Source organism: Haliotis cracherodii, unplaced genomic scaffold (assembly GCF_022045235.1).
Source record: "Haliotis cracherodii isolate W230 unplaced genomic scaffold, xgHalCrac1.p SCAF_3, whole genome shotgun sequence".
Lineage (NCBI taxonomy): Eukaryota > Metazoa > Mollusca > Gastropoda > Lepetellida > Haliotidae > Haliotis > Haliotis cracherodii.
The window spans coordinates 7427500-7499588 of NW_027266286.1; the positions used below are offsets into that span (position 1 = coordinate 7427500).

General features: G+C 39.8%; 2 protein-coding genes across 2 annotated transcripts in view; one reads left to right on the plus strand and one right to left on the minus strand.

The window, feature by feature from the left end:
- Positions 1-1039, minus strand: part of LOC139474634 (uncharacterized) — an 8094-nt gene extending 7055 nt beyond the window's left edge. Inside the window, exon 1 of the mRNA XM_071257721.1 lies at positions 963-1039. Within this exon, the coding sequence (XP_071113822.1) occupies positions 963-1026 (64 nt within the window). The 5' untranslated portion in view covers positions 1027-1039. The remainder of the gene's footprint in view (positions 1-962) is intronic.
- Positions 1040-13734: 12695 nt separating this feature from the next.
- On the plus strand, positions 13735-50171 carry LOC139474570 (beta-1,4-N-acetylgalactosaminyltransferase bre-4-like). Its single transcript, XM_071257634.1, has 8 exons — positions 13735-13939; positions 26308-26731; positions 28547-28779; positions 32614-32801; positions 36563-36685; positions 41717-41812; positions 45082-45220; positions 45961-50171. Exons 2-8 carry the CDS (start codon positions 26404-26406, stop codon positions 45994-45996), a joined length of 1143 nt encoding a protein of 380 aa, XP_071113735.1. The 5' UTR covers positions 13735-13939; positions 26308-26403; the 3' UTR covers positions 45997-50171.
- Positions 50172-72089: the final 21918 nt, after the last annotated feature.

The following is a 72089-nucleotide window of genomic DNA, read 5'->3' on the forward strand; positions in this document are numbered from 1 at the left end:
AGTCCTATAACCAGCTGAAAACCCCACGTCTTGATTGTTTTAAAATCATAACCCCTGGCTAGAAGTACAAAAAATCATTTATGTTCGGAATAATTAATGAGTTAATTAGCCAACACTCTACCACTAGACCACGAGCGCAATCACATGTAATCATTCTTGTTTAACGCTTCATTAGCACCCCTTTAACGTGTATGCACAATTAATAAAACAATGAATTGTGCATGCGTGTGACGTCACGCTCCACCCTCCCATTCATTTTTTCTTGAAGCCACACCAGCCAATGTTTGTATCAACATGACGAACCAATCGAGCAACGCTATGGTGTATAACGATGTGTTTTGCATCATGTTCAACGCAATCACTCTCGTAATTACTTTAATCAGATTACCCATTAACATTAGAAAAAGTAAGAATTAATGGCTAACCCTTACCCTCAGCAAGCTAACCATAATGATCGTAAAGGGGTGTTGAATTGTAAAGGGGTGTTGAACTGTAAAGGTGTGTCAGTTTCCCTAAGACCGAAATCGGGTCTTGGACCGTAAAGGCGTATCAGTTTCCCTTAGACCGAAATCGGGTCTTGGATTGTAAAGCGAGAGCCACTGGATCGTGAGCCACGGTAACAGTATAGCGAGACTGCAGTCGCGCAATGTCACGGTATGGTAGCGGATGGTAGCGCCCGGGCTTCGCCCGATAAATTGCATTGTTGCCTCGAGACGTGGGGTTTCACCTTAACCAGTCAAACCTTAAAGGGTTTCGACGCGCAAATCTTTTCGTCAGAGTACCTGGACACTGTTTTGACACAAAACAATTTGAAATGTTGTGTATATTAGTTTTGTCAATAATCATTTTGTGTGGTAGCGGTATACGTTCGCTACACGTATGGAGTTCTTGAAACATATATATATACGACTACACTAGTAATCATAACTATCCGTATGTGTTTACATGTAACATGTAGTTACCTTGAACGACGACGAAATGACAAAACAAAACCAGGAAACAACAGAGCCTGACAGGTGCCTCCATCTTGAAAACACCTGATGACGTCACATTTACCTGAGCCCGCTACCTTTAATCACACTTTCGAATTTGCTAAAGTTCCTGTTGATATCCATGGCGCGCAGATGTACGCATAAATTTAAAACAATGTAGTTTCTACAATGACATACACAATTTCCGTCATATTAGTATAGTTTTCGATAAAATGTCACCTGTAGATTCGCTTCGATTATGTGACTTAATTTCTGTATGTATAATCCGAACATAAGGGAGACAATCCACAATTGTCTCTCCTTGGCCAGTGAAATCCTTTTCCACTAAATTTATAAGCATTTCATCAACATCTGTGCACCATAACCAGGTGATATTTTATCATGTATGGGGTAATTGCAGAAACGTTTCCAAGCTCCAATTTGATCAAAATGACGCAATATATCTATTCTACTGGTTTCAAAGCGACCAGCCATATTTTTTGTGTTAATTCTGAAACATTCCGTGTATAAAGTCGACTGTAGCAATAACTTTGATTTTTGTGACACTATCAGCAAATACGCTTATTTCTGTCCGTGGAAACAGTTTGAGTAGTTTCTGTTATAAAGCGACGGGAAGGAATCAAAACAGAGCAACCAGAACTTTCCAGTTAACGTTATTGTACCAGTTATCGCCAACGATTTAATAGCACGTTTCACGTGATCACGCGCACCGCTTCACTTATATATATTACATTTTTTTATTATCTCTGGTATCGCTCTTAATTATTTTCTTCATCGAAAATGGACATGTTTTGGGTTTTTTATCAATTTGTCGTCTGCCATCTGACGTAAACCAATATTCCCAAAGTTCGATCTACACATGCTTATTCAAAATACTATGTACTATGGATTTCGCGATATGTACAGCACGGACCTATGTAAAAGTCCGTGGTACAGGTTATGCTTTTTGGGAAAAAATACATAAATTAGGTTTGAGGACTGTAATTTTTTAAAGAAATGACTGTCAGAGGGCGAGCAATGACATAACTAAATGTGCACCATCGTGATGGAATTCTGTTAACGCGACAAGTCAGGTCACGTGACACCACCCGAATGTCATTTCTAAATTTGTATTTGAGGCTGGTGATTACATTGCGTGTGCTTTATATTTCATAACACAAGTGTCAGTTTTGTCTATCACTTTCGGAAAATTACTTCTCTCTTCTAATGAGAACGAACAAAAGAAAAAACGTGATGCGATTACGTGAGCGCGATAACGGGAGGTTGGCGATAGCTGGTCGCCAGTCAGTATGTATTTCAGATAAATCTTAACAGATTAAGTTTACAAATATGTGTAGTAAGAATTGCGTTTGAAATTAATAAGTTTCTTTACTAAAACATAGAAAAACTAAGAAAGAGCCCGAAATGATTTGTTGTGTAGGTTGCCGTCAAGGTAAGGAAAGGCTCTCAGGGAAACAAAAGGATACTGTCTCTCTGTGATGGACCTTAGGCAAATAAGAAGAACAATACGTGCATTCATAATGCATTGAGCTCCAGACATTTAGTATCTACTCAAAGAGCGACATGGCAGTATTTGCAATATATACATGTACATAGAAGAGAAATGAAAAGTGCCTTTATAACAGAAAGATCTTTAACTTGGATTGGAAGAAGGTGTTAGCAAGAGACTAATGTCAAGAGGCAAAGCGTTCCACAAAGCTGGAGCGAGGTAGTTGAAAAAAACGGCAGCCGTAGAATGTTAGGCTAGGTTTTGGTGTTACCAGATCATGATTGGAAGATCTCAATGACTTTGCAGGGTGTGCCTGGACAGTCGGGACCCGTTTCATGGAAATACTGGACGATGAAGTGTAAGAAATGTTTGCCCGATACTTGCTGGTAGACCAATGCAAGGAGCTGGTGTTATATATGTTCTCTTGCTGGTATAGATAACCAATGCAGGAATTGTGGAGCTGGTGTTATATGTTCTCTTGCTGGTATAGATAACCAATGCAGGGATTGTGTAGCTGGTGTTATATATGTTCTCTTGCTGGTATAGATAACCAATGCAAGGATTGTGGAGCTGGTGTTATATATGTTCTCTTGCTGGTATAGATAACCAATGCAAGGATTGCGGAGCTGGTGTTATATATGCTCTCTTGCTGGTATAGATAGCCAATGCAAGGATTGTGGAGCTGGTGTTATATATGCTCTCTTGCTGGTATAGATAGCCAATGCAAGGATTGTGGAGCTGGTGTTATATATGCTTTCTTGCTGGTATAGATAGCCAATGCAAGGATTGTGGAGCTGGTGTTATATGTTCTATTACTCGTATAGATAACCAATGCAAGGATTGTGGAGCTGGTGTTATATATGTTCTCTTGCTCGTATAGATAACCAATGCAGGGATTGCGGAGCTGGTGTTATATATGCTCTCTTGCTGGTATAGATAGCCAATGCAAGGATTGTGGAGCTGGTGTTATATATGTTTTATTGCTCGTATATATAACCAATGCTAGGATTGTGGAGCTGGTGTTATATGTTCTATTACTCGTATAGATAACCAATGCAGGGATTGTGGAGCTGGTGTTATATATGTTCTATTGCTCGTATAGATAACCAATGCAAGGATTGTGGAGCTGGTGTTATATATGTTCTCTTGCTGGTATAGATAACCAATGCAGGGATTGTGGAGCTGGTGTTATATATGTTCTCTTGCTGGTATAGATAACCAATGCAGGGATTGTGGAGCTGGTGTTATATATGTTCTATTCCTGGTATAGATAACCAATGCAAGGATTGTGGAGCTGGTGTTATATATGTTCTATTGGTCGTATAGATAACCAATGCAAGGATTGTGGAGCTGGTGTTATATATGTTCTCTTGCTGGTATAGATAACCAATGCATGGATTGTGTAGCTGGTGTTATATATGTTCTATTGCTCGTATAGATAACCAATGCAAGGATTGTGGAGCTGGTGTTATACATGTTCTATTGCCGGTATAGATAACCAATGCAAGGATTGTGGAGCTGGTGTTATATATGTTCTCTTGCTCGTATAGATAACCAATGCAAGGATTGTGGAGCTGGCGTTATATATGTTCTATTGCTCGTATAGATATCCAATGCAAGGATTGTGGAGCTGGTGTTATACATGTTCTATTGCTGGTATAGATAACCAATGCAAGGATTGTGGAGCTGGTGTTATATATGTTCTATTGCTCGTATAGATAACCAATGCAAGGATTGTGGAGCTGGTGTTATATATGTTCTATTGCTCGTATAGATAACCAATGCAAGGATTGTGGAGCTGGTGTTATATATGTTCTATTGCTCGTATAGATAACCAATGCAAGGATTGTGGAGCTGGTGTTATATATGTTCTATTGCTCGTATAGATAACCAATGCATGGATTGTGAAGCTGGTGTTATATATGTTCTATTCCTGGTATAGATAGCCAATGTAAGGATTGTGGAGCTGGTGTTATATATGTTCTATTGCTCGTATAGATAACCAATGCAAGGATTGTGGAGCTGGTGTTATATATGTTCGATTGCTCGTATAGATAACCAATGCATGGATTGTGGAGCTGGTGTTATATATGTTCTATTGCTCGTATAGATAACCAATGCAGGGATTGTGGAGCTGGTGTTATATATGTTCTATTGCTCGTATAGATATCCAATGCAAGGATTGTGGAGCTGGTGTTATATATGTTCTATTCCTGGTATAGATAGCCAATGCAAGGATTGTGGAGCTGGTGTTATATATGCTCTCTTGCTGGTATAGATAGCCAATGCAAGGATTGTGGAGCTGGTGTTATATATGTTCTATTGCTCGTATAGATAACCAATGCAAGGATTGTGGAGCTGGTGTTATATATGTTCTCTTGCTCGTATAGATAACCAATGCAGGGATTGCGGAGCTGGTGTTATATATGCTCTCTTGCTGGTATAGATAGCCAATGCAAGGATTGTGGAGCTGGTGTTATATATGTTTTATTGCTCGTATATATAACCAATGCTAGGATTGTGGAGCTGGTGTTATATGTTCTATTACTCGTATAGATAACCAATGCAGGGATTGTGGAGCTGGTGTTATATATGTTCTATTGCTCGTATAGATAACCAATGCAAGGATTGTGGAGCTGGTGTTATATATGTTCTCTTGCTGGTATAGATAACCAATGCAGGGATTGTGGAGCTGGTGTTATATATGTTCTCTTGCTGGTATAGATAACCAATGCAGGGATTGTGGAGCTGGTGTTATATATGTTCTATTCCTGGTATAGATAACCAATGCAAGGATTGTGGAGCTGGTGTTATATATGTTCTATTGGTCGTATAGATAACCAATGCAAGGATTGTGGAGCTGGTGTTATATATGTTCTCTTGCTGGTATAGATAACCAATGCATGGATTGTGTAGCTGGTGTTATATATGTTCTATTGCTCGTATAGATAACCAATGCAAGGATTGTGGAGCTGGTGTTATACATGTTCTATTGCCGGTATAGATAACCAATGCAAGGATTGTGGAGCTGGTGTTATATATGTTCTCTTGCTCGTATAGATAACCAATGCAAGGATTGTGGAGCTGGCGTTATATATGTTCTATTGCTCGTATAGATATCCAATGCAAGGATTGTGGAGCTGGTGTTATACATGTTCTATTGCTGGTATAGATAACCAATGCAAGGATTGTGGAGCTGGTGTTATATATGTTCTATTGCTCGTATAGATAACCAATGCAAGGATTGTGGAGCTGGTGTTATATATGTTCTCTTGCTCGTATAGATAACCAATGCAAGGATTGTGGAGCTGGTGTTATATATGTTCTATTGCTCGTATAGATAACCAATGCATGGATTGTGAAGCTGGTGTTATATATGTTCTATTCCTGGTATAGATAGCCAATGTAAGGATTGTGGAGCTGGTGTTATATATGTTCTATTGCTCGTATAGATAACCAATGCAAGGATTGTGGAGCTGGTGTTATATATGTTCTATTGCTCGTATAGATAACCAATGCATGGATTGTGGAGCTGGTGTTATATATGTTCTATTGCTCGTATAGATAACCAATGCAGGGATTGTGGAGCTGGTGTTATATATGTTCTATTGCTCGTATAGATATCCAATGCAAGGATTGTGGAGCTGGTGTTATATATGTTCTATTCCTGGTATAGATAGCCAATGTAAGGATTGCGGAGCTGGTGTTATGTATGTTCTCTTGCTCGTATAGATAGCCAATGCAAGGATTGTGGAGCTGGTGTTATATATGCTCTCTTGCTGGTATAGATAACGAATGCAAGGATGCATTTATGTTAATATTGTACCAAGTTCGTTGTAGTGTATATGTGTTATGTAAGTGCCCGTGAATCTGATTTGCACATCTAATTTCAATATATGCACATATGACTTATAGCCTGATGATATGCACTTTATTAAACATTTGTACATTCTAAATATGTGTATAGGTGTTCTGATTCTAAACATGTTTAAAGGTGTGTAAATTGGATTATGTGGATGTTATGTTAAGGTGGTGTTTAGGCTATGAGGTAATAGCTCATTTCATTTGTTTAGACCATGAACACACCAAATGTGTATACCGTTTAGGACTCAAACACATTCTTAAACATGTTTTGTGTGTGTTTACATTCAACAATATTTTAAGGTTTGGTTTGCGTAGTGAATTATACAAATTTAATAAGTGATATTTACTCATATTCAGCATCTCCGAGCAATCTACCCGGCAGGATAGTAAATACGCTGTTTACTAATCTTTTGGCCGCTCTTACTAATTATGGTAGTAGATCTTCAGAAACCATGCACTGCCGTTTAGGACTCAAACACATTCTTAAACATGTTTTGTGTGTGTTTACGTTCAACAATATTTTAAGGTTTGGTTTGCGTAGTGAATTATACAAATTTAATAAGTGATATTTACTCATATTCAGCATCTCCGAGCAATCTACCCGGCAGGATAGTAAATACGCTGTTTACTAATCTTTTGGCCGCTCTTACTAATTATGGTAGTAGATCTTCAGAAACCATGCACTGGTTATCTACAATCATTTTGAAGTATCATATTCTTATCTAACAGTAACAACCTCACTTGCGACAGGTCAGCAGGACTCAGCCGATGTCAACCTTCTTGGGAAATGTAGTTCTTTGATCAGCTTCATGCAGAATGCATTACATATATATTCCCGACCCTTGAAGATTCCGGGGTAGAATAGGTCTTCAGCAACCCATGCTTGCCGTAAAAGGCGACTATGCTTGTCGTAAAAGGCGACTTACGGGATCGGGTGGTCAGGCGCACTGACTTGGTTGATGCATGTCATCGATCCCAATTGCGTGGATTGACGCTTATGATGTCAATCACTGGATTGTCTGGTCCAGACTCGATTATTTTACAGACCGCCGTCATAAAACTGGAATATTGCTGAGTGCGGCGTTAAACAACAAACAAACAAACATATATATTCCCAATAAGTGTGGTCACGGTGTCAGCAGTAGACATTGAAGACAAATGGTCAGAGACTACAGATGGACGTCCCTTTCTACTGTTCAGCGACGGCGACGATGACAAGATCCTGGCGTTCTCCACTGCAGAACAGATACAAGCCCTCCAGGAAGCTGACACCCTTTACATGGATGGTACCTTCACAGCATGTCCAGGTTTATGGGATCAAGTATACATCATTCATGCCAGAGTTGGTCCAAACACCTTCCCTCTAGTGTTCGCCCTTTTGTCAGATCGTAAGGCAACCACCTATGGCCGGCTTTTTCGACAACTGAAGACAGAAGTTCAAGAGCGACTCAACAGACCTCTGTCACCTAGCAAGATACAGATCGACTTTGAACAAGACGTTGTCAGCGCGATCGGGACAGAGTTTCTGCAAGCAGTGATCAAGAGATGTTTTTTTTTATTTCACCCAGGTTATTTGGAGAAAGAGTCAAAATCTTGGACTTGCAGTCATGTATAAGGAGGACCCCCGTGTGACCCAGTGGATTCGACGAGCAGCTGGGCTAGCTCTGCTGCCCATTACCTTTGTTCAGGATGCGTGGGTTCAAGCTATGGAGTCGACACCAGATGGGCCTAGAGCTGTGGACTTTAACGACTACATTGTGAGAACCTGGGTGGATGATGTGGAACCATTTCGAAACTGATAGACCCAGAACCAACAACAACTTTAAGGGATTCCACAGCCGAGTGAACTACCTACTGCCACATGTTCACCCTAACATCTACAGATTCATTGAAGTCATCCAGAAAGTCGAGTTCAGTGAAAGGACTAAAGTGATGCAATTGAACTTTGGTGCGGAACCACGCTGCCGCAAGAGAATCTACAGAGAGACAGAGAACCGCCTAGTACGCCTCAAAGATCAGCTGCAGCAGGGTGACAAGTCTGCTATTGAGTATTTAGATGCTTGTATATAAAATAAATAAACTGTAAAAGTTATTAAATGTAAAGTGTACATTACCAAAAACTGTCACAAAGTGTTGTTATAAAATTGTATAAAATTTATCAAATGTAAAGTGTCATTAAATGTTAAGTATAATATTTAAGTATCTATTTAAAGCTGCTTTGCTTTGTTTGTCAGATCTTATCTGGACTATTCCATTTTAAAGTCTGAGGTAACAAGCATAAGGATTAGTGTGCACTCAACCGTTTAAAGTGTTGTTATAAGCTGTCTAACTATTGGGACGTCTAACCAATTGGAAGTCACCGCTAATCACGCCTTCGGGGTACGATGACACGTAATCAACCAAGTCTCCGAACCGACTCTTATGACAGGCCTTTATGCTGGGACCTATTTTAACCCGCAATCACCACATTTGTCTTGTTAGAACCTACATTAAACTATGGAATACAGATTGCCAGTGTATATTATATATTAGAATCATTCATTGACAATTTTCACTTGTTTTTCGCCCCTTTCTCATTTTCGATCCTTATATTTGTTTTGTTAGTCCATAGTTTTGTGTAGATTCTACTTCCAGTATGTATTATATATTAGAACCATTCATTGACAGTTTGTTATTTTTATCCCATTGGCATTTACTCAATTTCAGATCCGTGTTTTCAACTTAAACTTCTTTTAAAAACATACTTACATCGAAGTCCACTTTGTGTTGATAAAAAAATATGCTCTTACGGAGCATAATTGTAAACTATATGACATTGCTGTGCTCGTTGTGTATGAAGGGGATATATATTAAGAGCGTAACTGGAAAAATGGTTTGAGTTATCCGTTACAATGGTACATACTAAGTTTACCGAAAGCTCGAGACTCCGAGATCATTATAGTTTGCATGTTGATGTCTATAAATCCTTAATTTTAACCTGCTGGTCGAATATGGCGTCTATATAAGAGTGAGTGAGTATGGTTTTACGCCGCTTTTAGCAATATTCCAGCAATATCACGGCGGGGGACACCAGAAATGGGCTTCACACATTGTACCCATGTCGGGAATCGAACCCAGGTCTTCGGCGTGACGAGCGAACGCTTTAACCACTGGACTACCCGACCGCCCTGTCTATATAAGAGGTGTAATTATATATGATATTTTGATTCAGTATTATTGATAACAAGTGTTAAAGACTTAGCTACATCGGCCATAGCGATGATGCACGGGTAACACATGTCGACCATAAACGAGACTAAAATGATGGACACCGTTCCACACAGACGATTGTAATTATCAAACCCTACAAACGCTTAGTCTATAAAATATATAATTTTTATTTTGAAACAAATAACTTCATTTAAATAAAAAAGGGGCTCCATTGAGATGGGAGATTAGCCTGAGGAAAATCTAAACTTGATTCCTTTAGACTGAGACCATATATGGTCTTTGCTTTAGACTTTTGTATTACAGAAAGGGCTGGGCGGAAAGGGGAAATACTATGGTTCAGAGGCTGTGAAACAGACTAGTCTCACTCTTGAACATAGACTTCCGACAGTTCGCGGGGGAACAGATAATGTTTAATTGTTTATAGACCATTATATAATATGCAGACTGTGTGACACAGGGTTTCAGTCACACGTTTTCATTTATATGTGGCTGAAATATACCAGTCAGCATTCGTGCATTTCAAAAGCAATCAGCCAATATAACAAAACATGATGTGATGGTTTACTTAGATAAGCACGTACAGCGCCAGAGACTGTTCTGCAAGTTTGCCAATTCACGTAATCATACATGTGCACGTATCATGCATCACCCACGGCATGCTAGCCGTCAGACAGGCGAGCCTTTCACTGTGAATCCAAGACGTATCAAATGTCTCGCCAAGCTGGTCAAGCAGAGCGCGGAGAGGATGGTTCTCAAATGTGTTGGACAACGCCTATCGACTGGCACTTCTTTGTGGCTCCCGGCACACGGCACATAGGAGCCTTCCGACTGTGCACACTCCATGCAACACTTCACTTGTAGGGCACACCGTGAGTTTCATTGGGCAGAATTAGGAAGGATCCTGAAAGTGTCCTTCACTGGTTAATTTGCCAATCAGTTAATAGTTACGAGGTTCCCTGCTTTATATTTCTTAATGAACCAAATATATGTATTTGAACTGCCCATTTCCTGTATGCATTTGTATGCCTATTTCAACCAGTCCACCATTAATACTTTACGGGATTGTATTCAGTACGTTCTTGTGATTAAACCCGCGAAGTACTGACGAAATACTGTCACTGTATATTATTCCTTATTTTGTTAATTCCGTACCAGTGCTTCTGTTTACGGTTGTCGATTATAAACTAATAGCCGAACTATATGAAAACATAAAATATGAAATTATTGATTATTTACGGTAAATGCACAATGAGCATTTCGTAGTAGAATGAATCGTAGTAGAAGATCTGATTTCAATTAGTGTGTCCTCGTCTGTACTTCCGCACAGTCGGATCTGGGGCGTATTACCTAACATTGTACGTTAGACGACCCGGACCGACAACCCTCCCTACACCCAGAGTGTTTGTCATTAGCAGAGGTGTGATCAGTGTGTATCAATTGCATAGGGACTAAAGATGTAATTGTTGCCACGTGTAATACTAGAACTGAGACTTTGTCTTTGTCTTATTTGTTAATAGCCAGTTCAATATGTATACATAGTAACAATTAAAAACAAAACATGAGGGCTGTGATTAAAAAATGTCTTGGTTCAAGCTTGCTGATGGTTAAGGTTTTTAGGTCTACTATAGGTCGACAAGGACATCTTTCGGTCGTTCTTTCTTACTTTGACAGGGTACTTGTGCTAATTAAACTAAATAACCCCGGGTATTTACTAGTATTCGGATAGAAGAGTTTAAGTTCACTTATAACATGCCATACATTCTCTCTAAATGGACGTTTTTCTGAAAGAGATGAGTATCACCACCAACCGTCAAAGATTTATTTTCCTAATTGATCTATATACAGTGTCTGCAAAATTACAAAGAAAGACATGCTTAACGCAAGAAACTCTTCTTTTGTGTGTACGTGTGTGTGTGTGGGTGCGTGCGTGCGTGCGCGCCCGCATGTCTGTGCGTGCGTGCATGTCTGTCTGTGTGCGTGCGTGTGTTTGTATGTATGTATGTATGTATGTGCGTGCGTGCGTGCGTGCGTGCGTGCGTGCGCGCGTGAGAGTGTGTTTGTGATAAAATGCAAAATTGTCTTCTACCTTTTGATATTTCCTGCCGTCAGTGTCACCAAACGCAGAAAGGAAACCCAGGTGTCCATGTACGTATAGGGTGGGGGTGTTGGCAATATACCAATAATCTTCATTTACAAATCGCGTAGTAATGTTGCGAAACATATCGGCAAAAACGTTTCCAATTGTATGGAAGTACGAATGTTTACTTTGAATTGGGATGTAAACCACCCTCACTACCACCACCCCACCCCTGTTCCACGCTGTCACTGTTAATCCGCATGGTGCACCCAATTGTTAAAGTTACAGTTAGTGAGTTGGGTTTAACGCCGCTTTTAACTTTATTGCAGTTATATCACGGCGTGTCAGCTTAATGTGGGAGGAAAGCACGGAGTGATGAAGGTCTTAAACGTGCTGACAAACCAAGAAACATAATCGCGGCGAACCGGGATTCGAACCCACGATCATAGGTATCTGGCGTGCCCAAGGGACGCAACTCTGGCCTATTATAAGGATAGAATTGCCATACACTCATGGACTTATCATTCAGTATAGCCTTTGAGCAAGGCTAGTGCGGTGCCTCTGTCTCTCCCTCAGCAGTATGGTAGCGTTTAAAACGTATGAATCTTCACAAACCATGCACTATCCTTATCTACAATCAAACCGAAGTATCATATTCTGACCTAACAGTAACAGCCTCCTCGGACGCAGCCGATGTCAACCTTCTCCCAGGGACCGTTTTCAAATTTAGTTCTTTGATCAGCTTCATGCAGAATGCATTCCATTTATATTCCCAATAAGTGTGGGTATTGCCCGTGTAACATATACCTACATTACCACATGTCAACTCTCATCACTCGATCGACTAATCCTGAAATATCATATGAGCGATGCAACCTGATCATGTGTAAGAACATTATATAGTCTGTCATACAGACCCTGAAACAAATATATCCAATACAGCATATGCAAGGTTATAATAGTTGGCAGTTCTAGATTACTGCAGTTTCGGGAAATGAAGAGTCTATGGGCCCCTTTTTATTTATTTTATTAAAATAATTTTAACAACTGTGTTTTCTGAAAAATGACACTTTATACAACCGGATTTAAAGTACACAGAATGTAACTTCCACTTTTCATCTCAACATTTCCATCTGTGACAGATACTTCTGTATACCAGTGAAAATCCGGGGAAGAATTCAGAGCTCCAGATATTTTTTTGAGCAACTGAGTTTTACTCAAAGGTTTCTATTTTAATTGGGTTATTACATTTTATATTGGGTAACCAATATTTTTTTCACTCATCTATTCATCACTCTATTGGGGTTTTCCGAAAATGAGTAAGCAATTTGAGATTTTAAAAAAAATGAAATAATGTTTTAGATGTATATAACGGTTCTAAATATAGGCTTGACTCGAAAAGTAAATTAGCTCGTAATTGTGTTTAGGAAATTAGCTCCGGTGTACGCATGCTGAAAATACTTCATTGTGTATTTACGCGTGCTGTTTTCAAACAGTTGAGTTTTTCATTTAATGCATGCGTTTCTGTACGTAAGTTAATTGAAAATAATTGGGTTTCGAAAATTTTGGGGGGATATTTTACGCAAATATCTGTAGCTCTCGAGAATAGGTCTTATTCTAAGGAGGCGACTTTGCTTGTGGTAAGAGGCAACCAACGGGATCGGGTGGTCATGCTCGCTGACATGGTTGATGCATGGAGATAATATCAATTTTATGGTCTCTGATGCATGTCATCGTATCCCAATGACATGGAACGATGCTCATGACGTCAATCAGTGGATTGTCTGGTCCTGACTCGATTATTTATAGACCGCCTTCATATAGCTGAAATATTGCTGAGTGCGGCGTTAAACAAACAAACAAAACAAATATAAATAGAGTGTATATCGTGTGCATTTCCGTAACATTAGCAACCCATATTCGCTAATAAGACCATTTTAGGTTCACTAAGAACGCCCTAACTCAAATCAGAGAACAAACCTTGAATAGTCGCACATCTGTCGATGCGAATGCCACCTAACGAGCGGAGGATAGAGCAGACGACTTTAGGGGCCTCGCTTTCGATTTGACCTCTAACCTGTCTAAATGTGGACAATGCTGGTTCCAATACGGGCCTCGAGATTCCACATGATGTTGCGAAGAACTAAAAGAAGAACAATCTCAATGTTGAGTTGACAACGCAGTCGCAATAGGAATGCGGTCAATTTTTCAAACATAACGAATACATCTTGTTCAACGATAGCAAATCTGTGAGAGATCTCATCACTTCGGTAACTTGGAACTTTGTAGTCTCCGCCTGTCTTGAAGGTAAGTCGGGGCGATATGAACTGATATATCATGGAATTGTTAGTATGGTGGCTGAAAGCGTATCTTTGTTCTACATAGGTAAGATTTTGGTTGATGGATGCAGCAACCTATTTAGAGTGAATCATATTGTGAGTCTTGGCGTATTTTGGTAACTTTTTGACCCACAGCTTCTGGGCTGAGTTTGGTAGCCGTTACCGTACTCAACCAAATAAATCTTTGATTTCTATTTTTAGTTTTTCACCACAAGTTAGGGAAAAGGGAAGACGGTTTTAGTTATGACTTTAACATTGGTAAATACACGATGTATTGGTACAGTTTTAGCTCGTTTTTAGACTATATTTGATTATATGTAAATACATCCGAATGCAAAATGTAAATTATGTGAAAAAGCTATTTGCTTTTACTTGATAGATCACCAACATTTTTATCAGTTTTTAACTCAAGTTGAATATCATTTTCTTGAAATATACATGGTAATTATCTTGACCCATTGAATATAAAACTAATTAAGCAAAACATATTATTTTTTATGGTGTTTCTACTTTTAGCTTCATGGGTGGCATAAACAGCTGATAAGGCATCACTTTTTGTAGAATGCACTGTGAAGCTTTATGATAATTGACTGGAAATGTTGGCTATCTTTTCCAAATTTAGAATTAAAAACTGAACATCCAAGTATTTTTTTTGTACTGGGTATGCTTCTGATTCTGTAGATGGAATTTTATTTCTTATCTTTCTTGTGTGATAATTACAATTGCCATATATAATTTCAAAATTGTTCAAATAGGCAATATGTTTCATATTATGACTGCTATCTATAACATTGGAAATATCTGATTACTATGGAAAATATTGCCTTTCTACATGTCCTAGTTGAATTGGGTGTAAATTATCAAGTCATAGTCAACATTTAAAACATGGTAAAAGTGATAGATTTACATATTTTTAGTTTTTACGTTGTACATGTTACAGTGGAACCCTTTTAATCCAGACAGTTATCTTTCCAGTGAAAGTGACCATATTAACAAATCATGAGAATGGAGTAATGTCAGTATATATATTCGCCCAGACTAACAAAGTCTATTACATGAAAAGACAACAATATTCTCCACTCTAATTTTATTCCAATGCTGATAGAGCTAACTTTTTTATAATCAAGATTGGTTTTTCATTTCATAATATATATATTCCACAGTCATGGTGGAGGGCTAACAATCGCCCTGAAAGACAGGTTTCTGGAGTAAAGGGGCTCAACAAATAAGGTGTTACTGTATAACCAAAATCTCATAAACTCTTCAGGACATTTTGCACCAGTCGTGTCTGCCAAATATGGATCTGTCTGTAACCCAGCATACAGATGCTGTCCGATCACAAAGGCAGCGAGGGCCAGAACAGACAGTGTTTGATAGACTAAGATTGGGTGAGCTTTGATCCACACCATGGGCTAAGCTGGGTATGAAAACATTAAATCAAATCAGGTATATTAGCAGAGGGTCACGCCTCCAATATCATGTATTCTAGCAGTTGTGTCTACCAATCTCACATTTTGTCCACTTTGACGAAAAGTATGGCAATCAAAGAAATTATTTTTACTCAACGTACCAGACAGAGGTTTAGACTGATTGGTGTATTTATGGGTCAAGTGCCACAACGCCTTTGGAATTGATGGGCCGGTTATCACAGATATAGGCCTAGACCCATATAGTTCAGAAAGGAGAATAATTTGTTTTTCTTAGGGATCAGTGACCATATTACCAGATGCAAAATATGCATACAAAATATGAATGATGAATATTATCAACTGTCATATTATTTATTAAATATTCAACACAACTGCCCCGCTACAGTCTGTATCATGCTTATATTATTGACAAATGATTAAAATGTTCCATTCTTCAGACAAAGCGTGGTAAAAACAAATTGAGCTTCAGAGCTTCATCTGTGAGTTGTGTTAGAATCTCAGTCAGATCAGACCTGGTTCCATGGGAAATAATCTGTTACTGCTAGGACTGTAGCGATTCATCGATACCTATGATATTGTAGCGGCCATAAAATTTCCGAGTCCTGTGATGCGATTCGAACCACGGACCTTCTGATCAGAGGTCGGACGCCTTGTCCACATGACCAAAGGGGTTAACCCCGTCAGCAAGCTGACAAGGTAAGGATGTCATCTGTGGGATGACTCGATACTTAGGTACACACGATACTTGAATCGTCAGTTTGTGTGATCGCGATACACTATAAATGAAACAGGAACTAATAGGTACCTACCATAATGACAGAAGTTAGCATAGGGCCACCTGTAAGCATGGCAGAACACAAGGACCTTGTGGCCGAGGACGAAGCCACTGTACATGTCATAACCATCTCTTCATTTAAAACTGTTTTTTCTTGTGGTTTTCTTTGTTGTTGTTTTTTAGATAAATGTGTGAAGAAAGAGGTTTAGAGCTGTAATTAAGGGATTTAACCATTTCTTACTATTTGATCTTGTGTATCATGATACCAGTAGTATCGTCAGTCCGTTTCATGATTCAATTCAGATCACAAGATTCCGGGGATGCTCAGCTCTAGTGACTAACACTAAAGTACTCATGGAAATGAAAAAAAAATATGTTTTTTCTATCTCAGATTTAAAATAAATGCAGTTAATATACAAAATATATAGATATTCAAACAACTCAATTTGTACTAATTGGGCCTTGGCACAAATACAGCGTATCAAAGGTTTTTATGTCTTTTTACACGTAAAAGTGTGTAAAAATGTGAACAAAACAGACTATTGTAAAACTGAGCATAACCAGGTGTTAGTAGATCAAGGTGAATGTCCATGACCTATGACACCTTGACGACAGGTGAAAACAGGTGCTTGAAATCCACGTGCATGTGATTTGTCAGTGGTTAGTGATTTGTGAGTGGCATTGTGGGATAGTGAATCATCGTCAAAATATCAGAACGTAAAAGTAACATATTCACTTCTCAAACAACAACTTACATGCCATAATTATTATGTACATAATCATAGCTGTTATTTTTATTGTTGTTGTATAACTTTTTTTCCAGGCTAATTTGCATAATGCCTATAGCCTGTTTCTGCCATGTCAATTTGGACTTTTATTTTTGAATGTTGAAAGTGCCTACAAATTACCCCCTGTAAAGTACATTTTGTATTGAGCATGGAGATAAAACTAGCAAATCCAGACTAGTACTTTTCCAGTTGTTTTGAAATTTCGTATTTACATCTATGTAATGCTTTGTGTCGATTATTAAATCCAGCAAAACAGTTTTTTTTTCATTTCCATGAGTACTTTAGTGTTAGTCACTAGAGCTGAGCATCCCCGGAAACTTTAGTGTATGGGATGTTCCAGTATGGTGTTTTTATGTAAACTTGCCTATCTCTGTGTCTAAATGATATTTTAGTAGGCGATGTATCAAGAGACACAGACAAGGCCTGTCAAAAGAAGCACTTTATGAGCTCCACCCTTGCCACAAGTGTTTGCAAACTGTGATTTATTTAAATCATGTGATCTCTCTCCCTTTCTGTATTCACCTGAGATCAGTGAGAGTCACAATCACCAGATGGTTTAGTAGAGTACCTGCTTCAGCCTTATTAGACACATGTTCACCAGGTACAGGGCCCCTACCAATTGTGTTTCAGTAGGCACAGGTAAGGCAAATTTTTATTTTATTTTGGGGTTACAAATCAATTGACTGGGGCCAAAAGCCAACATCACAAAAATATAAGGAAAATAATAGGGCTGGGCTGGGTAACTTGGGTACTCTGGTCGGATGGGTCCTGAATAGGACCCGGTACCCACAGTACTACCCGGACCTGTGGTCAGTCACGTGACATACTGTTTAATGAAATTAACAATAAAACTCAATGGTTACACTACAAGTATAGCTATATTCACATTTATTTCTCACTATGCAGGTGTAGCAGGCGTGGAGTCATCCCACAGATGACATCCTTACCTTGTCAGCTTGCTGACTGGGTTAACCCATGGCTAGTCACGTGATATATTGTTTAATGACAAAAACTCACTATAGCTCAGTGGCTACACTGCAAGTCGCTTATGTTCAAATTTCTTTCTGACGATGCACACATTTCTTTTGACTTGTATATGTTTAAGTAAAGATAAAACTTCAGTCAACTTCAGTATACACATGATCTGATCGCTTGATACATGTATCTAAATAGTTTTTGCGAGGGCTGCGGTAAAACAATTTGCAATCAGACATTTTGTTCCCAACTCTTGAGACCTACAGTGGGTACCCAGATAGTGCTGGGCAATAGGGTGGCGGGTACCTGGGTCGTAAATTTAGACTCGTCCCAGCCCTAAAAAATAGCATAATGTTTGAATTAATTCCTTGACCATGCCATTGTCAATGAAAATCAAGCTAGAAGAACAGCTAATAACCAGTATCAGAAAAAAAAAGAGAAAAAAGCTCTGATTTATTTCTACTTACCTGATCACCCATCTTTAATCCGTTTGATAAAAAAAAGATCTGACTACGAAAAATCATACAAGACTAAAGCAACTATGAACTTTTCAATTTATTGTTGATAAAATGCATAATACATGCTGTGTATGTAGTCTCTGGTTTCTGCAATCTTTGAATACAAAATTTTAAATATCCTCCACTTTAAACGGTATTAGCATTTTTTACATTGACCAACCCCAACAACATGCCAAATATATATAATACATTTTTTCTTTTGACAAACACAAATGAATTTGGTCACAGAAAGCCCTAAACGGAACATTAATTAAAAGTGTGGCCTAACTGACCCATTGTTTTGTTTGTGACCACAGGATTTTAACAAATATTTGTTCTTAGAAATAATTCATCAATGACATTTAATAATGTTTGTTTGTTTTGGGTTAAACAATATTTTATTGTCTCAAAAGTACACAAGGATCTCGAAGTGGATCACTTGCATGCCCTCTCCCAACAGACATTGTTGTATTAAGAGACAGATATTAAGAATTTATGTATAACAGTGATATGATAACATATAAGTACATATTTATGTAAAGTATTTCATGCATCAATCATGAACATACAAATACAACAATCAAGTAGTTAGAACAATATACAGGGATGCTATTTAATGTTTCACCACTTGATGAACTTGATTTAGTAAATTGAATATATTAATTAATATGAAAACCTGATTGATTCTGTCAATTATTTATGAACTCCTTGCAAGATAATTATTTTTTTTACTAAGATGTCGATGACCATATAATAATGTTTCTAAATCTTAAGGTTAAGGGTGCATGTAACACACGAGTGTTTATTACACAAATATATAAGTCTTGTGTACATTGATCAATCGGAAGGGTGCTAATTGGGATTGTTCACTAGCAAATATATTAGCAAATATCGCAGTGGGCGCTTATCAGCGCGGGGCACTTATTACGTCGAATACAGTTTATGTCTTTGAATAGATTCTTCCATAAGTATAAAGTTTTATCATCTTATTATTTAGAGTTAAAAAGCCTTTCATCATGTGTTCCCAGTGGAGAGTCACACCTATAATGTGTATATACTAGCAGTTGTGGCTACCCAATCTCAAATTAAGCCCTTTTTTGACACAGTTTTTTGCACATAGTGTCCTTGTTAACTACCATGCCAAATTCACTCTTTATTATAGAGGCATATAGGGAAATCACTCACTGACAGTCTTGCACAAGTATATAATAAATAGTATTTAGCTTTTTATTTATGTGAAGATCATATTGATAATACCTTAATCTATGAGAAAAGGTCTATATGCAAGTGTGCACATATTCAGGCAAATGGATAAAAACGTGCACATTTAGTTTATGTTCCTGTATTTCTAATGTGCAGCTAATGTGGGTTTTTTCCCTTGATGACGTCATACAGTGCTATGACATCTCACAACTTGGTTACAATACAGTCTTTGTTTGTTTGTTTAACACCGCACTCAGCAAAATTCCAGCTATATGACGGTGGTCTATAGATAATTGAGCCCGGACCAGACAAGCCACTGATTGACAACATGAGCATCGAACCACGCAATTGGGATGGATGACATGCATCAACTAAGTCAGCGAGCCTGACCCCATGATCCCGTTTAATCGCCTCTTATGACAAGCATAGTCACCTTATAAGGCAAGCATGGGTTGCTCAAGACCTATTCTACCCCGGCTCTTGACGGGCCGTACAATACGGTGATACATTAGAACAATGTTCGATGCTCTCGTTCACTCTTGCATTGAGCCATGTGCAGCCTTACATAAAGTGTTTGACAATTCACTAATTGTATAGGATATCACACTGTATATTTAGCAATTTGACGTCTTGTCTGAAATTCTTGGCTTCATTGCATCATAAAGCTTATAGACTAGCAGAATATATGTCATTAATGGATTCCCAATTCATGGACGTTGGAGTTGTGCCATAAACACAAAGCCGAGCCACCAGACATCTTTAATATAGAGCTAATTGATCAAGCCAAAATGGACCCTAACAATAGTAAATAATTTGTTTATGAAGTACATGTATTCACATGTCATACTGCCAAAATATGGAGAAAAGCTGTGATTTCACATTTCATTTACAATCATTAAACATGGAAAGGCAGTGAGGAGCAAATAGTTTTGTGCTTCTTTGAATTAATGGATTCTGAGGTGAAGGTAGATGAGTTTTGTATCTTCCCACTACTTATCAGCTGCGTAACAATGCCGAACTGTTGGCGGACTCAGATAGACAGTTTCACCTTCGCATTGCTCGCAGTTCTGACAGCTGAACACAATTTATGTTCTGTTTTATATTTTATGTTTGTGGAATGCAGATGGTTACACGAACACGAAAAGTGGTGTAAATATTCTATTTATATAAAAGAAGTGATAAAGATGTTTATTATTTCAATTCTTTAAAAAATGGCATACCTAGAAATTACAACTGTTAGCAATGGAAGTATTGATCATGTGTTTTAACAAGGTAACTATTGTAAGAATTAAATGCATGTCATGTGCTGTCAGGAATACATGACAGCTCTTGAAGTCTGTTATGAAATTTAATTCATTGGCCATAAGCCAGATGTTTATTGCAGTCCGAGGAGCGATAGATAACAAACAAGGCACATCCCATCTAATCAGGAAATGTTTGTTGATCTTTAGCCATCCATAGTGGGTATGAAGCATTTAAGACGATTGTTGGCTTTAAGGCGCACGATCAACAAGGCATTTATCGGGAGGGATGAGATAGCTGTTGACAGGACAAACATGGCTGAGGCGATGTGAGCAAGTAGGGCACTGTGAACACCAGAACTTGGTCAGGCCGGTCACTAAGGTAGGCTAGCTTGTACGACCATGTCCGTTATGGTCATAGCGGTTATGGCTGATGGTCAGTTCCTGTATAACATGTATAATGTTCATAAACATTTGTTGTTATTGTGGTTGTTGCTTTGATTCTGTTGTTTGCAACAGACAGACTTCAACTGGAATGTGAAAAACAGCTTTGTGTACATAGTGTGTAAAATATAAGAAAAACTGTGTCAAGGTAGGGATTTAGGCTGAATGAGAGAAGTTGACTTCTGTTGAAATTCAAATTGTTGTGTCTGCTGTGAAATGTGAGTTATGTTTCATGCTTGTGTTTTGATTCTGGTTCTGCAGAGCTCCAGATAATGTTTTGAGCAATTCAGCTTTTACTCGAAGGTTTCAATTTTCATTAGGTTATTACATTTTCATTGGGTAACCAATATGTTTTCACTCATATATTCATCACTCTATTGGGTTTTTCCCAAATCAGTGAACATTTTAAGATTTTAAAAATATGATATAATGTTTCAGATGTATATAACTCAGAAGGTAAATTAGCTCGTAATTGTGTATCGGAAATTAGCTCTGTTGTACGTATGCTGAAAAAGCTTCATTGGGTATTTACGGGTGATGTGTTTATACATTTGAGTTTTTCATTTAATGCATGTGTTTCTGTATGCTAATTGAAAGTAACTGGGTTATGAATATTCTTTTCTTTTTTCTTTTTTTTTTTGGGGGGGGTATTTTACGCAAAATACACTGCTTATCTGAAGCTCTAATGTGGAGTCATTATGAGGTTAACTTGATGAAACATGTTGGAGTGTTTTGTTAGATTTAAATGTATAATGAGATATTTAATGTGAGACTTGTATGTTTTTTTCACGTTGTTTTTTTTACATACCGGTACTGATCCTACAAATTGAAATTGTGAAAAGAAGAAATATAAATTTACATATGTTCCCTCGCTCATGCTTTAAAATTCAGAGCATCATCATGACTCCCAAGCATTTTTGTGGTGTAACAAAATAGAGAGTTGTTGTTATTACTGTGTCAATTTTCCTAGAGTCAGGGTCAGTTATTACGGTAAATATGTCATATCATCATCATCAGACTCAGATAAAAGCAAAACAAACATAGTGATACCTATTTCTTAAAAGTGGCACAGCCTACAATACAAAGTTTTGTGTTCAGTTGGGAGAAATTCACGTTATACAGCTAATTTGTTTTGTCACAGTCTGCAACAGCCTTATCAATCAAGCAGTTTCTGGAGTTTATGTATTTGAAGCCATTAAATCAATAGCATAGTAGTATTATATGTCTCATACAGTCCTTCACTCCTATGCTCATACATTCTACCTCTCCTACCAGGTCTCAAAGTTTAAATTTTTACCAAATATGGCTACAAGTATTTTTGTCCAGGTCGCCAGTGGTAAAATTTTAGAAGTTGAGCCAATAGTGCAGGTAGCCAAAAGCATTTGAAATTATCTTTTATCAAATAACTACTATTGTATATTAGTGGAAACTGTACTTGATTTTTGTTATTTGTGATTCGAACAATGATGCATTTTATGTTACTAGATTATATAGGTATATACTTGCTTATCCAATAAACTATCAACTAAAATATAATACTACTTACATTATTTATGTATTTTGGTTCATTGTTGACTTTTGGAGGAAGTATTTGTGAGTACAATTAGTAGCAGACATGTTTATGTTTGTGTCTACATATGTGTAGCAATAGAATTTAGTAGCCACAAGATTTTTTTTGAGGTAAACATTTGGCTACCTCTGAATTTTAGACAGTAGACAATTTGAAATTTAGGTTGCATTGGCGACCATTTTAGTCTCAACTTTGAGGTCTGCCTACACTCTTTTGCTCAGACACGCATACACTCAGAGGTGAAAGTACCTGAATAGGTTTATCATTGTTTATCATATTGTTGACATTTAGGTAGCACAAAACGCAAGACTCTCCTCTTTCCTGGAAAGGGGTCATGGTTGGTCGTCTAAGTTGTTGCAATTCATTGTGCAGAGTTGCGCACCTTAGGGTCAGAAACCTAGGACCATGGGTTCGAATCTCACGTCACCCTGATTATGTTACTAGATTTGTCAGCACAAGTCTCGTGATCATTGGTTTCGCCAAAGTCTTAAACATCTAACATCTGCACCACTCGGGCTTTCTCACACATTAAACTGAAATAAGCTGCATTAAACTGTACACTCGCTCTTTCCTGGTAAAATTTAAAGTTTACTGAAGATGGGCCCAATTAAAGGCATGACGACCTTTCTAAAGATTTTTTTTTAGAATTGAAATTTAAAAAAACTTCCATTTTTCACATTCTGTGTTTTTGTGTTGTCTACACAAGTGACGGTTAACATGATGGGACGCCATGATGCTGACTTCCTCTATTGGCTATGATGTACAGCATGTGAAAGGGAATTGTGGGATGTGACTTCACTTTTATCTCAATACGCATTGAAGTCATATCAAGCTGGCCTGATCTGTTGTAAGAAATTTTGTGTGTTTGTTGCACTCAGCAATATTCCTCCTATATATATGTACCAGACAATCCAGTGCCTGACATCATGACTATCGATCTGAGCAATTGGGATACAATGACATACATCATCCAAGTCAGCGAGCCTGACCACCCGATCCGGTTAGTCGCTCTTACTGCAAGCATGAGTTGCTGAAGACCTATTCTAGCCTGGATCTTCATGGGTCTCTAGAGAAGAAGCTGGTTATGGGTACAGTTAGCTGCATTGACATAAAAGAAAGCTGTGCAATGTTGTGGACCGTAGACAAACTATTGACACCTGAATGTGTGTACCTATCTACTAGATGATCTCACTGTTATATCAGTGCCTACCTCTCTGTATAGGGGAACTGTCACTTTAGGGAACGTACAGGAACGCCACATGGGGGAGCCTCCACATACTGGAACCTCCACATACGGGAACCTCCACAGAGGGGAACCTACTCAAAGGGTAACTTCCACATAGGGGAACCACCACAGAGGGGAACCTCCACAGAGTGAAACCCCCGCATAGGGGAACCTCCACATAGGGAAACTTCAACAGCAGGGAACCTCCACATAGGGTAACCTACCCATAGGGAAACCACATTGGGGAACCTCTATAAAGGATAACCACCACATAGGAGAACACCCACATAGGGGAACCTACACAGAGGCGAACCTACCCATAGGGAAACCTTCACAAAGGGTAACCTCCACATAGGGGAACCCCCACATAGAGGAACCTGCTCATAGTGGAACCACATAGGGGAACCTCCACAAAGGGTAACCTACACATAGGGGAACCTCCACAAAGGGTAAACTACACATAAGGCAACCTATGAAACCAAACAACACGATTAAGGGCAGAAATTGATGTGGACCTGGCCAGTCTGAACCTTAGGTTGTATTTCTTAACAGAATAGAAATGTCAATTAAATCATGCCTGCTGCAATTGATTTACTTTCAATAATTCTAACAGCCATACTATTGCATCCCATGACATTAACAGTGAGCATTATTCAGACAGAGAGATGAAAGAAAATTGTGTGGCTACTGTTATGTCAGAGTGCTGTTGCCTTTAGGCAGAAAGATGCTCTGGACATTGACAGTTATTTATCGATATCATAATGATCTCCTGCTATGTCTGCCAGCAGTGCAGATGACCATTATTGTCATTATCATTTATAAAAGAAAGGAAAATATATTGTTTTTTTCTGTTAGCTTTGTAGGTGTTATGATCGTTTATTGTTCTGATTCATAAGCAGTTTAGGATAAATATGACAAATGTAGAAATGATTTCATGACGCACAGTGTATGAATGAGAGCTTTATCATGTTAATGCTCCAGCCAGTCCCAAGCAATTAAGGAAGTATTCATCTCTCCTACCCAAATCCATACCATTACTGGAAGAGGGCAAATAGCGTATATTGGCATTGCCTGGTGAGAACTACTGGCTGTCACTTGTGAAATGAAATAAAAGTGTACCAGTAATCTGTCCACAGAATTTCAGGGAGAGGCTCTTATCATGATTATGAGACTGAATGAGTATATGTATAGCACTGTGCTACACAGAATAATATGGCTTTGAAGTTGTAGTTTAAAAAAGAGATTGATTAATGAGCAATCATTAATCAGAATCTGAAAGATTATACATTGAAAATGTTCTCTCTCTGTATCTTTCCACAGGAAAGTTCTTGGTCAGCCTTGTTGTTCACTGATAGTTAATCCTGGTTAATGGAGCAAATACAATTTTTAGATAGCTGGTCTTTGTCTTTTACTTCAATGTTCTGTATCCACATTTGTTTAAATGGTGTGCACATAACATTTCAAGGACTTAGAAATTCATTTACCGTATTCGACGTGATAAGCGCCCCGCTCCAATAAGCGCCCAGGGTGATATTTGCTAATATATTGGCTAGTGAACAATCCCAATCAGCACCCCTTCCGATTGATCAATGTACACAAGACTTATTTATTCGTGTATAATACACACTCGTGTGTTATATCACCCTTAATTATGGGCAATTAAATACTTGAAAAATATATCTGTCGTATGTAAACATTTCAGGCTGTTAGCATAAACCACGAAATTTACGATCTTTGAACTCAAAATAATATTCCAATAAGCGCCCCCTATTTCTAATTTTGAGAGCGCCCTGGACGCTTATTACGTTGAATACGGTATGAGACCAGCCGAGGAGAGTGGTGGGGTAGCGTTTCGGTCGTCACGCTGAAGGACCGGGTTTGATTCCTTACATAGATACAATGTGTGAAGCCCATGGAATAGTGCTTAAAGTGTTGTAAAACTACATTCACTCACTGTCGGCTGAGTCCTTGAAGCGATGTTCAATATGGGTCTTTTGATGCTTCATGAAGTCTATCTTGAACTTGTTCATACTGGAGCAACGTATGACATGGATCAAATTTAGATTGATTAACATATCAATTGTCATTACTGATAAATCAAGACAATAAATCTCGATGACCGTTTATACAGGTCTATGTTTTCATTGATAATGAGACATAAGGTGATGCTGTTCTTTTTTGTTTTCAGACAGGAGGTGAACAACTCTCACAGACCTGATATAGATCTGTAAACATGAAGAGGCGGAAACAGTCCATCCAGTAATCTGCACCACTGCCTTGCATAATGCTCCCCACAAGCAAGAGGATGAGGATCTCACCAATGGCAGTAATTAGAGCTACACTGCCCTACATACGCTCCTTCTTCGTCAGTAGATTCATGATCGTGGCATCAGTCCTGGCATGTCTTTTGGTGTTTGAGTTTGCCTTCAACTTCATGATCCACTTCAATTCTACATCAGGGATGTCAATGTATTTGAGGGGCTTCCTGATGAAACAGAAGACTAATATTTCTGGAAACAGTCTCCGGCATTTGTTGACAGGAAGACCTAACAGAGATTCTTCAGGTGATAAGCCCAGGCTGCCTCTGTGTCCCCTCATCCCCTCTAACCTAGGTAAGTTCTTACATTCTTGTGCCCCATAGTCAGTGCAGGGTTAAAAATTCCTGTATCTTAGTGCTGACTTTCTTGCCCTCTAGGCGGCGGTCGGGTAGCCTAGTGGTTAGAACGTTCACTTGTCACGCCGAGGACCCAGGTTCGATTCCGGACATGGGTACAATGTGTGAAGCCTATTTCTGGTGTCCCCCACCTCACTCACTCACTCACTCACTCTGATGTAGGGCCTTACTTTGTCCTGCCCCACAGTGCGCGCTGGGTTCGATATGCCATATTTTAGGGCCAACTTTTTGCACTCCTAACCTAATCAGGCTTGATAATGAGTGCAGGGTTCGAAAGTCCTGTATTTGAGTGTCATTAGTGTATTTTGTGTGTATAATACACATGGCTGAATTAATCATTTGAAAGTTTGCATTATATATCATGTATATCATTTACAGTAATGGAGGCAATAATTATTCGTTTCAACCTTGATTATTGTCTGTGTCCGAATTTCTTTTGTGGACAAACATAATATTCACATTTCATAATTTATAAAATATGAAAAAGTAAAAAGCATAAAGGGAACACAAAGTAAAATTCTTGGCACAATAAATATGTAGGATATCACAAAAAGAATGTTTTGTTAAGGTGGGCAGATACAAATCCTGAGATCATATTGTAGAAGTTCTGTATTTCCATGCAGAAAGGAAATACTGGGCGTTCCCACATTTGGTCAGTATTATGACCCATAAAAGCCCCGAGTAAGACTGGCCACAACTCTATTAGAGCAATTGATTTAACCTTTGATATAGTGGCAGCATGTGACAGACATTGGAGGAATGATAGGGTACAGGAAGACATGTGCACATCATGTGTTAGCTGAAACATTTTTCCCTGAATCACACTGTTGTGCTGTCTGTTAAATATTCCTCTAGGAATCACCAACTATATTGCTGTCTAAGATCCCACAATGCCGTTTAGAATGTGGTCAAATGTAACAAATGTTATTTTTGGGATAACACTTTCTTATAAAGTACAGATTCTAGTACTTATTGTGGTTGAATCACACCCGGGAATTCAAACCCACATTCTTATAGTGAGGAACCTAATCGCCATCACACAAAGTCAGCGATCTAACCCACTCAGCCACTGAGGCTTCAACAAAATGAATGTCCTACAACTGGTAGTCTAGATCACATACTTAGTGTACCCCTCTGACAAATATAACATTTGTTACTTTTGACCACTTTCTATATGGCAGTGTGGGTTCAAATCCCGGATGGGACTCAACCCAAACAAGTACTACAATCTGTACTTTACTAAGAAAGTGTTATCCCAAACATAACATTTGTTACATTTTGTATTGCACGCACACAAACACAAACGTTAAACCATTTCACCTCACCTCACCTCACCTCACCTCACCTCACCTCACCTCACCTCACCTCACCTCACCTAATTGGCCAAGTAAAAAACATGTTGTCGGTGATGATATGCCATATGAAGAGATGTCATAGTGCTTTAGTTTTGAGGACCATTGTAGAAAAGCGACAAAACCCTTTACATATTCCTAAGAAATCTCTGCTAAAAACAAAGTAATGTTGAGTTCAATGCGATGTGCATTCATTGATTATATATCATGTATAGGCTTAGGCATGAATTCTCCATCATCATACAATGACATTTGTTCACTTTGGAATAGCAACAATTATTTATACAAAGTCGTCTATTCGATTATGTTTAGGTTCAAATAAGAGTCCATGCATCTATGTTTATGAATACGCCAGTAATTTCTTTTATGTGGAGAATTTTACTCTTTATCTTCTTCTTCAGAGGGTCCAGTGAAAGTTGACAAGAATGTGTACAGCAATAGAAATATTGAGGCCATGAATTCTGCTGTAAAGGCTGGAGGTCGGTGGTGGCCTGACACTTGCACGGCTCGGCACCATGTCGCCATCATCATCCCATTCCGGGACAGGCCATCCCACCTCAAGATCTTCATGACCAACATCCATCACTTCCTGCAGAGGCAGGAACTCGACTATGGCATCTTTGTCGTGGAACCAGTAAGTACAAATCCTAAGTATGACACACTGTACATTCTGTAATTTGAAGTTGACGGAGGTCATCCATCACTTCCTGCTGAGCCAGTCTCTCGACTCTAGCGTCCTTGAATTGTATGATAGGCATTACTAAGAAGTTGACGGATGATAATGTAGACCAGAGCTCCAGATAAGCTGCGTATCTGCATAAAATACGCATCAGAAATGCACAAATATGCAGTAAAATAAAATCCAAGCGTATAAAAATATGCAACGAACATTACAGATACGCTACAAAAATAAAACTTGTGCCTATCATCAAAATACCCTGCATATTCGTTTAGCAAATGAGCAACTTATTTTGAAATTATAAACAGGCATTCCATCAACCTTGCCAAACTCCATGATGACAGTTAAATGATGATCATTTGCCATGACATTTTCTTGTGGAAGTATCGTGGTATTTTTGAGTCCTATAAAGCTCGACATCAGTTTGCAGGGACTAGATGAATAGTTTTTTTTAAATATTTAACTTAAATACCCACATGTGTAAAAACTAGTGGGTAAATTTGCATACCCAGATAGAATTACTGATACCCAATGAGTTTAGAATGGATGGGTAAAATACCCACAACACCAAAAGCTTATCTGGAGCTCTGATGTAGACACAATTTATTGATAACAACTTCATTTTTGACTGAAAAGGCAAGGTTTCGGTATAGATTGACAATGGTATAAGGATCTATAAGAAAATGTAGCCTTTACAGTAAATAAAGAGTTGTTATCCATAAATTGTGTCTACTTTGTATAGCGTCTTTGTCATGAAGTTAAGTTTGTCAATATATGTATAACCTACCTGGAGTAGATAGTTGTTTGGATTAATGAACATTATTCCAGTATATGGTACAGGTTGCCTTACCTATCTCTCGAAGTGAAAATATCTCACCATATTACCCAAAAGGGTCTACGGGTCAAGGGAAATGACCTTTTGATGAATGCACATGTAGTGATCCACACAGCTGATTGGTCAGATAAAGTATTATGATGTGAAAACCGTGAAAACCGTGGAACCAGTGTATGTTGACTCCAGGGTTAAAAGTTCCTTGTATTTTAAGGCACACATTAAAAGAATATCCTCCAACAACAAGTATATAATCTTCTGGCAATAGTTATAATATGAAGCCTGTGACAGATGTACTTTCACCCAAATACAAAATGCTGAATATTTGTACGAAATTAATGCACAAAAGGATTCACAAAATAAACATGGGCATTCCGAAATTAAAAAGGTATTATTCTTTTTACGGAAAATGCATCTGTGTTGAAGGGGTATTTAATAGGCTAGGAACTATAAAATAAAACTTAAGTTTTGTCAATGTTTAGTCAAAGTCTGCTGAGATCTCTGCCGTTTAATCTTTGACAACAAATTTGTCTCCTTGTGTAGAAGTTGAGGATTATGTGGTAGGGCTGAAACGATATTCCGGGACACCGATGCATTGCGATTCACTCCATACTATACAGTGCACGATACGATTTTAATAAACTTTTATCACAGATACGTTTTAAATGAATTTCAAATCAGAACCGAGTCATAAAAACCTAGGGACAATAAAATTTTCACTACACAAATGTACGTCTTCAAAAATACAGCGGCTATGCTATCTTTGTATATCAGTACCAGTGCAAGCTTTCTGATTGGCTGAGCGGTCTCTAACTCAAACATGTCGGAAAAAGCAGACGCTCATCCTTTGCCAGAGAAGCCACCGGGGACTTACTGTGAAAATGGCAAGTTACTGGTACTTATCTTGTCCATGTAGGACTGGTACTTTTGTGTTTTCAAGCCATTACATAGAAATGCAAGATGATTCATTAAGTTAAAATACTCATTACAGTATATATTTTATGACTCAAGAACATTCATTCACTTTCATTTAATTCTAATAAACTAAGTTTAGTTCATTTATCTCTTGTCTTCTCTTGTCACTATGAGTATCGTAGCGTATCAAGATACGTATCAAATCATGATGTAAGTATCGAGATACATATCGTATCGTGACATAGGTGTATCGTTGAAGCCCTATTATCTGTGGGACTTAATTTATTGGGGCAGTTCCTTGGTGAAGGACAGGTAGTTGTCACATGTGCTTGTGTTAATTGTTGTGTTAACACTAGTCTGCGTTCATAAGAACAATTAGTACAAAATGGGTGACATACATGAACTTAGGCAACCCATTGTTCTTATGACATTCAATTAAAATGTCTGTGACTTCATCTACACTGGACAGTCATCTTCTACAATCAGAATCCCGTCATGCCATCAAGCCACTGAGGCAGTTTTGCAAGCAATCATATCAATGGATCAATAGGCATACATTAGCTAGGCAATGATACTTCTCAGTGGGGCTTACTGAAAATATAGCATCCGATATCGGGGCCCCTGTGGGCAATATAACACTACACAGATACCGTATTTGACGTAATAAGCGCCCAGGGCGCTCTCAAAATTAGAAATAGGGGGCTCTTATTAGAATATTATTTTGGTTGAAAGAAAAAATGTTTGTGGTTTATGCTGACAGCCTAGTATGTTTATATATACGACCGATGTACTTTTCCACAATTTAATTGCCCATAATTAAGGGTGCATAAATAAGTCTTGTGTACATTGATCAATCGGAAGGGGTGCTAATTGGGATTGTTCAATAGCCAATATATTAGCAAATATTGCCGTGGGCGCTTATTCGAGCGGGGCGTGGTAGCAGGAAAGGACTGTGCTCCTGCCCAGCAGTTGGTATGTTATTAGAATAATCAATATACATGTAATAACCATATTCTGTTAACTGAATCAATCGTGTTATGCCAGGGGACTTGAAGATGGTTTGTTAATGGGATGAGGTTGTTTTATAACCAACTCTCGGAGAAGATGGTTCTTTGTATGATAGAATGTTATTCCAGTTACGGGTACTGGAGGACTAAATCAAGTGTACTTACCACTAGGGCTGGGACGAGTCCAAATTTACTCCCTGGGTACCCGACACCCTATTACCCAGCCCTACCCAGATACCCGCTATAGGTCTCAAGAGTTTGGTATTGTTTTACTGCAGCCCTTGCAAAAACTACTTAGATACATGTATAAAACGATCTGGTCATGTATACACTGCAGTTGATAGACGCTTTGTCCTTACTCGAACATATAAAACTCAGAACGAATGCCTGTGTAGCGGCCATAAAATTTCTGAGTCCCGTGACCTTCTGATCAAAGGTCGGACGCCTTGTCCACATGACCAAAGAGGTTAACCCCATCAGCAAGCTGACAAGGTAAGGATGTCATCTGTGGGATGACTCCACGCCCTGCTACACCTGCATAGTAAGAAAGAAATGTGAACATTTGCTATACTTGTAGTGTAACCGTTGAGTTTTATTTTTAATGTCATTAAACAGTATGTCACGTGACTGACCACGGGTCAAGGTAGTCATGTGGGTACCAAGGTCCTACTCAGGCCCCACCCGACCCAAGTACCCGAGTTAGCCGTCCCAGCCCTACTTACCCTTGGAGAGAACTCATCACACTGTGTTACCAGTATTTAGAGGTCAAGTGTATATCCATGCAAAGTGTGGGCATGTGCATTGCGAAGAATTCCAAAGCTGAGTGTTCTGTTAAGTGGTTAAGTATTATAATGGGACTGACTTGCGTATTATTTTTAAACAACAATAGTATGCCAGTCAATAGAACAGTGTGCATTCTCAGCTCCCTGGGGAGTATACAAATGATACTAGTTATAGTGTCACATGACCCAATTAATTGTTCAAATATGACACTAGAAACTTATTTTGAAAAAAACCTGAAATTTTTCTGTGCAGGTATCGGATGTGAAGTTCAACAGAGCCATGCTGTTCAACATCGGGTACGCTGAGTCCATCAAGCAGCACAACTACACCTGCTTCATCTTCCACGACGTGGATCTGATCCCGGAGGATGACCGGAACCTCTACACCTGCCCGGAAATGCCCAGACACATGTCCGTTGCCATCGACAAGCTCAAGTACAAGTAAGATCTTCAGTGGAATCTGTCAAATCATGGACTCAGACTAATCTGTATACCAAAATCTGTACACCTAAACAAATTAAATGCATGGCCTAAGAATTTTTTAGTGGTGATGGACATCTTCCTGAGGCAAGGGTATAACTGACCTTGTCGAACAAGGCTAAAATTCTTGAGTTACATTTTGGCTGGACTACTGAGTCTATGCACAGTCAAATCAAATTCATGTCACGAACTAGACATCCAGTTCGTAAACAAGATGGATTTCAATGTGCAGATTTCGGTCGACTGCAGGATTTGCAGTGCTTGTGTACCGCCAACAAGGTGTCAACAGATGTTTTGCAAATCTTTTCATGTTTAGAAAGAGGTGCTCAAGTGATTTGATGCACTTCGCGAGGTAACACATGTTTTATTACAATATAGATCTTGATTATCGATCAGATTGTTTTGACGGGGCACTACCATTTTGTTTGAAGCAAATGCAAGTGATATGAGAGATAGAATCTGATTGGTCAGTTGGAGGGACATTACTCAATTTAGCCACTCGTAGCACTACGACCGAGCCTGGAAATTCTAGCGTAGTTCGGCAAGGGTGGAAACTGGACTTTTAGTCAGTTAACCCCCTTGCCTCGGGAAGATGGGTGATGTGTGGTTGTCATGGTTATACCAGTGTGTGACAGCCCTTCAACAGGGCCACCATAGTCTGATCTTCGTCCACCAGCAGTATGTTGTGGCACACTTTGTTATGACCATCTTACATCAAAGTCTAAAATAGATGTGTCTGCAACAGTTAAGAAAATTATATTATAAGTTTTTGCATAATTAAAAATATGTGAACAAACTATGGAATGGGAAGGCAGTCTGCATTGAATCAATGCATTTTTGTGGTTCAATAAGGTTGTTTTTTAACAAATTTGTCATTGTGTGACAAGGAGTATTATTATGGATACAGTAGCTGACTCTAAGATGTATTCATTGCCTGATCAGGATGAGAGATATGTTCATGTGTATTCATGAAGATTATTGGATGACCTGCTTTGTGGTGTTATCACAGGGCCAACAAAACCATTACAGTAATGAATTATTCACCATTTTACTTCCAGATACCATTCAAACTGCATAAAGCATGTCAGTAAAATACTTGATATTGAATTTGTCCCAGAACACCCTCCCACTTCCAGAAAATTCGGGATTGATTTAAATAAGATTGTGTCCTGGTAGTGCATGCTTATCTAATTAGTGCAAAACGGATGACTTTCAAAGTAGTATTGATTCCATAGGACCAATGTTTGTTGCACAAGGGGATTAAGATTGGGAGGATAATATGATCAGTTACCTTGGTTCTATATTCATGATGTTGTTGTGGCAAACCTCTGGTCAGCTGGAATAGCGTGTCAGTTGGTATATGAGTGGTATGTGAGAGTATGGTTGTCATCACTTGACCACTGCAGATGACATCACTGTTTACTGCGAGGATTGCTATGGTAACCTACCTTTAAAATAATGGACACCAACATCCATTTCACATTTATAACTTGAAAAGTCATATGAAATGGAAATCTTTAAATGGAAAGTTTTTGATGCAGTATGCAAATAACCTACCTTTAAAATAATGGACCCTGACATCCATTCGATGCTTGAGAAAGTTCACCAAATAGAAGTTCATATGAAAAAGGAATTCACACATGGAAAGTTTTTTTATGATCTTTGTAACTAAGAATAGTCACCATGACCAATTCCTTTATGTCTTGGGGATGACGTATAAGTACTAAAAGTGTAGGGCACACCAACAGACAGGCAGGCTGCTTGTTGTAATGGTGGACGTGACTCCTTGATCCTGTCTGGTCTTTGGGGATTAGGAGGTAGAATAAGTGCCCACCAATTCCTGGGTGCATTGACAAAGAACTTGGTCATGTTTATTGCAACAATTCATAGAAATAGTGGGATACATTGTCCCAAATGTCTCAAAAAACATATCGAATTATGGATATGATATATAAAATATTGCACCCAGGAGGTATTCTACACCAAGAGCTCTAGATTACCCCATAATGACATGAATATTGTAATAGTAGGTAGCATGTTGAATAGCTCTATGGTCTGACTTTAGAAAGTTAACCACTGTAATTACTTCAATAACACATAAGACATATGAGTAGTTGTGTAAGTATTATAACATGAGTACTTGGTAAATGTATTCCAACACATCTTGTTACGAGTTTATTTCCTAGTCATGCTAGTTGAGACCCGTGTTAACGCAGAAATCAGTATGTACAGAACTAATTTGTGGAATCAGTAGATATCCACACAATAAATAATTAGCAGAATATATTGAAACACAGAGGATGAGGTTTACAATCATAAAAAGCAATACAATGGGTCAAATGTGTGGCAGCAGGACCTATTACATAAGTCTCTGCACTGACATATTTTCAGAATTTTTCACATGAGAATGTCTTGAATGATTGGGGCACGTGTGGCCCAGTTGTCTAAGGCACCGCAATTCGCAGTGTCCCTTGGGCCAGTCAGAAACCTATGATTGTGGGTTCGAATCCAAGTTGACCCCGATTATGTTTCTAGGTTTGTCAGCACCATAAACATGCTCCTGGGTTTCACCGAAATGGTAAACGTCTGAGACCTGCATCGCTTTGGGCTTTCCTCCCACATTAAGCTGACACACCGTGATATAACTGGAAACCCAACTCACTCAGTCTTGAATGAGGCACATGCTCTGTTCTTGAATCTAGATAACAGTGCTGGAAACAGGCTGAAAAGTCTGTTTTCCAAAAGGTATCCTGTCCACACTGGACTAGTAGATAAGTCATGAGGCACATCATAGAAGATGTTGATTTGCCTTCGTCTCACTCCTATACAGGCACAAACAGTCATTTAGAAACTGTTTCCATTTGAAATATAGAAAAACATGTCACTTGACATTTTATGTCCACTTCAATTAGCTGCCACTAACAATCATCAGTAATAAGCTTGCAATGTATGTAACCCACCAGGAGAAAAGGGACCTCATGAGTTCAAGGAAACAATTGTGCTGTGACATCTGAAAGAAAGACGTTCGAAGTCAACTTATTTCCAAAATAATTGCGGACTGTAAGAAAATATCGTATTTTTCACCTGTGTAATGTAGTAAAAACATTATTTCAAAGAATTTCAGAGCACATGTCTACTTTCAACTAACATTATATCTAAAACCAGCAATTATTACATAAACAGTTATAAGTCTGAAAATAGGACTTTTCAGAAAGTGAGTCATCAAACGTCTCTGTAATAAATATACTCTTCAAAAAAAGAAACGTAAAGCCAGATTTGTGTGAGGTAGGAAAATGCATATTTACGGGGAACCGTACAAGGTATTGAGCCAAAATGTAGTGGAGAGAACACTTGGTGATTGTAGTCATCTCAGTTATCGGTACAGAGGAAAAGTCCTGCCCATGGAAGAGATGAGTTTGCAAAGCACATCCTGGGGAATGATCATGATGATAGCCCACTCGGTCTGTTCACTGTTTACCCTACCTAGTGCTCCGCGATGAGGTGATAAAAGAAGGATTGAGAGTCAGTATCATAGGTCTTGGGTTCAGTATCCATGTTAAACTGAGGCACTAAAACCAGCATAAGTCCAGACTAGTACAAGCAGCCACACATGTTTCTTATATTTATGTATTAATCTTCAACCCTATTTCACGTAGGTCATATTGGTCAAGTGAGAAACATTTCAATGTTTTTTGTTGAATGTTGGTTGTTTCCTCTTCCAGGTTGCCCTACACCCAGATATTTGGGGGCGTCAGTGCCTTGACACAGGAACAGTTTATACAGGTGAACGGCTTCTCCAACAAGTATTTTGGATGGGGCGGTGAAGATGATGACATGTTCAACAGGTAATACTTAGACAGCACACATGGTACAGAGCTCCAGATAAGCTGTGTATCTGCGTGAAATACGCATCAGAAATGCACAAATATGCAGTAAAATATAATCCAAGCGTATCAAATACACAACGAACATTACAGATACGCTACAAAAATAAAACTTTGTATCATAAGAAAATTGTGAAGTAACCCTGCATATTCGATTAGCAAATCAGCAACTTATTTTGAAATTATAAACGGGCATTCCATCAACCTTGCCAAACTCCACGATGACAGTTACATCATGATCATTTGCCATCACAATTTCTTGTGGAAGTATCATGGTATTTTTGAGTCCTATAAAGCTCTCGAACCCACACGACACCAGTTTGCAGGGACTAGATGAATAGTGTTTTTAAATATTTAACTTCAATACCCACATGTGTAAAAACTAGTGGGTAACAGAAATTTGAATACCCAGATAGAATAACTGATACCCAATGATTTTAAAATGCATTGGTAAAATACCCACAACACCAAAAGCTTATCTGGAGCTCTGTGGTACAATGAAGGATTTCTGGTGTGATTTACAGTTTTCTATCATTTTCTTTGGTTAATCTGGAACTTGGTGTGTATGTCAGGGCAACTCATTAATAATGTATAAACCTGGGAAGGTCTTGGTTAAAATACGTCTTCAGCAACCGATGCTTGTTGTAAAAGCAATTATGCTTGTTGTAAGAGGTGACTAACAGGATCGGTTCGTCAGGCTCGCTGACTTGGTTGATGCATGTCATGATATCCCAATTGTGTGGAATGATGCTCATGATGTCAATCACTGGATTGTCTGGTCGAGACCAGATTATTTACAGACCACCATCATGTAACTGGAATATGGTTGAGTGTGGTGTTAGAGAGCAAACAAAAAAACATTAATATTATTTACATGAGTATGCTTTTTTATGGATTAGAGCTAAAATATGTTCTAAAACTAATAATTTTTTGTTCTCATACTAACATTTTATCTATCAACAGCTCAATATGTTCCATGTCCCAAGTCCTCTAAACTTTTATTTGCTGTTTACAAATTCCTTTAAAATTGTTAGGTTGAATTGTGCTGATGAGCCTTCATAGATGTAAACCGATTCTGCATCTTTATATGTCACTGTTATTAATACAGAAACTAATGTGATTTATTAGTTGCAAAATTGCAAACAATTAATGTGGCAAATGCAGATTTTCTTTATTTGACGAAGAAAATGTTTGTTGAAATTTCCTAAATACACAAAATTCTCTTAGCCTGGCAGACAGCACTTGAGAAGTCACAATACTTATTTTTGTGTTCACTTACGTTTCAAGAAAGTCTCTGAAACACAATACTTTTTGGTTATTTATCAAAATAAAACAATCCTTTAACCTTTATCATTACTTTGTCAAAACGAATCTTTTCAACTTTAGAAATAATAACGATCCACCAACATTCCAATCTATACAGAAAGAGCTCAATGAATTTTATAAATTAACAAAGTATACTTCGGTCATTAATTGTAATAGAGATTACTTTAATAAGCTTTGGTCAAGTTGTCATGCTTTATTTCTTTGGATATATTGTCATGCAAAACTGTGTAAGTGCTCTAGAAAAATACACAAATTAAAAAAAAAAGAAAAAAAGTCTATGAACCTGAAACGAAGAGTGTGGCCAAATGTCTATATTGTACGTTCCAGTACGGGACATTGTCAATATTATTCAGTACTCAAGGCTGCAACTTCTGGATCCATGCAAGTCAATTAGTATCCAGTCTGAAGACATTTATCTCCATTACTGTATATACGGAGTCACTTTGTGATATATGGATGGTACTAGGAGTATAGTTTTACAGTCTACGACACGCCAGGGATCCCTTGTCTGTGGGCACAATCAATAAGCAGAACACTAAACCTGCAGGCAGGGGCTTGTCGGATGAGGAGGCCCATCACTTGATGTTGGTTCTCCTCCACTTGTGGAAGAAGACCGCTGTAGGCACTCTTAATTAGGTTGAATCATATTTTATTGAGACAGATGTAAAGATTTGACGACAGTGAACCACTTGCTAGGTGATCTCCTGACAATTATACAGTATATGGTTACACTGTAATACACATAGTAATGACGTATGTTAGAGGGTGTATATGTACAAGACATTTGAACTGTGCATTGCCTTTCTACTTGATATAAATTATTTTTTATTTCTTTGTGATTGTACATGATAAATCTACCCAAATTACATTTTCCAAAATAATAATGTCTCCAGCCAGGAGTTTCTGGTTAGACTTTGCCAAAGTAGTGATGGTGTTTGTAAATGAATCAGCTTACATTTGTCTGTATGTTGGACGTTCAAGACTGTCTTCACAGACATACTGTATTTGAGGTGGAGTAGAATTGACCTTAGTTATCAGATAGTTAAGCAATAGCTATGAAATACATGCTTGTCCATATGACAGTGATCCCGTCATATACTGGCTCTACGCTTGTTGGGGGGCGGTGGGGTAGCCTAGTGGTTAAAGCATTCGCTAGTAATGCCGAAGACCCGGGTTTGATTCCCCACATGGCTACAATGTGTGAAGCCCATTTCTGGTGTCCCCTGCTTGATATTGCTGGAATATTGCTAAAAGCGGTGTTAAACCATACTCACTCACTATGCTTGTTGAATGGACTCCGCTCCACAGAGCCATCTTAGGGCTACAATTGTCATCACATAAACTTAAAATTGTCATAGTGTTCTGCTTGTTTTGTGGAACTCCACAGCAAGAAGGGCCACAGGTCTAAAACGGTTGAAAGTCACCTTCTTCAAAATAAACAGACTTGCTGTACAGAGTTGCATCCCTTAGGCAGCAAAAAGCCTAGGTTTACCAGCACGATACCCATGATCATGTATTTCACCAAACTAGTAGATGTGTAAGACCTGCATCACTATTGGCCTTCTCTTTACAAGAAGCTGAAATGCTGTGAAAGAACTGGAATATTGTCCAACTCACACCCACTCACTCTTTCTGTGACAGGTATAAGACAGCCATGTTTGCCTGGACAGCTTGGACCCATAGTGAATCCAAGACTCAATTTGCTCATGTTATCAGTCACTGGTTCAGACTCAGTTATTAACAGGTCACAATACTGGAATATCGCTGAGTGCGGCATCCTACTACAGACATAAATAGGATACTATGGAGCTACTAAATAAACCCACTGAACTAAATCCTGGCTTCAAATAGAGCAAGACCCGTGAAGATCCATGGTAGAATAGGTCTTCAGACTGGATTATTTACAGACCGCTGTCATATAGGTAGAATATTTCTGAGTCCGGCGTTAAACCACAAACAAGCAAATCTAACAGAGCAAAATACAGAAAGAACAGCTAGAGATTCCTTTGAAATTACAGTAGTGTTCTGAAAACAAAGTAGGTGTTGAAATGTCATGTGTGGTCAACTGGTGAACTGATTCAGTAATTTATTTCTCACCCTACTTGTCAGCAGTAGAAACTAACATTTTGAGTCCCCTAGTCCCTACAATGATAACATATAGCAAAACCCTAAAAAAATGGCAAATTTCTAATAGTCCTTATGATACCTTAAATATTGGGCAGTTTGGCAAGGACTACAGGACTAGTATCTGATGAAATGCATTTGGGACATTTTGCTGAAGTATAGTTGTAAATGTTTTGTGTCCCAGGTAGAAATATACAGACAATGGGTTTTATTACTGTTAGTGAGTGAGTACGGATTGGCGCTGCTGTTAGCAATATTCTTGCAATGTCATGGCGGAGGACACCATAAATGGGCTTCACACATTGTACCATGTGGGGAATCGAACCCGGGTCTTCGGCGTGACGAGCAAACGCTTTAACCACTAGGCTACCCGACCACCCCATTACTAATTAGTTATGGTGTGTTCAAGGGGCGTAATATGATCAGGGTTATTTATTCATATTTTGTCTACAAATTCAGTTCCTTTTGGTTATAACAATAACAAGAATTTCAAGTGTCCGAACGGACCACAATAATAATTGTTATTTATAGTTTACAACAAAAAAGTCCTTTTTGTCCTCAGTAGTTATGAGATCTTGCTGTCCAGTAATGATGACTACTCATTTGTAGGGCTGGGACAATACACCAACTGTGCAATCCGATACGTATCACTATACTTGCATGTGCTCTTATCAGTGGTGCATAAGCCATCTTTTTTATAGACAGGATGGCCAAATACCTGGCACATTAACAATTTACTGTTGGCAGTGTCAAGTCTGGCGCATTGGGTGAAAATATGTACCTTTTCACTACTCATTTTCACTTGTTATTAGTGTTTAGTGTAAAATTTATCAAATAAAACATTTAAGGTTAGAAATATAACTTTTTTTTCTTAGTGTGGGATCGATACTTGGATCAGGAAGTAAAATATTGCAATTCGGTGTATCGTCCCTCTACTACACATCTGGGTACTAAAAGATTGTGAATAAATAACAATATCAATATGTATGCATAATTATTGATCATAAACATTTTCTATCAAAGCAAGTTTTGTCATGTAGTTAAGTGTATATAGGAAGTGCAGCTGTTTGTATTGACGTCAAGGTTGGGAGGGTGCCATAGGTACAGCATGTGTTGAATGTTCAGTCAGCTGCAACTCTACTGATTATAATAATAATATGTACCCCAGACAAATGTAATTGCTGATTTTACATATGTCTTGCATCTAAAAATATACCCAAGATGAAGTTATATGTGTTCAATCATACTGTATAATATCGCATGTCCTGATGTGCTTTAAATTGCATCTGAAATACATATTATATATGGGGAAAGATCTGTGAATCATTGTGTAACAAGTTGGCAATTCTTTTAGCTATGCCGGTTGTGCTTAGACGGAGCCGGTTGTAAAAATGGCCACGAGAAGGGCACGAGTCGCTATTCGGCTTGTCCTGGAATTACAAGAGTTGGTCATGAATGAACTGAAGATGTCAGAGCCAGGGCCCCTTTAAGATGGCTTATATGACTTGTTTAATCAATGTTGTTGTTTTTTGTATGTTTCAGGATACACAGTGAAAACTTTAATATCATGAGATATTCCTCAGAAGTAGCTAGATACAAGATGTTATCACATGCTAAAGATGAGCCCAACCCACAACGGTATGTATATATCAGAATAACATATTATCCATTGTAATGTCTCATAGAACTGGACATTGTCAATTGTGGTGTCTCATAGAATCAGTTGGCATCATTGTGTCTCACAGCCATTATAATCTTAAACAAACCCTATGTCCTGGTTTGAGACTGTAGGGAGAGTTACCGTATATCGCTGTGTATAAGGCTACCCCACGTATAAGATGACCCCCTGTACACGCCTTCGAAATCAACCCAAAATCCTATACTCCGTGTATAAAGCGACGTGGAATGAAGCACATCACAAGTGCGTGCACAACCTTATATACCGTATTCAACGTAATAAACGACCAGGGTGGTCTCAAAATTAGAAATAGGGGGCTCTTATTAGAATGTTATTTTGGTGAAAAAAAACAGAGTTGAAAGATAAATTTCGTGGTTTATGCTGACAGCCTGAAATGTTTATGTACGACAGATATATTTTCCACCTCGGGGTGCTAATTGGGATTGTTCACTAGCCAATATCTTAGCAAATGTCGCTGTGGGCGCTTATTAGAGCGGGGCGCTTATTACGTCGAATACGGTATGCAATAAAAATATGTATATCTTGTGTTGTTTTTTTCTCGGTGATTGGTAGGTTCAACACTACATGGGGATCAGGTTATCATACCTTGGTGTGGGATATCACTCATGTTGTCACTGGTTTGTCTGCCCCTTACTTCACTATTTACAGGCTGCCATGATATAGCTGGAATATTGCTGACCAGGGCGGTGTTCAACATAGCGATTGTAGCGCTACGACTGCTGTAAGCCTATGTTAAAGTATGGGAGTTACGATCATCTTAACACTACAAATGCTTTGTGGATCAGGGTGCTGGATAGGAATCCACATTCTATCACTCTCTCAGTGGCAACAGGTTTTTGTTACCAAAACTATACAAGGAAAAATATCTAAAAATGTTGCAAAATCTCTCTGTATTCAGTTCTTAAACATTACTGTGTTGATTCCACTAGTAGATTCCAGATTGTTATCTGTGGTTATATTGTACGATGAAAATTAGTTGAAGAAATTCAAAGACATTTGGAGAAATATCATCAGTGCATATTCTGCTGTATTGTTCTGAGATATGTTTACAACATTTTATGGGTAGACATTCACAGGTTAAACAGCTGTAGTGCATTTCCATGAGGATCAATACACTTGTAGAAGGGTGTGAAGAGTTGTCTCCCTTACGCCTAGATTAGTTGAGGGAAACTGTGAGAAGATGTTGACTGATAATGGTAAAATTGAGATTTTGCAGAAGATGGAATATTAGGTTTTTATAACATGAAATATCCATAGCATGTGCTCAAGTCATGAAAACTGACAGAAGAACAACTGGTCTGATAGCACTATCAGCCCCTAGGCACTTCAGTCCACTGCAGCGTGACTATGCTTGCCGTAAGAGGCGACTAACAGGATCAGGTGGTCAGGCTCGCTGACTTGGTTGATGCATGTCATCGATCCCAATTGCGTAGATCGATGCTTATGATATTAATCACTGGATTGTCTGGTCCAGACTCGATTATTTACAGACCGCCATCAAATAGCTGGAATATTGCTGAGTGCGGCGTTAAACAACAAACAAACAAACAAACAGTCCACTGCAGCATATGTACCTTGTCCCCTGTCCTGAACTGTTGCACCCCCCTTCATTCACCCAAGTAGAGATGTAACCATGATGATATACTGCTTTGTCAGCCTGCAACTGTAGCCACAAGTCCGAAGCCTGAGTCTAGTAAAATTCTGTTCGGTCTCATAAAATCAGCCAATAAATGCCATATGATAACAGTAAAATCTATTGAAATTGATGCGAAGAGCGAAGTTCGGACCGATGGACTCAAAAGGTTTTGGCACGGACTGGTTAGTTGCAGTAGATTTTGTCTAATATGTTTAAGAGCTCTATACAATATTCCTAAACCTGTCTCCTAAATCATAAAATATATGAAAAGGGAAATTAATTATACAGCAGTATTGCTGGCATTAAGGAAATTAAAACATCAGAAAGAGAACCTTTCGCAGTTTTATATCATCATTTCACACAGTGGTTTTAGTTAAATTTGGTTGACTATAACAGGATATTAAGGACTTTGATGAGAGCATTTGATGCATTTCTGTTATAATAATGATGTTTTGTATGTCATAAGTTACATAATAAAATAGGGGCGGTCAGGTAGCCTTGTGGTTAAAGCATCGCTCGTCACGCCAAAGACCTGGGTTCGATATAGGTGCATTATGGAATATTGCTAAAAGCGGCGTAAAACCATACTCACTCACTCATAATAGGGTGAGGTGAAATGGGGTTTAACGTCGCGTCCAAGATTATTGCACTTATATAGCGACGTGCATACACGTGTATGTGTGTGTGTGTGGCTGCTTGTACTAGTCCGGACTGATGCCGATTTAAAGTGCTAGCACACTGAGATACCATGCCGCAGTTTAACATGAATACCCCACTCAGACACAGTATACTGACTCCGAGCAGACCAGTCCTTGTTTTAGCCCCTTAATGCCGAGCGCCAGACAGGGTAACAAGAAGTACCATCTTTTAACGTCTTTTGGTATGACGCGGATGGGGTTCGAACCACTCATAATAAAATACTGTCACAATTAAAAGCAGTGAAAAGTACAATTTTTTCAGTTTTCTGACACCCTCATAGTAAAGTAATGAGTCAACGTGTTATGTCATCACAAGACTACAGATCAAAATAAAATCACATTTCTACTTCTTATTCAATATCTCTCCCAATCAAAATCAGGCAAACATTTAGTTGGGGTTCAGGTCACAGGAACTTTCTATTCAGCCAATCAGCATGGAGGTTTCTAAATGCTTGGCACAAGTAAGCAATGCTTTCAAATCAGCAGATCTGATTCCTTTATCTTAATGGTGAGATATGTAAAATCAGATTAATATATGAGATTTTAGTGCGATTTAAGATATACCATGAGAGGGAGTGTTTATTCAGTATATGAGGTCTCGTAACCAAGGTTACAAATTCAATTACTTGCTATTACGCATTTGAATAATACCTCAAAGTGAAGTGTGTGGCATGGTTGGCAATTCTAGACACAATGATTATTCTACGTACAAATTTCTCTCCAAATAAATGGTTAAACATCTGATCATATTTACATTTTGGCAGGACATAAGTTGAATATAGATGAACAGTACTTGTCTTGTTAATGTAATATTTTAAGGAACATTTTATGTTAATTTTTATCTTAAACTGATATGGTTTCCACACTGCTTCAGTCACAAGTTATTAAAAGGCAGTGAGAGTCGCTACAAGACTGACGGCCTCAACAGCCTGAAGTATGCCGTACTGAGGATTGAACTCCGGAAACTCTATACCTGGATACTTGTGGATATCAATGAGAAAGAAGTCATGCAGGTATGTCTTATTTCACAATATGTAAAAAGTAAGTCATTCCACGGTATTTGATTGGCTATTCAAACAATATTTTGTGTTAAACTGGAAAAACATAAGGCTATGCCCACCAGTGGTCTGATGTTTCCTGATTGATTGATAATAAGGTGGGCAGGCTTCAGTTGCTTATTGCGCTGAACTATGTCACTGAATTGTATCGTTGCCTTTGTTTTTTGTGTTAATGATTAAATAAGCTGTCTTCGAAGTTTTTGTTGTTGACATATTTATTTATAAGAATGAACTTCAATATATTTTTGCATTACGCATACACAATGTCCACACCAGCGTTTACAGTTGTACCTCTATAAATACAAGTTAATATAAAGTCAATTTTTTAAGTATTTAAGATGAGTTTGAATTAAGCATGTTAAGTGGTTGTTAGACTTGTAAATGGCTTGTCATCACTTTGTTTAGTTTTGTCAGAGCCTAGGTGTGTGTATATAAAGTTATATCTCTCTGGCATTCTGTATTCCATTATTTTTCTCATCAAGGAATACATTTATGTTGGAAGGCCCTTTCCCAGGTTGATTGTACTCAACTGTTTATTTGGTTACATACTACTTTGAACAACCCAAAAAAAGAAATCACTGCCCGCCTGCATTTATTTTCAAAAGTCATTGCCTGAGAACAAATTCTTTGATTTCCTTCTATTATGCCTAAGACAACAAATGTAACATAGTGTGTGTATTTCTGTTGCATTTTAGGACACCGGCCCAGACAAGAAGGAGATGAAGAGCTAGCACCTGCTGCTGCTGCTGTTGCTGCTGCTGCTGTTGTTGCTGCTGCTGCTGCTGCCCTGCCTCTAGACTGTGATAATCTGTACAGACCTGTCATGGGTGACCACATTGTGTTATTGCTGAAGTCATTGTGTTCATTATTTACTAGTCTGCCATCAGGAGTATGTGAGTGTATGTGTTGTAGTTGATAGTCCTGGGATGTACATGAAGCAGATTAGGGTTCTAATACCAGAGATAACCTTGACCTGAAAAACTTGGGGTCGTAGGGCACCACTAGTTAATTTCAAGGGCCTTACAAGAATATGAGGGTCCTGTTAAGAAAAGAAAAGGTAATGTGTACTGTACTGTAACATTTGATAATAACTCTAATCACAGGACCTTTACAAGGGCAGATCCAGCATTTTTAAAAGTGAGGGGTCCAAAATATCAACATCCTCTCTCGACACACTGTATAACTTTCCTAACTCATAGGTTCAAGTCCTAGATTTACTCTGATTGTGTTTCTTGGTTTGTCAGCACCATTACCGTGCTTGTTGGGTTCCCTAAAGTGGTAAACAACTTCATCAATTTGGCCTTTCCTCTTTCACAATCTTACATTCGTTTATATGACTTGAAAACTGTTCTCAGCCAACTGCTTGAATTTATCTCTGTTCATTGAAAAATACTGAATTTTCCATTTCTCAAGAAAAGTGCTGGTATTGTATTAAAAGTACAGTCAAACACTGTTGTGTCGAACTTTGATGTGTCAAAGTAAAAGGGGTGATCTGGTAGCCTAGTGGTTAAAGTGTTCGCTCGTCAAGCCGTAGACCCAGGTTCGATTCCTGACATGGGTGCAATGTGTGAAGCCCATTTCTGGGATATTGCTGGAATATTGCTAAAAGCGTCATAAAACCATACTCACTCACTCAAAGTAAAAACTTCATCCTTGTTTATTCCCTCCTTATTTATAACTTTTGGTTGTGTTGAGACTCGGGGTAACTTAAAGTATTTATGTAGGTCCTTCAACTTCGACACAGCCGTGTTTGACAGTACTTGAAAAGTGCTGCAATTGTATTGAGAGTAGTTGAAAATTGCTTGAAAAATCAATGGGACAAACCTCCTCTTCAAAGATTTATAGAAATAATTATATTACTCTAATTTCAATCACAAAACAGTATGAGGAAGCTTGACCCATATCACATTACCAGCTTGGTGCTGCTCCGTCTCTGACTGTTTCCTGGATTACAATGTGTGTGGGTGTAATGTCAAACATGTCAGTCACAGTATATACAGGGAGGGGGTTTACTGATGGAGTGTAACGTCAAACATGTCAGTCACAGTATATACAGGGAGGGGTTTGCTGATGGAGTGTAACATCAAACATGTCAGTCACAGTATATACAGGGAGGGGGTTTACTGATGGAGAGTAACATCAAACATGTCAGTCACAGTATATACAGGGAGGGGGTTTACTGATGGAGAGTAACATCAAACATGTCAGTCACAGTATATACAGGGAGGGGGTTTACTGATGGAGAGTAACATCAAACATGTCAGTCACAGTATATACAGGGAGGGGGTTTACTGATGGAGAGTAACATCAAACATGTCAGTCACAGTATATACAGGGAGGGGGTTTGCTGATGGAGTGAATGCTGAGTACATGGTACACTTGACCAGAAAACATTTACAAGTATTTATAGTTTCATTGACATTTATATGCTTGTCCATCCGTAAAGGAAGGCTTGAGTTGATGTGCCAAAGTGTGTTGTACGTAAGTAGGTGGCATGTACGAGGGGGTATCAAACAGCTTTGAGCCTTGCTAAATAACTGAAATATTATCTGAAGCTTTAATTATTTTTCAACATAGTCCCTTTGTAGTTCCCTCACTTCTCCAGGTCTGTTATCCCTGTTTTGTAGATGATCAAATCCGGGTCTGTCAACCAGCCCTACAACAGCAACATATTCTTGTTTCTCAGATCCTGATAATGGGTTTTTTCTTCAAATTTGAAAATAGGTGGCAGTCATTAGGAGTGACTAAGGTGGATACGATAGGATCTTGTATCCACAGTCCCGTGCAACAGCAACTGCAACATGCTGATGTGAACTGGAGCATTTTCTGACAGAGGAAAAGACCAGATTGATGTATGTCACAAATGTTTTCCTTGATAGATCTTTTAAATCAGGTGACATAATATTTACCATGTTTTTACCAATGATTCCATTTGTGGAGCTGGTGGTGTGTTCATCATCCAGAGCAGGGTTCACCATCCAAACTCTCGCCCAAGCTGAAATTCCCTCGTCCTGTAATAAGTGTGTCACATGATGGGAGCCACCCACGTCCAGCTCACAGCCATTCAGCATCAGTCTGTTGTGATTGACCTGGTGTAAGCATGACAACAACTTAGATATACAAGGCTCAAAGTGTTCAGATATACCCTTGTATCATATATGTTCAGATATACCCTCGTATCATGTCTGTCCAGGGATTTATCTAGATCTGCGCATATCAGTGTGCAGCAAATGTCAGTAAAAATTAATAAGTTGGAATTTAAAAATTCTAAAAACATGTTAATACATGTATATAACTAATGGGATGGCTTGGTCGATATGACCTGTATTTCACTGATAACAGGACGAATCAAGAGCAAGAGGCTTGTTTGTGCATGATTGTAATGACTGTAATGTTAAAATACCTCTGCAATTAGGAAAATAAGAACTTTGATAAATGACAATTTTGAACAATGTAACATAATGGTTTCCCACTTTGCCTGACAAGGGCACTTAGCTTGTGATCCTAGACAAATCAGTGACATTGTATTTACTCCGTTTCCTGTCATACCTCTAAGGTATTTAGTTAAGAATCTCAAACCCAATGGTTACAGCCATGTCTGTGCTGAACCAGGCATGCTGTGAACCTTCACATTTCACACTCTACATTACTGACTTACCCTGTATCAAAATCAGTGGCACAAGTGTCTCTGCCATCTAAAGATAGTTCACTGTGCAGAGTTGCATCCCTTAGCTGCACCAGGATGCCCTGTGTGTCAGATATTTGCAAGATTACAACCCTTGGTTTGTTAGCACCATAGAGGTGCAAGTAGGTTCACCACAGTGGTAAAAGTGTAGGACTCGCATAGCTTGGGATTTCTTCCCATATCACATCAGCAGCCATATCATAACTTAAATTATAATGCCTAACATTAAAAACAATGTTTGAAAATTAGTTTTGACATCATTGCAAACATGACTTTACAAGTATTCAATTTCAAGACAGTTGATAGATCCTTCTCATGAAGATCCAATAACAAATTTTATGAAACTAATTTTCTGATAGACTCTATGACCGAAAAAAATCATATTACATAATATGTTTTTATCTATTTACTTTATATGCTCTGGTATTATAATTTTCAAATGCCACTGGCTCATTATCCTGACATTTGATGGTATGTTTGCTTGTTTGCAATTATTTTTTTTCATCTATTTCTTCGAACATGTTGAAGGAAAAACAAGTAATTTAACATCCTTAGTGGATAATACTCATACAGAGATCTACCTGTTTGTAATATACTAGTCTGTCTAACAGACCCTGATACAAATATATCAAATACAGCCCATGCAAGTCTATAATGATTGGCAAGTCTAGATTACTGCAGTATCAGGAAAATGAAGAGAGTCTCTAGGCTCCTTTTTATTATATTTTTATTAAGATAATTCAACAAGGTTTTTTCTGTATGATATATTCATTTCAGAGACTAAATGTTAGTCAAGGAATATACTATAGGCCATTTTTGTCAACCAGTCATTTAGGTACCACCATTTTCAAGTTTCCTGTTCATGTTTATCAGAAGAGAAGTGAGGAATGGTAGTGATATTAGATGGATTGATGGATTGGAGCCCACAAACAGGTGCAATGTGGGAAGTCGATTTGAAGTTTCCCCTGCGCTTGCTTGTCAGGAATATGGTAATTTTGGTGTGACGTACAACCGATTGAAGCTTTCCTATAATCCCCAGTTTCCCCATGTAAGCCAAATGCATGAGATGTATGGACAGTTTAATCAATATGGTCTGTACTGGGACAGTGTGACATGCCGTTAATCACACTTTTCGGTATTTTGCTGAAAGTGTAATTAATATTAATTTTGTAAAAAAAACTATATTTATGTTTGAAGTAGACACAATATATGGATAACAACCTCTTTTCCTTAATATACTATTATTGCCACGTTTTGGTATAGATCCTAATACTGTTACAGTATGTCCTGATACACTTATTCATGAATTGTGTCTACTTTGTCAACTGCCAACCTGTAAGAAATGCCTATCAAACAATACATGTATATTATGTCATTTACATATCATTTATCAATAAACAACTTGTATGTATATCACGTTTCACGTTTTGTTGCTCACTCCTGGTGTCCAAGGTCAAGGTCGATAGGACACACTCTATAGTGATAGTTTACAACACCGCCAGTGTCGGTGTTTCAATTGGTAGACGTATATATGTAAAGTAAACATGCCTTTTGAACCTTCTGCATTCAGAATATCCAATCACATGTCCTGGATCTTAGCGAATGGAGTAGGGTCTCCAGTCTTCCAATGTCACTTCGCCATGCAGAGTTGCGTCCCCATAGTCGTACCAGAATCCGAATGTCCTTGGTCGAACCCCAGATTCGGCCTTATTCTGATTCTTAGTTTGTCAGCCACACATGTGCTTGTGGCTTTAAAAATAGTGGTAAATGTCAACTACCTGCGTCACTGTATTTTTACTCTCACATTAAGAGAGACTGCGAAATATATTGTGCAAGGCGGGATCAAACCAACCACGCCCACATTGCACATCAAACAAGCCGGAAGAAAAAACATATAAACGTTTACGTTTTGTCGTGTCAGCCTGATAAACTATACAAATTCTGGCAAATGTCCTATTAACGTGACCAGACTGGCACTTTTACATGCCGAATGGTCAGTTTCGGCTGTAACATTTGATTCACTCATTCGCACCTGAAACCATAATGATTTATTTTCAAAATCGCATTCACTCTTCAGGAATGTTGTGTTTGTATGTCAACATGTTGTCTGTAAACAATCCTATCTGGTTCTGGCAAATCTGTTGTTTATAGCACAAAGCCAGACCAACCGATTCCAGTTTTCTTCGACTCTTAACGGATACAGACACCTAATTTGACCCTTGATCTCCAAAGGGGCGTAATCCATTCACAGAAGCCTGGACCCGTGAAGACGTGGTCTTCAGGAACCCATGCTTGTCATTAGAGGTGACTATTCTTGTCGTACGAGGCGACTAGGATCGAGTGTATAGGCTCGCTGTCTTGGGTAATGCATGTAATCATATCCAAGTTGCTTAGATTGATGCTCTGTGATGTCAGTCACTGGATTACCTGGTCCAGACTCGATTATATACAAATGGCTATCATATGGCTGGAATATCGCTGAGTGAAGCGTTAAAAAACAAATAAATAAAACAAACTTAAGCCTGTGTGGGTGGGCTGTTTCCGTGCGTTGCGTATATAAATGTTCATTATTAATTTCATTTTGAAATGTCTCCACGACTGTCATTTTGGCCTGGCCGACATGGTGTATCATCACACCCATGTCTGTGATACATGTTTGTACTATAAACTGTTATTGGAATATGAAATACAGCTGACTTGGGTTAAAACTCTGTTCGCTTTTCGCCATCACCGTTCCAACGAATGAAGGGAGTCAATATTGCTTATCACCGCACCATTACTTTTTCATCCACTCGTAATTCACAATTTGAGTGTGCTGAATGTAATCTGTCATCCTGATATCTATTAGCATGTTTCCAACACAGTCTTCAATCGTCCAGCAACAGAGGCCTCGCCCATGTTGTGACCATCAGCCATGATGCATGTGGGCGATACATCGGCTGAGTCTGTAAGCCTGTGTCTCGCATATGCTGCCTTCCCACCGTGAAGAGTCCTCCACATCTAATTCCTGGCAATAACTGCAGTAATTTGACGTATAAGGGAATAACTGTATTTATTCAGACAAGGAAAATAGGAGGATATTCTGATCCATAACGGTATGGCATTTATAAGTTCAGTCTTGCCATCCCTTAATCTACCTAGCCGATGATCACTATTTATCATTACTAACCCTAGAGTTTAGGGAACAAGTTATATACATTTAAGTGTAATTTGCACTGTGTATATTAAACTGCATTCGGAACATTGAATTGAATCAGCAAACCTCTGTCTTCTAGCACGGATACGTCCCGTATATTAATAAAACTACTGGTTTGTTGGTTTCTTGTTCAATGGCAATGACACACAAACAACCGAGTCATTAAGCCTGGCATTCCGATTCATTAAGTCAGGAAGGTTAGAACTGATCTTCTGCAACCCACGCTTGTAAGAAGCGACTAACGAGGTCGGGTGGTCAGGCTCGCTGGCCATTTGCATAGATCAATGCTCATGATGTCAATCACTGGATGGACCGTCAATTACTGTTATAATATGTTGTGTTATGGTTGTCAAGACAACTGCTGTATATACATGATAAGGGGCTATAAGTTAGCGAGTGAGTTCATATTTAAATGAGTGAGTACGGTTTTACGCCGCTTTTAGCAATATTCCAGCGATATCACGGCGGGGGACACCAGAAATGGGCTTCACACAATGTACCCATGTCGGGAATCGAACCCGGGTCTTCGGCATGACGAGCGAACGCTTTAACCACTGGGCTACCCGACCGCCCTCATATCTAAAACATCAGCCACAATAACAATGAGAACAAATGATACATTCATCATAACATGTAGCAAGGGTGAGGTGAAATGGGGTTTAACGTCGCATTCAATATAACGACGTGCATGCACTTGTGTCGTGCGTGTGTGACTCCGTGTACTAGCTATAGACTGGAGTAAAGGCGGTGTTAGAGCACTAGCCCACTGAGATAGCATGCCACAGTTTAGTATGGATACCCCACTCAGACACAGCATACTGATTCCGCGACGACCAGTTGATTTTTAAACCGTTCAAACCATCGACCTTCCGCTTTCCGTGCAGACAGTCTATTCACTCCACCACAGAAGCGGTTGAACAGTAAAACAGGAAGGCAAGTATCACAGATTACATATGACACAAATATTGAGTGAGTGAGTATGGTTTTACGCCGCTTTTAGCAATATTTAAGGCGGGGTGGGGGGGGGGGGGGGGGGGGGGGGGGCACCAGAAATGGCCTTCACAACATATTGTACCCATGTTGGGAATCGAACCCGGGTCTTCGGCGTGACGGGCAAACGCTTTAACCACCAGGCTACCCCGCCGCCCCTATGACACAAATAGAGGGGCCATGGACAAGAACAAGTGTTTGAACAGCGTCCCTCCACCTGCGGGAAGTAAAAGGTATCCAGACCCTTAACGCCGACTAAAATTGACTGAGTAGTCAGGCTCTGTGGCTTGTGTGACATCGACATGCTCCCAGTCACTGGTTTGTCTGGTCCGGACTCGATCATTTACAGGTCGCCGACATATAGCTGGCATATTGCGAACTGCAGATGTTAACCGACATTCACTTTATTTATGTGTGCTGTGATAATATTTTTTCAATAACGTTCATACAATGATACAAATGTATTGTTTTCTTTAGGTAATTTAAATCTGTGCGATTTTGATCTCATTTAGCAGTAATATAGCAATTTCTTGACGGAATGTGGTTCAAATTAAGAAGTTGTAGCTGTAATTAAAACTAAGGGAGGTCACTCTATTTTACGAGCAGTGGGACTGTTACCACAGAACACTTGACATTTTATGAGCGCGTCATTTTTCTGCCACTAACAACCATCAGAAACAGACTTACAATATTTGCTGCCACATAGCAGCAACTACGGATTTCTGTGATTTTAGCCACGTTTAATAAACAAAAGATTAAACTATGATATGTTTAGGGTCACATATTAGTTCACATATAAACTTGAAAACAAACATAAATCAGAACAAATTATCAGTTACTGAGCTCATCGCTTCTAGGCTCTGAAATAAGTGAATATGTGGGTGAGTGAATAAGGTTTTACAGCGCGCTTAGTTATATTCCAGGAATCTCAAGGGGAAAGACACCAGAAATGGGCTTCAGACATTGTACCCATGTAGATTCGAACCCGAGTCTTCGGCGTGACAAGCGAACGCTTTAACCACTGAGCTACTCCACGTCCTGGTTGAAATAAGTATTTTCTCGATCAGTTTACGGTTGACTATATATCTTCCAGATATATGGCTCAGTCTGTAAATGTGTTTATGCCAAGACAATCCTAGTCGTCTGCTAGTCTACAAGGTCTGGTTGTGAATACGCCATTGACGGAACACAGCCTTGGCATTGCTTACATTGTCAACAAGCTGACAACAAATAAATGCATCACAAACCACTTCAGCTACTCAAGCTGTTCCTATGGAATAATTTGACCCATAAGAAGGCCCATTTGTCATCAAAGCAGAAGACGCGGGAGCAGAACGAAAGTGAAAGTTTTGACAGATAATTTTCCTCGAGTGTTTTTTGTCTGAAGCCATAGGGAAAGGAAATTGGCGATTCCTGCTTCTGCCCCATCCATTCACAGCTCGTGTCTGGAAAGATACGTAAAAGAAAATCGGTTCCTGAAGTCACGTCTGCTCCATTAAATATCGTCTGCTCGACAAGTGTGATACACACCATGTGTTTTCAAGAAAATCGGCTTCATGAGCAGACTTCTTGGTTGCGTCTTCTAGATCAAAGTCAAGTATGACCAAAACAGTATGTCAAAGACTTGGTGAGACGAACTAAGATAATTGGATGCTAATGAAGTCTTAAAAGTATGAAACCTTGAATCTAGCTTGGCATAGTTGTCTGGGACTCTAATCCACGACAGGGGCTGATCTGGTGATCCACCGGCAGAGCGCCATAAACGTACATGTTACGATCAAGCGAGAATAACCATCAATGGTTAACGTATCATGATAAATGTTTATTTTTCCAATAAACGTAATTCTTGCCATAATCATGTTAGTCTTTCCCTGGACAAGGATGAGATTAGATTGGTGTCGGAGTCGATGAATCAATGATGCGCGTTAAGCGATGTAACAGGATGGAGAAAAACAGAAACTATTTTCTTCTGTCATATCACACTCAAAATAACAATGGATACAATACTTCTCCCATCGTAAAAATAACATCTCCACCATGCTTCTGGTTATAATTACAAGGGATTCAATTACTGGTGCCTATTCACCAGTCAGTCTGGATAACGTTTTTAAATCATTCGTTCCCTATTATTCATATCAAAGACAAAGATTGTAGATCGTGTAAGCAGAGACTGCCTCGGAACCCTTCACCTCCGAATGTTAAATGGTTGTGTCTTTACCCAAACAATCTCTTAGTGTTACATATGGCACTATAGTCAAAAGGTATGTAACTAAACCGGACATTGAAAGAATACACTGCAGGGCAAACGAAAGTATACATGTTTGATGAAACAAACAAGAAATGGTTATTCGACGTCTGTGTATTTGATACCGGTATCATAGTTGTTTTGTTTTTTCTACGTTTGCAATGTTTCGGCGACTGTTTTCAGCATACTAACGTTTGGATACATTTGCATTTTTTTAATCAAATCCAGATTTCAAGTGTGTACTTTCTTTTGCCCGGCAGTTTATTATGGAACCTAGTCTCCCTATATATTGCGAGAGCTGTTCAGACTCAATCATTTATGTGTGAGATGTTTCCAGGGTGTTGCTGACTACCGCCTTGAAAAAAAATCACTTTGCTTTACTGAAAAATAAATAGTCCCACGAAACCAGGAATTATGTATAAAATTATACAAAAAAAATGAAGTTAAATGTGAAACTCTACTCTATTTCTATCCGGTTTTCAAGATGTAAGGAAACATGCCATATTTAGGCGTGAAAGAGGAAAAGGAATCTGGCTCCCCTTCAACGTTGTGATAGAACGAATAAACACATGCCCCTGTACGTATACACGCGTTCGGGCACCTTCTTTTAAACATGCAGTTGAAAAGTTAATAAAATATGGTTATAGCTTTCCTATACCGGGGGTAAACATTTCTCACAAAGATAATCTGAGTTGTGTTCACTTTCAACTGCCAATCTCCAAACAGATGTTTATGTATCGCTCGGCATGTCCACTGGCAGTGGCACGTGCCTGCGGGATGCATACCCCTCAGATGAACCTGCTTGACGTCGGGATGGCATGCATGCAAGATTCCATGTTTAGTTACCAAGTGTGGCTAAGCCTGGCAAGATAAAGGGAAGTTCAGTTGCGATGAGCATAAATCACAGGATTAGTTTATTGCGCCTGCAAAGAAGACGTGAGAAAGCTGCAGTCTTCCAACAGTGTGAAATTCGACCCTCCCTTGGATCAGTGAGATCAAAATGGCGGACAGGTTGCCGTGACCGGAAGTTCAACAAGGGAGATAATTAGTACTTCATGTATCTCTGATTACTGGAATCACGTTGAAGTTAATATAGTTGTATTATCCGTATATCTTTACAATAAACAGGATATTAAACGCGGCTTGTTACCACCAACACGCGGTGAATTAAGTTCGGACACAGATTGGTACCATGGTACGTCATTAACAGATATTTGTCGGATGAATCCGGTACGGCGTGCGTGTAAGATTTCGTCTGTCATTTCCTTGTGTCTACAAGGTAGTGAAAGTCTCCCGTCATGATACCATCTAGATCCATGTAATGATGCTTTTGGAACTGCCGTTGCCATGATATTGCTTAAGTCAACTGCATGACATTCCGAGATCAGTATTTGAGTAACTGACGCTCATCAATAAGGTGTATCGTTGAAGAAGGAACAGATATCCTTGATGAGAAAGTTCAGGGGTTGGGGTTACCTCCAGTGAAATGATTCGATAATGGCGATGCAGAGTACGCCAGTAAAAGAAATCTCGAAATAGTAAATTGCAATGGAGCTTCACCAGAACATCTGGGGTGAGTGAGTGAGTGAGTATGGTTTTACGCCGCTTTTAGCAATATTTCAGCAATATCACTGCGGGGGACACCAGAAATGGGCTTCACACATTGTACCCATTGTACCCGGGTCTTCGGCATGACGAGCGAACGCTTTTACCATTTAGCTACCCCACAGCCCCCAGAACATCTGGTGTACAGGCTCGACATATTGTTCAGGTATCCAGTTTTGTGAGGGCTTCTTAATCAAGGACATAGGGACCGATTATGTATTATTCTAATGACACATTTGTTTGGGTGACTGCTTTAAGTCATACGTTATTCACTGAAAAGAACAATAGATTTTCTTTATTCACAACACATTTTCTTCAGTACCTCCAAGCGTGTGCAGCGAACAATGGCAAAACCATGACGCAAAATGATTTTGTTAAAAAGAATATCCCACACATACAGTTCAGTGCTTTTCATAGGTGGATCCTAGCCGTGAAGATCCGGGGTAGAATAGGTCTTCAGCAACCCATGCTTGCCGTTAAAGGCGACTATGCTTGTCGTTAAAGTCGACTTACGGGATCGTGCGGTCAGGCTCGGTGACTTGGTTTGATGCATGTTATCGTATCCCAATTGCGTGGATCGAGGCTCTTGGTGTCAGTCACTGGATTGTCTGGTCCAGACTCCATTATTTACAGACCGCCGTCATATAGCGGGAATATTGCTGCGTGCGGCGTTAAACAACACAAAGAAACAAACTTTGGTGGATCCGGTGGGTGGGGGTGCCAGTAGTTTCTTCCCGACGACACATTGTTTACTGCTTGACGCCATATTATTATTATTTTTATTATTATAATTATTATTATTATTATTTACAGATTAAAATAAAAAATGCAGCAAAGAGGGTTTGGGTGATCCTGGCACAGTCAGTCTGGTTAGGCTCATCATCAGCTCAGGGCCCTTTCCCTCTCTACACGCAGCCCAGACAGCGATTGGGACTTCTCCCAGGAAGCGCTGCCTAGTCAAACCCACCCAGAACGTTTCGGAGAATGTGATGACTTCCCAACACTGCAGCCTTCTGCATTTCCCAGATTGTCAGTAGGGCTGTATTCTTGGTAGGGGACCCGGGTACCCTCCAAATGTCAGTCAACAGATTTGGCGGCACCGAGAACAATTGGGAATCGAACAACTTAGTACTTTGGATGCAAGCCTGACATTTCGAAAGCGAGGTCCGCATATTTGCATGACATTGTTTTTCCTGAATCTTGTCAATCACATAAGTTTCGAGTGGGAAGTGACTGGCTCTGAGCAACAAACAGAAAGCCTTCTGTTTTGTTTTAAGGCCAGCCGACTTCATCCAAGCGAAGGACTCTGCAGGGTTGCTGAACTTTCCAACACCCTGCACATACACTCGTGCAGTGGTCGTTCAGATAGCCTTTCCTTGAAACATTAAGTCTGGGTCGATTTGATATGGCAATTCGCTTGGTTGACACTCATGTCTGTACCGTCCAGCAGTACAGAACCATCAACAAAATCAACACTGACATTGAGATTATGTCCCACATCCTTGGCTCGTTTAAGAAAACTGTGGAATGCCTTGTTTTCATCATGAGTCTTGACATGTTTCTCAAGAGGATCATCAGACAAATAAATGTGTGCAAAAGCGCACAATACAGTTCTATCATGAAGAGCCCCCACGTTAATCAAACCACGCCCTCCCATTATGATTATGATTATTATTATTATTTCTAAAGAATCTGCAGCTGCACGAGAATATGAGATGATCGGTACCTCGTTTCCTAAAAAGAGAATCTCACCTGAGTGTCTTATGATATCAACTATATCAACGAGTGTTGATATATTTGATATCAAAAGACACGAGGGTGAGATTTCATTTATCATCCAACATTATTCTTCCAACTTCTGCAGTTTGTTGACATTTTTATTTAAGCAGTGTCTTCAGTGTAAAAAGTACTGCTAACAGCTTCAGTAGCAGAGCCATCAGTGATGCCATTTGATTGTGACGTCATGGCAACTAATGACGTCACAATGGTCTGCAAAGCATTGTGATGCAATTTCATTACAGCGATATCTACAATGTAGATGTCGCCTGATCTCACCATAGCGATATCTCCTGTGGGAGCCTGTTTTGGATAATAAGATATGTTAATTAAATCGGTTTTGCAAAAGCTGTTACATACAGCTAGCTTTCATTTCTTTTCATTCTTTTACAATCACACATGGCCAGGGAGATTTCGTTTGCGGCAAGCATTTTTTATGGACCTTTTCTAAATCGTAGTCGGCAACTTTAAAGTTAACTTGATTTGTTCTAAAATCCTTTCATTGTCTTTAACTTTACGTAGAGCCCTGGCAGCCGTCTGCTATGTTCTTTCTCACAAAGGCACTTAACCGAAAAACTGCAGGAAGACCCTTTCATTTTATTGCACCCAGTGTTAAATCAGCAGTTGGGTCTGCTTTCTGCGCCAACACACTGGCCGTGAAGACAGTTCAAGGTTCCAAGCATGTCTGGTGTCTCATTGGTTTGTTGTTTCCCACAGTAGTAATGCATTGTGAGCAGTTTAGTCAACAGGTGTTACGCCTGAATTCTTTTCTTCTGTGTTCATCCTGTTTTATCTCATCCTGAAATTCCATCTGCAGGGTGCTCTGTTTCCTCAGAGGATAACCTCTTCATCTACATCTTGGGAATAAATAGTTTATCTCTTTCACATGTGCTGGTTGCATGCAATTGAGAGAAACGTGATGTGTTTAATTTTCTTAAAATGCAGCAAGCGAAGTGAAGGCGGAATATGTTAATGGGGACTTTTTCAATCATTATTTCAAAAACTGTTACCAAATGTAACAAGGGCATACCTCTTGCAATTGTCGATGATCCTATAAGATTTGTTTGTTTGTTGATTAACGCCGCACTCAGCAATATTCCAGCTATATGAAGGCGGTCTGTAAATAATCGAGTCTGGACCAGACAATCCAGTGACTGACATCATGAACCAAGTCAGCGAGCGCGACCACCCGATCCCTCTTATGACAAGCATAGTTGCCTTTTACGGCAAGCATGGGTTGCTGAAGCCTATTCTACCCCGGATCTTCACGACAAGCATGGGTTGCTGAAGCCTATTCTACCCCGGATCTTCACGGGTCCGATCCTATAAGGGCGGCGGTTGGCACAGTTATCTGGGGGCGCTATTAGCTGTGCAAAGTGTTGCGTCTCATAGACACTGAGCAAGAACCTACTAACTTGGGTTCGAATCCAAGCCGCGCCCTGATTGTGGTTTTGGTTTGCGAGCTCCACACCCATGCTCGGAATTTCACCAAATTGATAGACGTCTGAGACCGGCATCACTTCCTGTTTTCATCTCGCATCGTATAATGCCAGACATTGAGGGTTAAAGGTACCACCATTATAAGTTGTGATGCAACTATTACTGTATCTTCATAGTAACTATTAAAATGCAACAGGTGCAATCCCCCAAACAGCCACCCCTAGCCGATGGGCGGTCAGGCTTTGTTTCTTGGACCTTGGACGCGGAAGCTTCTTGTTATATTTGTAACCAGATATTGGGGTACGGGTGGCCCAGTCGTCTAAGGCGCCACGATTCGCTGTGCATAGTTGTGTCCCTTGGGTACGCCAGAAACCTATGATTGTGGGTTCGAATCCCGATTCGCCACGATTATGTTTCTAGGTTTGTCAGCACCATACCCGTGCTCATGGGTTTCACCGAAGTGGTAAACGTCTGAGACCTGCATCACTTCGGGCTTTCCTCCCACATTAAGCTGACACGCCCTGGTATAACTGGAATACTGTTAAAAGCGGCATTAAACACAACTCACTCACTCACTGTTACAAGATGTAAGATTGTAAACCGACGGCGTGGGACGTTGTTCATAATATCAACCACAGGTTTTTCTGGTCCAGACTCGATCATTTACAGTAAACTACGGTTATAACGAACTCAAAGGAACCGATATATTTAGTTCGTTAAAACCGAAGCAACGACAGGCTGAATTATATGAATAATGCAAAACCCTTTAATAAAACATTGGATTTTATTATACACAGAAACCCGACAGTTGCGTTGCTTAAAAAAAATAACATTACGGTCAAGTGTTCCGTCTGGTTACAAGACGTGTTTTGTTTTGCAATTCTTCTATACTTTGTTCCGACAAACAGAATGTACAAGTGGAGGTGACACATCAACGTTTCAGAGTGTTTATGGAATGTGGTGAGGTGAGGTGAAATTGGGTTTAACGTCGCGTCCAAGATTATTGCACTTATATAGCGACGTGCATGTACGTGTGTGTGTTTGTGTGGCTGCTTGTACTAGTCAGGACTGATGCCGATATATAGTGCTAGCTCACTGAGATACCATGCCGCAGTTTAACGTGAATACTCCACTCAGACAGTATACTGACTCCGAGCCGACCAGTCCTTGTTTAAGTCCCTTAATGCCGAGCGCCAGACAGGGTAACAACAAGTTCCATCTTTTAACGTCTTTTGGTATTACGCGGCTGGGGATCGAACCCCGGACCTTCCGCTCTCCGGACGGACGCTCTACCACTAGACCACGGAGGCGGTCGTCTATGGAATGTGACTGATCGCCCATCATGCTGAGTGTGTGTGGTGGCCGGTACACGTTTGATCAGGTCGTATAACCTCGCAGTCCACGTCAAATCTCTGTTCGCTGTTGCTCTCGCCATCGTCGTCGTCGTCGTTGTTTCTGTATTTGTTGTTGTTTCTGTTGTGGTTGTTCTCAGCGTCCAACCGATGGTATCAGCGAAACTGTCTTCGAATGCAATTTATGCTGCGAGTGTAGATATTTGTAAACTTGGAATACAATGGCTGCAATGGCGTGGGTTTGCCTTAACGTTGAAATCACTTGCGTCGAGACGAGTAGCTTTTGTAAATAATTCATGACGGCTTCGGATGTGAATCAACATGTTCATAAACAACATCCAAATCAACTGTTTGATTGGCATTTTAGAGGTTGGCAAGTAAGAAAATGTACAACTTTATGAATAACAACTTCTGGTTTATTGCATGTTGTCTGGGACTTTGATATTGTGGAGGGGTTACTAGACGTTCATAAACATGGCTCAAAGATCAGTTAATCAAAGCTTCTAGTTTGATTTGTCTGGCCCATCAAGCATAAACAGCACTGATACAGGACGTTGACAAAATGACCTCACGTTCTCACGAAACGGTTACATGTATTTGTTTGTTTGTTTGTTGTTAAACGCCTCACTCCAGCGATATGACGACGATCATAAATAATCGAATCTGGACCAGATTTTCCAGTGATTGGTATCATGAGCATCGATCCACGCAATTGGGATCCGATTAAAATGCATCAACCAAGTCAGCGAGCCTGACCACCCGATCCCGATAGTCGCCTCTCACAACAAGTATAGTCGCCTTGACGACAAGCATGGGTTGCCGAAGAGTCTCAAATACTCTATTACATGTTGTAAGAGGCGAGAACATCAGCTCGAGTAGTCTGTGACTTGGCTGGTTGCCCTGTATGATGATGATGATGATGATGTTTTATATCAAGGGATTGACTGTGGCTCACCAAACATTTTGTCATGTTTCACCTGAACGTTATTGTCGTTATAATGTTCCATGTACGCAGTGATAGGTGTAGTATTATGGTGGACATTCGGACAACTTGGGTCACTTGATAGGAGTAAAATCTCGTATGATTTCTCGTTCATTCACGTGCATACATTCGTTCCTACCCTAGCTTTTATAGCCTGGTACACTATGCACGACGATCAGGATGGCAGAGTTCATGAAAGAGTGAGTGAGTGAGTTGGGTTTAACGCCGCTTTTAACAGTATTCCAGTTATAGCACGGCTCGTCAGCTTAATGTGGGAGGAAAGCCCGAAGTGATGCAGGTCTCAGACGTTTACCACTTCGGTGAAATCCACGAGGTCGGGTATGGTGCTGACAAACCTAGAAACATAATCGGGGCGAACTTGGATTCGAGCCCACAGTCATAGGTTTCTGGCATGCCCAAGGGACGCAACTCTGCACAGCGATTCGCGGCGCCTCAGACAGCTGGGCCACCCGTGCCCCCTCATGGAGGAGAACATGGCCACCAGTAACAATACATACCTTAACGTGATCGTCTACAACTTATGTTATTTCAGCCTTCAACCAATTATCGTCTCCCCATATGCCTTAAAGACTTTTGTTACTGTTTCTAATTAGTGGGTTTGTTAATTTTAAGGACGGTATGACGCTACCGAATAATGATGAACATAGACATGACGATTGGGATATTACACACCAAATGTAATACTTCTGTTGATTTCCTGTGTCGCGAAATTTTATCGCGAATGCCTCGTAATATAATGTGCTTTTATTGCGAATGTAGCACGAAAATCTCGCAGGGCGAATTGGAACGAAATCGACAGTGGCGTGAAAATGGCTTAATAGCAGCTCGAAATTGCCACGATCCTTTGAAGTTTCGTCGCGAAAGTTGCGATGCCATCTCGCTATAATGCCTCAGAAGTGTGGTAATAGTGCAGAATTAGTGACGGAACATTGCGCGAAACGAGGGGTGGTTACTTATGTAATAGAGTGTCTTTTGTAAGATCCAAAATTCGCTGTACACGTGAACAATATTTTTAAGTAAGTATCCTACGGAATTACAATAACTTTTGGAGACCTTTAACTGGCCCTGCTGAGAGGTGTCATATCATAATTCTGTATTGAAAAAAACATGATCTGGTCCCCTTTCTTCAGACATTTGATGAGTATTTATTACCGAATGATAATCACATTTTCATTATCTGCTGTTGCCAGAAGTCAGTGAGTGAGTTTGGTTTAACGCCGCTATTATGATTGTTTCAAGTCATGTTAGTTTAGTGTGGACAAAAAGCAGAAACTGTTTGTCGAAGACGTTCACTAATCACAGAAACCCACGACCACGGGTATGGGGCTGACAAATCCTAGAATCTGTGCGCATCTAGTATACGAACCCACGATCTGGTACGGTTAAAGGACCCAGCCTGAAATGGATTCGACGGGACCCAAGGGATGTATTGGACATAGGCCCAAGGCCCCGATTCGATGTCTGCATTGTCCCACAGACACTATACAAGGCCATGATGAAGATTATATGTGAAAATGATGTGTTATCTCACTCGCAGGTGTCATCGCGCCCCAACGGCATGAATACTTGCTAATGCTGTCGATCACCGAATTGCCTGGCCCGAACTTGGTTATTTACAGACCACCACGATATAGGTAACCACAATTCGAAAAAAAAACGATTAATGTGTTGTGCAGTTTAATTTTATTTATTTCTGATCAACGAGTTGTCTGAAATTAATGTATGGACACAATCAATACCACATCTTGATTAAATACAAAATATATTGCTCAGCAAAGGTTTGCAATCTCTCATCACTCGCACCGACTCAGAAAGTCCGCGGTCACTCCTAAGGTTAAATACTGCACACACACACACAACCATCATGGGGCAGTCGGCTAGCCTAGTGGTTAAAGTGTTCGCTCGTCACGCAAAAGACCCGGGTTCGATTCCCGACATGGGTACAATGTGTGAAGCCCATTTCTGGTGTCCCCTGCCTTGATATTGCTTGAATATTGCTAAAAGCGGCGGAAAATAATGCTCACTAACTCACTCACAACCATCAGCATGAGCGGGGGGAGTGGGTGAAATAGGTTTAACGCCGCTTTTTTACAGTATTCCAGTTTCATCACGGAGTATCAGCTTAATGTGTGAAGAAAGCCCAAAGTGGTTCTGCTCTCAGGCGCTTACCATGTTGGTGAAATCCACGAGCATGGTATGTTCCTTACAAACCAAGAAACATAATCGGGACGAACCGGAATTCGAACCCACAATCATAGGTTTCTTGCGTTTCCGCAAACCTTTGACGAATGTGCCACACGAACCTGAGCTGAACAAAGGTTTAAGGCCCCGCACATCGCTGTGCAGAGTTGCGTCTATCTACGAATCCGACATAAGCCTAGATAATTCCCCAGCACTACTTGTTCACGTGGGTTTAAAGGCATTGGTAAATGTCCGTACTCTCTCACTAGCCAAGGACAAAAGTACACAGATTTGTACTTGTATTTGTATTTGAGGTTTTCGGATCAGAAGGTTGAAACCTTCTCGTGCACCCTGCCCCCCACCCCCAAACATCCAACCACCACCACCACCCCATCCCACCCCCCTGTCTGTGTATCTATCGCTCTCCCCCCCCCCCCCCCCCTATCTATTTATGTCTCCCTCTCTCTTTCAATATCCCTCCCTTTCTCTCTCGCTCGCTCTCCCTCACCTCTCTCTCTCTCTTTCAATATCTCTCTCTCCCTTTCTCTCTCGCTCGCCCCCCCCCCCCCCCCTCTCTCGCTCTCTCTCTCTCTCTCAACCTCTCTCCCAACCTCTCTCTCTACATCTACCTCTCATGAGATCTGCCTCCTGTATTGACGTTGTGACGTGGTCTGAGTCTCCCATCACCATGTATTTTATCATCACGTGGTGGAAGGTGAAGGTCTTCCTGATACTCTCTGTGTCCCTGTCCACCTGCTCCACCCACATCTTAACAGTGGCAAAGGAAGTCGACACCATGTCCGCTAGGATGACTGTTGGGGTTAGCGCTGTCAGCTGGAAATACTTGACGGCAGTTCTGTGGCCATTATTGTCCGTATTCATTGGTGCCTGCAGAAACACGCTGCCTGATTGCGAAGTATTCACACACCCTCGTATTTTTGCGTGCATGTGCCTTTCATTGTAAACCTCTAAAAAGTGAAAGGGGCCCACACCCTTGTATTTTTGCGTGTATATGCCTTTCATTTCAGACCTCTAAAAAGTGAAAGGGTCAAACACCCTCGTATCTTTGCGTGCATAAGCCTTTCATAAAGGGTGGAGAGTAGCTTCGTGGATTAATCGTCGCGCCGAAGATCAAGGCGCCTTGCTCCCATGGAGACACTTTTGAAGTTCCTCGGAGGCGGCCTTAAAAAAGGAACTCCACAGCAGTTGGTAGCATCTACATGCCATAATGACGTCTTACGGTAACATTTTACTGGGAATAAGAAAATACAAATGTACCTTGTCTGTGCTTTTTCATTATTTTGCAATTTTTTAACGCGACTGAATTTGAGATTCATTAACCTCTATCGTTTGTGTCTTATGGGAGTAGCACTGATACGATGGTCTAAGGCGCTGTTGCGAGTTACCTCCCTTTATCATGCATGGATCCTGTGCCATGAGCCTTGGCTTGTCAGAATCATACCTGCGTCCGTTGGTTTTACTAAAAGAGTTGTCAGAAAGACTTCCATCCATTTGGGCTCCTCATATATTAAGCCGACCATTACACGCTTTGATGTAACTGCAATACTGTTAAAAACTGCGTTGACCTATTAACAGAATTCCTTGAATGTCAAACGTTTAATTTTACTGTTAATGAGACGAGTAATAAGAGACACACACACGGTGGAAACAACGTATGAGCCTATTACGCCCGTTCTCGGTCTAGAACAGCGACAAGCGAGGGCACTACCAACTGTGCTAACAAACCTTTTTCGTGAGTGAATGCATTACCAACACCGTGTTATGATCCTGACACGCCGGTTACAGGAATAAAACAAGAATAAAACACGACCTTCCTTCGACTGGTATGCCGTGGCATAACACAAACGGGTTTCAAACGCGATGGTCTTCTGAAAATAGAAAAATGACATTTAGCAATAGATGCTTGTATTACAACGACCTGTTCGCTTGGCTGTCGAGGCCAGTTCAAACAGGGGAGAGAACACCGAACAAATAATGGTGACAAAAACACAGAAGCGCTTCAACAGACGAGACTCGGTAGAATTGACAGGACGGAGCTTAACTGATTGCTCCGACATGGAAATCGTGATCTCGACGGCGGATAATTTGTGACGCGGGTCTCGTTAGGGCGATCAATGGGGACAGCCTGATTAAAGGCGGTATGCCTTACTGCATGTATATTGACCAACAGCAGATAGCCCTATATAGATCGATTTGGATGTCTACGAAGCTAGCATAATGGTGCAGACTCAATGGGGTTTGAAGTCTGGCTTTTTGAATACGTGTTTAGTTAATGGTGTAAATTTGGAAACAGTCGATGGAATGACACTGCGGTCTCCGGATTGCTTTCTGGCCTTTGAGGTCGGACATGTTACCAACACGGTCTGAATCAAAGCCACGTCATACGTATGGGTATCACTATGTTGTAGAATTATTCCCGTGGGTTGAGGGTAGTTAGCTCAGGACCACATTGCAATGCATGTGCCGATGTGAGGCGTCTGTGGGAAAAGTCTGTTATTTTGCTTGAGAAAACTAAGGGGATTTTAATTTGTAATGAAAATATGCTTACACTTGAACGTAAAGACGGGTAGGTCTGGGTCAGATGATAGTCATGGCACGTTTGGTTCAAATCTATTAAACCCCATTTTGCTCCATTTTTAACATTGATTTCAGCCTAATCGTTACAGAGATGGTCTCACCAATAGCACCAAATAAATGGTCCAGACCTTGACTGGAAAAATATAGTTACAAGATCATGGAGAATAGCGCCCTTTTCCATAAGGGGGACATTTGGTATCTCGGGAGTTTCATACGACGTGAATCAATGAATCAAATTCTAGGAATATGTGATTGAAACATCGATAGGAAAATTGCACACTTGGCGTGTGTCAATATTTCTTTCATCAGTTCAGAAGAATAGATGTACAATACATTGCTTCCCCCGGAGATTCGTGGTTATATCTGGTCCACGCAACCAATGTTTGTCGTTTGTTTTTGTTTTTTGTTGTTTAACGCCGCACTCAGCAATATTCCAGCTGTAGGACGGCGGTCTGTAAATAATTAAGTCTGGACCAGACACTCCGGTGGTTGACATCATGAGCAAAGATCCACGAAATTGGGATACGATGACATGCATCAATAAAGTCAGCGAGCCTGACCACACGATCCCGTTAGTCGCCTTTTACGACAAGCATAGTCGCCTTTTACGATAAGCATGGGTTGCCGAAGACCTATTCTACCCCGGATCTTCACTGGTTCTACGGTTGTTGACAACCGGGTCACCTGGTCAGGATCGGCTCATTGTGTCATTGTACCACGACGATGCTGCTCATATTATCAATAACTGGATAGTCTTGTACAACGGACCGCCGTCATACAGCTAGAATATTGCTGAGTGAGCTTTGAACAAAACACCAAGAAAGAAAGAAACAAAACTCTTCGCAGATTGTAATTAAAATTTTAGTTTGAAATTATAACCAACAAGGGCCTTGAGTAAAGGAAAACAGGCTCGGGGCAATAGTCTCGTTTGATTCAAGTATTACAAACAACGCTGTTTTGTCTGCCAACTTAAAGTGATGGTTTGGCATATACCGATTAATTGTGTCGAGTCTGATATCCCTTTCAAACATACCAAATACCATATCGTATCCCGAAACATTTCATTTTTTTCGAATCAGAATAATCACAGAGAATAACGACTGGAACACTGACATGGCATCTTGTTGCAACTCTTATATGGCTTCTTTCCAAATGCCCCAGTATATATTAACGACGGTATTACACGTGGGGGCAATAAAACAACTTTCTTATGGGATAATAAAACACTTTCTTATCTTTCACAGTAAGACCCAATAACTCTTCATGTCACTAAATAATGTTGTATTTCTGATAAAGGCGGAAATGCGCAGTCAGTAATTTCAGAAACGTAGCATGGAATAAGAACATTGTTCAAACGTCTCCATAGTTCTTCTTTCAGCGAATTAAGCTTGTGGCCTTGTGGGTTAGGCGTTCGTTTGTCGCTCCGACGGTCTGGGTTTTATTCTCCACCTGGTTACATGCTGGAAAGACCATTTCTGGTGTCCACCGAAGGAATATTGCTGGAATATTGCTAAACGTGGCGTAAAACTCACTCACTGACTCTTTCTGAGATAACCACCCGACAGCTATATTTTTCATCCCATATCGTCATGAATAATGCCAAGGAGATGAAATACCATATATGCCAAGAAACATACAATTTTCAGGGATTTATCAGGCACGTTCATAGTAAGCATTATATATAGACAAGACTCTTGAACATTATAGTTTAGGTTTTACGCCGCTTTGAAAGGTGTTTCAGTTTTATTGCGGCGTGTCGGCTTCATGTTGGAGGTGAGGTGAGGTGAGGTGAAATAGGGCTTTACGTTGCGTCCAAGATTATTACAATTATATAGCAACGTGCATGCACGTGTGTGTGGCTGCTTATGCCAGTCAGGACAAATTTCCCATTTTATACTGCTAGCCAACTGAGATACCAAACTGCAGTTTAACATGAATACCCCACTCAGACACAGTATACTGACTCCGAGCCGACCAGTCCTTGTTTTAGCCCCTTAATGACGAACGCCAGACAGCGTAACAACAAATACCATCTTTTAACGTCTTTTGGTATGACGCGGCCAGGGCTCTCCGAGCAGTCACAGTACCACCAGACCACGGAGAAGGTCTTCATGTGGGAGGAAATCCGGAAGTGATGCATGCCTTAGACGTTTACGTTTAAAAAAGAACGTAACCTAATCATGAAGAATTTAGGATTCAAACTTCCCACTATATGTTTTGAAGGGCATAGTTCAAGTTGCATGCACAACATTTACTCATGCAAATAATTTTACGCACGTGTAACTATACATAAAAAAGGTGTGTTAATAAAGTATGTTAATGGTGTAAGGCACACGTATTCATCAGTCTGATCACGACTTTGAACATGAAAAGGTTGTTTTCAAGTGGAAGTCAAATAAGAAGAGAGCTTCCTTGCAATAATATTCGCATGAACCAGCATGTGTTTGATTTAGTCTGTACATAACTTTTTTGACTTCTTGAAACCCAAAGAAAACACCGTCCGCCCAGCACTGGATGTCCGCATAAATGTTGGTATTGCTGTATACTGAACAGCGTCAACTTCAGAATACAGAACTCTTGCCGATTTGTTTGGTGTTGCCGAATCAACAGAAATATTAATTAGATCATCCACTGGCGTTGGTTTCACCGCTCACAAGACATCATATACATACAGTTCAGATTAGTTCACATGGCAAGTACACTGACGTATGTATATTCACACACATATGCATATATAGACATATATGTATTGGGGTGCATGTGGACGGGGTATGGTCAGATGGCTGGGACACATCAAACCCCTACACACCAGTTGTCAACGTAAACGTTAATTCTACCATGATAGTGACGAATGTTTGATTCTGATTGGTCCCAATGAGACTACAATCATGTACCTAAATCAATTAGATACCTCAAAATTTGTCGGAAGAGGCGACTAACGGGATCGGGTGGTCAGGCTCACTGCCTTTGTTGATGCATGTCATCGTATCTCAATTGCGTAGATCGATGCTCATGATATTAATCGCGGGATTGCCTAGTCCAGATTCAATTATTTACAGACCGCCGTCATATAGCTGAGTGCGGCGTTAAACAACAACCTCAAAATTATCATGGCTTTTGACATAAAATCCTTGCTGAAAACCATGTTAAACATCGATGCACATATTCCCATAACCCTTGAGAATGGTATACGTCCAGAACGGCAGCTTATCAAACCTGATGTTTTTGGTTTGTCTTTTAAGCCACACTCAGCAATATTCCAGCTATATGACGGCGGTCCATAAATGATCGAGTCTGGGCCAGACAATCCAGTGATTGACATCACGAGCATCGATCTACGCAATTGGGTTCGATGACATGCATCAACCAAGACCAAGTCAGCGAGCCTGACCACCCGATCCCGTTAGTCGCTTCTTACGACAAGCATAGTTGCCTTTTTCGACAAGCATGGGTTGCTGAAGACCTATTCTGAGCATAATTACAGATTATGATGAGCATGATTACAGGTTATGATAAGCATAATTACAGAATGGGGTTGACCTCCGAATGCATGTAATTTGGTTGCGCCGTGAACATCTATTTTGGCTGCTATGGACAGTGGAGAGTAACGGAAGTATGTCAAGTTCTTCCAGGTCGAAAAGTGGGGATGGAGAAATAGTCATTCTAAATATGTGTTACTGTTACAGGCGAAATATTGTAAACCAACCGGTACATAAGTACAACTTCAAAAGCCTAAACTACTATGAATGAATACGTTATTTGTTTGTTTGTTGATTTGTTGTTTAACGCCGCATTCGGCAATATTCCAGCTATATGATGGCGGTCTGTAAAATAATCGAGTCTGGACAAGACATCCAGTGATTGACATCATGATCATCGATCTACGCAGTTGAGATACCATGACATGCATCAACCAAGTCAGCGAACCAGACCACCCGATCCCGTTAGTCGCCTCTTACGACAAACATAGTCACCTTTTACGGCAAGCATGGGTTGCTGAAGACCTATTCTACCCCGGCTCGAATAAGTTATTTGAGAAAATAGATTATTTCAACGTTTTTTAGTCGCGATTTCTATACCCTGTTACCCTTACAATGGAAGCTACCTCGTTGATTTCAAAGACGTGACCTATGGTCCAAACAGTTGCGATGAAATTAAATAAATATCTATGGAGTGTTATTTCGTCAATTCTTTGTGAAAAAGTATATATTGTGTAACCACTATTTTGAACCAGTCAAGAATATAAGAAATAACCTTGTACTTCAGGGAACGTTTTTACGTTCGTCACTGCCTTGACCGGCGTTCGGCATGAGCTGGGGCGGTCGGGTAGCCTAGTGGTTAAAGCGTTCGCTCGTCACGCCGAAGACCCGGGTTCGATTCCCGACATGGGTAAAATGCGCCGTGATATTGCTGGAATATTGCTTAAAGCGGCGTAAAACCATACTTACTCACTCACTCGGCATGAACTCACTGACCCATTTGTCCATGTGTAAGTACGCTTTCCAAGGGAACACCCTTTTCAAAGCGATTTTGTCGTCATGGTAGAATGGAGATAAACCTACTGTGTTTCGAAATTTGAGGTAGTCTGCGGTAGATAGGATACCTCTTATATAGAGAATATATATTTATCCTGTTATTCCTAACTTACATAGTATAATGGGTTCTTATCATCATCTAATAGTGAGTGAGTGAGTAAACGCCGCTTTTAACAATATTCCAGTTATATCGCGGCTAAAGGCCCGAAGTGATGCAG

Excerpts from the sequence above, each read along its gene's own strand:
- LOC139474570 (XM_071257634.1), top strand. The coding sequence starts at position 26,404 with ATGCTCCCCACAAGCAAGAGGATGAGGATCTCACCAATGGCAGTAATT. Across the intron at positions 36,686-41,716 it reads GATGATGACATGTTCAACAG|GATACACAGTGAAAACTTTA; the intron begins GTAATACTTAGA and ends TGTATGTTTCAG. Across the intron at positions 41,813-45,081 it reads GATGAGCCCAACCCACAACG|TCACAAGTTATTAAAAGGCA; the intron begins GTATGTATATAT and ends ACACTGCTTCAG.